Raw genomic sequence first — 72,089 nt, 5'->3', positions numbered from 1 at the left:
ATGAATGATATACAGATGGAGCCCCTCTCAACTATCTTCCTTAGGTCGTAGCTCACCATGGCTATCCTATTGTTCTTAGCTGCAATACAATACATAGAACAATACAGTAGGGGATTAGCAGAGTAATCCTATTACTCACTTTAATGCTATTAAAGGGCTAGATGAGGAGGACTCCATCTGTAGTACATACACACTGAACAATTTAATAAAAATAATTTAAATATAAAAATATATTGGTTGCTTTAGCAGTGACTATCTTATTTTATGAAAAGATTATCATTATCGTTCACTGTTACCATTGGCATACACACTGAATCATATGCACCTAGGCATCAACAACAAAGGCAAAATTTGGCTGCATGTTCAGATGACAGCGGGAATCGTTATCGACATGCTGGAGCACACAACTTTAACGATAGAGTTCGCGAACACTAGACGATATGCAGCATAATTTTATTAACGATATAGTTACTGTGCATATTGTTAAGAAATCTCGCATGGTGTGTACCCAGTTTAAGAGGCCTATTTAATAATGTTTCAGATTAAAGGCCTTTAATAAACAAACCTTCTCGCCGCGATTCAGTCTTTCTCTGAGCGGGTTTATCATTGCTCTCTAACCGGATCAGCTGCTCTGATAATCAGAAGCCCACGAAAAATGTCAACATTAATAAAGTTTTCATTGTTAGGTTCTACCCCAGCAATACTATTATTATCATTATTATTATTCTTTATTTATATGACGCCTTAAGGGATCTGCAGCGCCCAGTTACAGAGTGCATAAATAAATAAGCAAATATGAAAACAGTGCAACAGTTTAAGGGGGGGATGCTCTAACATCCGCGCCTCTTTACCGCCCCCTATCGCCGGCTACCGCATTCATAATTATCGCATATGCACTAACATATGCGATAATAATGGCAAAGGACAGCTCTTGCGTTAAGAGCTGTCCTTTGCGGTGAGAGTTAGCGGGTCCCATGGCACAGGTGAGGGGGGGGTCGGTGCGGGGGGGGGGAGATCAGTGTGGGGCGGCACTGGGTTTGCATTAGAAGCCCATAGGCTTCTATGGGGCATCGCTAGATTTATCTTCGCGATGCCCCCCGCCACGGTAACCCGGCTGGGGATGCTTAGAGCAATGGGGTTTTTACCGCATTTTTAGTTTGGAGAATCTCCCCCTAAGAGAGTATAGTACAAGTACAGGGAATACAAACATATCAGCAAACGACACAGAAATAAGTATTATGGTGGCATAAAACTGAGGGATCGGGTGCCGTTGAAAGGCGTAGGCGATAGTTTAATAGGCATATCATATTAGCAGTGGTAATTTACTGACCCTAATTGGTTTGGCTGGGGCTATCGTATTAGCCCTAATGTCAGCATCCTAACTGCTGTTATCGGGACATGAGCTTTGTGTGACTTAGGCTCGTGTAGCATAATCCGCGATAAGCAGCCGCCCAGTTTATATTGGCTAAAAAGGGACCCGGAATCCGGTGAAAACATATATGGGAGTGGGGATAATTCTTTTTCCAGCTGATAAAATAACACAGCTAATACAGATGGAGCCACTCGCTTCTAGTGGGGGGGTCTGGTGGTCGGATCGCCAACCTCCAGCCGCCGGAAGGGGACACGTGCGCACGTCCTCTTCCAACTGAACTCCCCGCCGCTACATCCGTAGGATACCGCGATAATTACCATCAGTCATTAATCACATTAGCCGGCTGGTTTTATCACAATGCCATTGCTCTGGGCCCTAAACGGTGGCACTGGTTAGACCCCCTTCACCACCACTCTTTTTTTTTTTAACTACCCATAATGCACCAGATACAGGCAAATAAATTAACCATGATGCATTGTTCTAGAAATACAATACAATGAGCAGAAAAGAGAAAAAAACACCTTCTGCGTTTTTAATAAGAGAAATGCGATAATGTATATGGCAAGTTGGTAATCTTCATCCAAAATTCCGGAGCTTGGTAGGCCCCAGCAGTACTTTGCAGAATACTTTCTTCCCTGCAGTCATGAGTGTACCAATACCATGAATGGACATTTTATCAATAGAATTGTTGAAATAGATGCTGCTCAACTGACAGAGTTAACAAAAAGGCAAAATAAAACAAATAATAGGATCCAAAAATACTCTAGATTTCACATGCTGAGTAACAAATGGTAAAAAAAAGTTGAAAGTCAAATTTAAATGTAGACGTACCTGTCCCTTTTCATAACCACAGGTCTACTGTAAACAGATGCACAGGTAACGAAATTCTGATTTTATTTGTTGCTATAGTACTGTTTCTGTCACTAGACATGCGACAAAGTGGCAAGGCGGCGTCAAAACATTACAATTTTTCAACAACTAAATAGCCAAAGAAAACGTTTCATTGAAAAGAAATTTTTTTTTTTTTTTTGTTTAGATGTTAAGTGCACTTCCGAAAACATTGTGAAATCCCAGCCTTTTATTTGGTCTGGGGGACTTGACTAGGTTAATACTATAATGCCTGTCTGTTTTTTTCTTTGTTCTTTGAACCCGAGTAACTTCAGAACGCTGTCTGATACAAATAGCCTAAACTATGCACTTTTCCATCTGACCTTTAAAGGACGCTTAACACGTAAATAGTGTCTTGCAAGATCGGGGTGACTAACCTTTTATTTTGTATGAGGACAATTATAGAGCAATGATCTAAAATTGTTTAATATTATATTCAATTACACATTTTAGACTAATGAGTTACGTTGGCTACAGAGCTTATTTGCAATAGAAACCTTTTTTTTTTTACCAATTCCAAGACCTGGTTTGTGTCTCTGTATAACTAAATTCAACGACCTTTTTAAATGACCAATTCATGATGATATGAAACAATGAGGGAGTTTTATCAAATCTGGGGGAGATTGGTCAAACTTTCGAGAGATAAAATACCAACCAATCAGCTTTTAACTGCCATGTTACAGGCTGTGTTTGAAAAATGACAGTTTGAAGCTGATTAGTTTACCCCTCTCCAAGGCTCTTTATCTATCTCCACTTTATCTCTGTCCAAGATTTGACATATCTCCCTCAATATTCTGTCCCAGAGTTGTCGCTAAAGGTGCCCACACACTAGAACTATTTTTTATACGCGATGCGGCTGCAAATTGGACAATCTCGGATGCTTGCTCCTGCGGATCTTTTGCTAAATCTTCTGATCTTACATGCTGCATGAAAGATCAGAAGATTTATCAAAAGTTCAATAGTAGGACATTGGATCTTAATATAAATCTTTGGTAAAGATGTGCGCTTGCCTGAAATCTTTTGTCCAGGAAGGACAAAAGATTTCAATGCTAATTTATGAGCACATCTTAAGATCGCAGATCTTTCTAGTGTGTGGGCACCCTTAACTTTCACACTAGCGGGACCAGTTCCCATTGCTGTTACTGTGTGTGTGTGGGGGGGGGGGGGGGAGGACAAATATCAAGAATAGAAGACCTTGATCAGCAAAAGCTAGTGTCTGTGTTCTGATTTGTTGGAAATTGAGGGAGGAGATTGTCTCGCTTTTCCTGGTATACACCCATACACTGTGTGCGACTTCTCCCCTCAGAGAAGTCGCACACAGTGCTCTCTTGTTCCGCCAGAGATATATCACATGCTGTCCTTTTGCATGCGATATATATATCGCATGCAGTCCCAGCGAAGCCGGACCCGGCTCAGAAGCAATCCAAGAGATTGCTTCTGCAGCAGAGGTGACTCGGAGGGTCCAGTGCAATGTGCATGTGACCGCACATTGCATCGTACCTGCAGTTTGGCTCCTTTCCTGTGATTGATTGCTGCAATCACAGGAAAAGAACCCAACTTGCAGGTAAATTGCCCAGTATATGGGGCCTTTACACCCCTGCTTGTTACAGGTGATTGATTGCATGATTGCATACATGCAATCGTTGAATCATTTTGCCTTACGCGACATTTGCAGGCACTTTTGTGCTCGTCTAGCATTGCCGTAAAGGGTGGGAGATGGGGTGCCGTTGCCGGCATTTAAATACCCTGGGAAAGAGCAAATCGCACCCTTCGTCAGCAATTGAATTTCCTATCAAGATTGTACTATTACAGTAAAGAATGTTATATTTAACTATCAGTGGCAGAGGAATACAAGGAGGCTAGAAAAAGTAACCGCGAGAAAGCATTATCATGACAGCTTACAGTATTATAGTATACAGTAACTCCTAGTATAATAAGATATTAAACTTCAGCAGGTGTTAGGGAAGCCGCAGACTACTGAAGCACTCAAACTCTGGCAACGGTTTATATGTATAACAGTTATGCATAATAATATTTGAATATATAATCATCATCATTATCATAGTAGGTTGCAGCTGCTGCGCTCAGTGCTGATGGCAATACTGTATATGGTAAGTTTACAGTACTCTATAAAGGGGACCAGATAAGTGAACAGTAGACGTTAGGGGTGCACACATTTAAATTTATTTTCTAGAACTGTTATAGTTGAATCAAATCAAAACTTTAAGCTGGGTAAAGAATAGACATGTACCGGATTGAAGGGACATATCGGGTACATTGTCTAGTGTGTACCCATAATATGCCCGCGCCCGCAGGTCGCTAGCGACAGACGTGGATTAGTTTAGATACAAAGTCTAGGTAGACAGTCTCAATAGGTCAATACATTTTTATTTAATAAACTTTCTATTGGTAGTTGTGTGTTGTGTGACATCATTGCTCGAATAATCTTATCACTAATTAACTATCAACTAGAAATAACCACACGGACAACTGAAGTGCCTTTTAAAATTGGTCAACCAGAATTGATTTCAATCTTTAAACTAAATATGGTGGCAATAAGAAAGAACGGCCAGACCCACAGTGACACTACGACTTAACGCCGACACACATGTCAACTACATGGTATTCTTTAATTTATTGGCAACGCCAACAAATGCCGGGTCTCCAACTCTCTCCCCAATACAACATAATAGAGCCGGCCAGACAGCCAGACAGCCAAACACCAATGACCCCCGGTAGGAAAGCCACTTTATACAATGTATTGAGCAAAGAGCGCACCCTAAAAACAGCAGCGCAATAGCCACTGTTACTGCCGTTCTTTCCTGCCATAAATGTAGGTTGACAAACCCCAGCCGGCAAAGAAAAAGAAAAAAGGGGTGGGGACAAAAAGGTGACTTGGGGAGGGAGGGTGGTAAAAATTCCAGAGAAAGAGATGGAACCTTCTAGGGAATCTCAAAAATGTCCGATTAACCCCTCCCTGACACTCCCTTTATTTAAATTAACTACATGTCTAACCTGTTAACTGTTTCACTACCTAACTGAATTAAACAAAGCTCACACGACCCCTCAACCTAGAAGTTTATAATCACTTGTGCTATTTGCACTCGTTCTTCACAACGTTTACAATCTCTAAATAATTTTGCAACTCACTTATCTATCTATTAGCTATAAATAGACTTACCTGCATTCAGAAGCACTACGAGAGCTCACACAGTATTCACTGCCCTCGTCACATGAGCTACAGAGTCACAAATCCAGGGTTGTAGAAAGATTTCTTATATAAACATAGGTGACTTTACAGACTTTTAACAATGTAGGCCTTGGAGAGCCGTGAAATAGCTAACTAATACAGACAGGATTAAAGGTGCGATACACAGGATTATCTGTAAATTCAGATGGTTTATTAGTGAAAGTGTATGGAGAAAAACAGCATTTTAAAGGACTGGGCGCAGAACAGTGAACCATGGACAAATACTAATCTATTTAATAATCTGGTAATCTGGTCAAATCTGTGCTGTATCCTGCAAGCTTACACAGTGGGAGCCAGGGTGAGGGACTCCCCACCAACGGCTTCTACTGCAGTGTAACGGGACAGACATTAGCCAGAAGAGCACTCTGCACCGGGATAGGAAAGTAAATATAGATTGAGGTGGGCGGGGCAGAGTGGAGGTGGGGATAGGGAGGAGCAGCAGTAGCAGTGTGCAGTAGGGGTCACGTGGGCCTGGAGCTTAAAATGTTAAAGGGCCCTAATGTCAGAAGTGAAAGCCCTATGACCAGTGCTGAGTGGGTGTGACCAGTGCTGATTGTGTGTGGCCAGAGTCATGTGGGCGTGTGCACCCTCTACATTATCAGTTTCACTGTTTCTCTACATTAAAATACAAAAATTGCATCCTTTCTGAGAAAACTGGAAAAACTATTTTAATACTTGTGATCAAAGGCAGACTGTGTGGGCTATATTGTTGGATCTATTTTTATGTGTAGCTGTATCTCCAGGTACCCCATTGTAAATCCGCTGGTTCTTGTGAAACGGCATATGCCGGGTCTCTTTTCTGGTAATTAATAAATAAATAAATATGCCTATTTTATGCATCACCAATACCAACTTTAATTTGATGATTTGGAAAACAAAAGTTGTCAATAAAAAAAGGAAGCAAAAAAAATAAATGTTTGCATTTATGTAGTCAGTTACTCATAGAAGTAGGTTTGACAACCTATTAGTTTGACCAGAGAATCAATTATTTGTGCTGTTGTGCAGACTTGATGTACCCCCATTACAATCTGATATTTTGGATCCCAAAGTATCTCTTGCCCCTCCCATAACATTGCCCTTGTCACATACAAGCCTCTCAGCCCATCTGTTTAATAATCATAGATGCTCACTCCTCAGGCTGACATTTGTATCCAACCCCCCCCCCCCCCCCCTCATTCCCCCACCAAAAGCTCCCAGACTACACGGGACAGGCAGCTGAGATGAGGCGGGAGTATGGATGGCATCAAAGGGTTAACCATAGGTGGTCACAAATCTGTAATTAACTAAAAAAAAGGAACTGATTGCTATTAGGTCATTGCGGTTATTTAAGAACACTGCTGACAACATATTTATACATTGATAGTAGCGGACCATGTTTATTCGGATTATTTTTAATGTAATTTGTCATTTGTGATTTTTGTAATATTTTCCTGTGTTATCGTAATTTACTGTGCTTAATGCAATTTTTACTACAGTATGGTTGATTTAAAAAAAAAAAAAATTTAGTAATTTCAAGGATCAACATCTTTCTTTACTATGTTGTACGTAGAAATATAGATAAATAAAAAACACAAATTTGTCAATGTATCATGCCCTTAAAGAAGACACAGTAGATTTCCAGTTGGGGTGGCTGGGTCCTCTTTCTTTTCTGAAAAGGGGGCAGTAGGCCAAATACGTTTAGGAACCTCTGGTCTAGGTCAACAGTAGTACATCACTATAGGTAACCAAGAAAATATATCTTTTTGTTCATTACACATTTTTAACACTATCCGTCCCCTGCTAACACCCGATAACACAGTTATGTAAGCAAGGTTTGTACACAACTATTAGGCAACAAAAATACCAACCAGAACAACACATATGAAAAATGGCCCCAACTTAATTTTGGGTTCTAAAGGCAATCTAAACAAATCAAATATCTTGGTGTATACATAACTAAAACCTTCAATCAATTATGTGATGTTAACTACCCACATTTGATTAAAATTATGCAAAAGGCTCTGTGGAGATGTATATGTAGCATAAACGTAATTAAAATTAACGTTCTTTAAGGCTCATTTAACTATTCCAGACCTTACAGATCACGGTCAAGGAAAAAAATATGCTGTTTACTGGGCTAAACCAATAATATTGAGGGATTCTCAACAGATTGTTATGGTGCAAAGGTTCGGATTACAGTAGATACTTATATTACACTTATATTGCAATTCAATCTAAAGCCCTGTACACATGCATTGATTTTTCCAGATTTTCGATTCGATTTTGCTTATAGAAGCAAAATCAAATCGAATCCTAAACAAAATCGAATGGTTTTGTGTCATTTTTGATCTGCATTCAAATCGATGTGCGCTCCCATTTTCACAAAATCAAACAGAAAAATCTACTGTGCAGCAAAGGAAATATCGAATTCGATCTAGTAAATTGAATGTGTACAATGTACCATGAATGTATATCGAATTCGATATCGAATTCGATATCTAATGCAAAAGTACAGATCTAATGCCAAATCGAATGGGAACATCTCATGCCAGATCTAATAGAAAATCGAATCTAACATTGAATCAAAAGCAAATCGATGTGTGTGTACGGGCCTTAAGTTTTAAATAAAAAAAAAGCATAAAAAGTTAAATAAAACTATACATTTAGGGTCTGGCAGAATGTTTGCCTCACAAATGAAGCATTTTTGAACAATCGGCTGCAATCCAGGTATAAATAAAACACGACACCAAGTTCAAATATCTTGGTGTATACATACTGTACATAACTAAAACCTAGAATCAATTACGGTATCTGATTCTCCTATTAAGGATTATCGCCATTTATCCCAGTCAGATTGAGCATCTGAGGCCATTTGCACATAGAGTGTACGCTTCAATATTATTAGCAAGTTTGCTACTATTTAAAGATGAACCTTCATATTTAATCTATGACCCCCGAGAGGTACATATTTGTTGTTTATTTATTATTACATATTTTCTATTCTTTTTTTTCATTGCTTTTTAATATCATTTGTATTTTTGTGCAGTCTTGTGTTTCCGATAAATTGATTTTACTCTAATTGTTTCCACCTGTATCACTTAGCGCCCCACGTTCTTCCTACATTCCCTTTTGAGCGTTGGAGATCGGCATTCCTCCATCGTGGTGGCTCCTAGGTTGGACCCCACACACTAGCATTCCCCAGCGCTGTAGACATGTTTCTAATATTCTCTGTATTAGCATACCTCACAACTGTCCTGATTTTCGCGGGACCACCCCTTTTCCCGCACAGGGCCAGCAATGTCCCACGGTGGAGGTGAGGGGGGGGGGGGGCAGTAGGCAGTCCCCCCTGCTACCCGCTGCTCTGTTGAGCAGTGTGGAGGTGAATAGACATCTATTCCCAGAGACAGAGGGGCTGGGGGCATGGTCAGCAGCACACAGAGCCGCTGAACATGCCCTCACAGCGTCAAAAAAATGGGGCGTGTCCTTGCATGAGAACAACGAGCTTAGGCCACACCCCTATCCACTAGACCACACCTACAAAGCCCTGATTTACATATTTTATCAGTTGGGAGGTATAACAATAGAGTCAAAGATCATTTGTGCTATTGGTGAAATGTCCACTAGAGAAAGACTTACTGCATATACTGTATGTGAATCTGTTGTGCTGTAAATGTAGTTACTGCAGAATTCTTATTACAGCAGTCTATGTATTTATAGTACATATGTGTGGTTGTAATATACTGTATTTTTGTAATGTTTTCAACCAAATTACCTGAAAAGTACAGATGTCCTTTCTCACTAATGTTTAAAATTGGTTGCCAATGGATACCGGGATAAACAATGAAACAATAGTGCAATCGATTGACTTGATGTAAACATCCTCCTGGACATCCAGAGTTGATTGTTTAATACTCGTCTGGATAAAATAAAATGAAACACAGACAAATCTTGTTGGGTGTCTGGTCGGCCTCCATATAAAACGAATAACCTTACCCTTGTTTTATATTCCTATTCCTTTGTGATCATGTTAAATTTTCTGGTGATATCTTGCTGTGCTCTCTCACATCATACATACATTGATATGTTTTCTTTCATACGTTCTAAAGGAAACCAGAGCAAAGTGTGTTACAACATCTTGTCCAATACGTGATTTCACAAATAAACAGATTTTGTACGTTTAGGAATCGTTCTTCATTTTCGGCATCTCTCCTGACACTCAGACTGCACGTTATACAAAGCTGCTATATACAGGCGCTGAGGGTGACCCTGAATGTAGCAAATCCCTTACTAAACATGGGCAATCAGATCTCCCGCTTTATATAAATAAGGGAATTTGGAACGTTGGATGGATTTTTAAACAGTGGAAGCTTGTGAAACTATTATATCCACAGTCCACCCAACATGGAGCCTGGCCGAATGTTGCCCCCAGCTCCCAAATCCCCTTAAAAACACACCCCCTCGTATGCGGACAAACATGAAAGAAATCATTAGATGTTCGCTGACCAAAAGTCAAAACTGACTTTTATTCCGGCCACTATCTGCCGAATATGGGGTGGCCCCAAGCTACATTACACAGAACACATAGGGCAGTATTCTATTCTTGACACCCACCCCTGCACCCATGCTTGTCCGCTGGCGGTATTCAATTGTTTCTGCCGATGGGTGATGAGTTGAAATAGGTGAATAGACACCCATTTGGCCTTGGGACTTTTTGCGTTGCGCCCATTGGTTTGGACGGGTTTAGCTGCTATACTTGCCTAAGCCCGACATTAATGGGCACAGTCAATTGAAAAAAATATATAATTTGCTTATCGCCCCAAGATCTTCCGTCACTTGAGTTGAGAGATTGGGTGCAATATGACAATGGAATCTGGTCCGTAGTGTCACTGTTGTCATAATGGTCCACCAGATTGCAGAGGTTCTTGGTGGGCTGAATGATATGGTCACCCAGCAATGTTGGCCTGGGGTCAGGAGGATAAGTGAAGAAAGAGAACAATTGTGCGGATATGTTGGGACTGTATAATGTAGATGTAATTGGATAGAAAGGTTTATGGAGGTTATTTGAGTGGTCCCAGAATATGATAAGCTTCCTAAAGAGGTGAGTTTTCAGGGAACGTTTGAAGGTTTGTAGACTAGAGGTGAGTCTTAGGAGTTTATTTACTAAGATGGGAGTTCTATTGAAGATGGGATGTATCTATAAGCAACCAATCAGATTATATCTATTATCTTCTAGAAGGTGCTAAATAAATTAGAAGTAGATTCTAATTGGTTACTATGGGTGACATCCCATCTTCAATAGAACTCCCATCTAAGTAAATAAAACCTTTAGTTTGGTTGGGAGGGTATTCCACAGAGTGGTGCAGCCGAAGAAAGTCCTGCAATTGTGTATAGCAAATGATGAAATGAGAGAAGTAGATCTTGTGAAGAGCGAAGGAGTTGCATTGGGAGATATTTGAAGATAAGGGAAGATATGTATATTGGTGTCATTTGGTTAATGTCCTTGACTGTGAGTAACAGTTTTTCATATTGAATATGGTAACCAACAGGGAGACTTATAGAGCGGATTCGAAGACGATGAACATCTAGTAAGGCAGATTAGCCTTGCAGTTTCATTCCGAATGGATTGTACTGGTGAGAGTCTCCTTGTGGCAAGACCAATATTGCAATAATCAATGTGGTAGATACTGTAAGTTTGAGGTGGCAAGATGCCATCCAAGATGAAGCCAAAGAAGGGCATTCAGTTACAGATGGTGACCCAGCTAGTGAGGACAGGTAGATTTGAGTATCATGATTCTGAACGTATAGATGATTCCGAAATCCAAAAGAGCGAAACTGTCTTGGCTGACAGTCATGAAGTTGACAGCAAAAGGTAGACAAGTACAAGGTCGGCAATGGCATAAAAGAGACACAAGCCAAATGTCGCAATGGGACAGGTTGACACACGAAAAAGGTTTTCATGTTTTTATATGTCACTGTCAACACTTGAGCACGTAGACCCCCAATTGGTATACCGGATCCCCTCACCCGGCTAACTTCACTCAGAATGCTGTGGGCTGTTCCCAACTGCCGGAACCCTAACAACATCCATGGCAAAATATTAGTATATACCAATGAAACATATCAAAGTCTTAAGTACAGTACCTCTATGAATATAGTACCAGCAGATTTCCAGTAACAGGTCAGACACCGGTGCCTGCATAATCCAATCATACAGCTCATTGGCGATTAAATGATTCAGTCTTTTTTAAATGTTTAATATATAATTGGCAAACACTTTTTTGTTTCCGAAAGCTACAGGTAATTACTCTTCCCTACTAATGATAAATGACAATTCAACAAGGATTCAATTGAATAACAGAAGGTGGATAAGAATGAAATAGTGTCGTGGATTGATATATGTGTTTGGATCTTATGTTATCATATTTGATTTAGAAATATTAATGACAATTTGAATGTTCAATTTGCAAGATGACTTCATCTGTACAATCCCTGTTATATATAAGTGTTTACAATGGATTCCTCATTTTTAATCATGCAATCTCTGAAAAAATAAATGAATGGGGTAATTCACTTTGGCTCGCAAAGAGCCGAATTTGGTCCGGGGACCGTTGTTGGGGGTATGTGCATACGCAATCGTTCCCTGGGCGTTCCAACAAACATGGTGGGTGCGCCCAGAAAAACACCTCCCTATGTGAAAGCAGGTGTGCTGAACCCTCCTCGTGGCGGGTGGCTGATGTCACAGGAAGTGACTCATGGTGTATTTACGCCAGTGTATAACATATGTAACTGTGGTGGCCCCTCTCAGCTCTGGGCCCGATAGCAGCTGCCCTCCCCGCACCTTTGGTAGCTACACCCAGGGCCGGCGCCACCACTAGGCAGGACTAGGCATTTGCCTAGGGCGGTACTGAACCGTCGAGGTACCATAGAGAGGTACCAGAAAGCAGGGAGTGGGGAGCAGGTGAGTATGTAATCCTCCTCCCTCTCCCTTCCCCGACCCCCATCCCACTGGTTAATTAATGCTGCCCCCCCCGCTCGCCGCCCGCCGCCTGCTTCCTGCACCACGCTGGGGGGATTTCAGAGCAGCAGTATCGCCCGCACACCCCCCGTGCCGTATAGCACCCGCCGAACCCCCCGTGCCGCAGTATCGTCCGCACCATCCCCCCGGCGGGGCGGCGGGCGGCACGGGGGTTTTTCATGGGGCAGGCGGGGGGCTTGCACCGGCCATGGCTACACCCCTGTACATAACACATGTAACTGTGACAGGGAAGGTGGCCCCTTTCAGCTCTGGGCCCCATAGCAGCTGCACCCCCTGCACCTATGGTAGCTACACCCTGTATATAACACATGTAACTGTGACAGGGAAGGTGGCCCCTCTCAGCTCTGGGCCCCATAGCAGCTGCACCCCCTGCACCTATGGTAGCTACACCCCTGTATATAACACATGTAACTGTGACAGGGAAGGTGGCCCCTCTCAGCTCTGGGCCCCATAGCAGCTGCACCCCCTGCACCTATGGTAGCTACACTCTTGGACCCATATGTGCTTTATGTTTCAGAACACATCTGCAACATATGAAAACATTTCTGAAGCTTTCAAAGTATACTTTAAACTTATAAAATCATTGCATTTGCAGCGGGAAACAAATTTCGGTTTTGTTAAATTTTACCCATGCAGATTAATTAAACTTTATACCCATCTATATATATAATCAATGTAATATCAACATCATCATCATGTACAAGACCTGTTTTCATATCATTTAACCCCAAGAACTCGGTTCCAGCACACAGACATGAAAAGAGTCCCGGCACTAGTATGACATTGTGCTCAGGGGCGAATACTCAGACATGCTTAGAAGGACTGTTCCCGCTCATTCCGTTACATGTTTTTCTAGAGATACAAATAGGAAAAAAAAAAAGATTAAAAATAATTGCAAAATAATTGAAATATTAACAGCAGCTGATTTCTGTTTGATATTACTGCCCATAAGACAACTCGCATCATTCTCCTCATGAGCAAGCCCTTAACATAAATCAAGTCCAGAACCATCGTTATTCATATCATCTTTTTTTGGTGTGCGCGTATTAAGGCCCTAAATCAGGTTCGCTTGGTAAGCTGAGAACATCGCAGCTGACCGAGTGCCTGAGACGCAGCCCGCCACCTGGCCATATACCCACCACCCCCCCCCCCCCCAACAGCGAATCCCCTCCGTAATAACACCTCACATGGCACCAGCGTAACCGAGGGAACGGCCATATCCAAGCGCCGGGACCGCTGATTACCCCGCCGGGACTGCCGATCATCGCACCGGGGGCAAGCCCAGCACCAAGGTATGCTGCTGGGCTGCCCCCAGCCCCCGTGCAACCCCCAGTCCCCATCCATGAGGTGAATGGATGCTGCACATAGGCATCCATTCACCTCCTCCCTGCCTCCGCTGCTGTCTGCAGAGTACAGCAGACAGCAGCTGAGGCTGTGTGCGCCCCCCCCCCAGCCCAACCTCCATGTTGACCGCAGGACCCTGCGGTCCAGAGGTCGGGCTTCCCCTATTGCTGTAAACGGGAGCCGGGTTGGAGGACCCGGCGTAACCATTTACACTGCCCTCTTCCCAGGTCCTGCCCGTGCTCTACCCTGGTCTGGACCTAGATAGAAGTCCAATATAAAGGGACACGGATCAACCCCTTTTACACCGCCGCTGTCCCAGGTCCACAAGGCAAAAACCCGGGTTTTTGCGTCGGTTTTAAAGGGGTATAACTCTCGGAAGCCATCCATTGCTGAGATCTGCACATGGCCAGACCCCCAAACATCGGAACAGGGCCGAATTCCCCCTGTTCTGAGTGAATTTGAATCAGGTCCTAAATTGCCTCGCTGGCTGTTTGATGGGTTCAGCAGAGTCCAGACTCTAGAACGTCCTCGTTAAGCAATGCATTCATTACTACTGGAGTGTCACAACAAACTTAGCTTGTTGATTACTTTTCACATCAGTTCTAAATAAAAAGGCAGATAAATAGCTAACGCACTCAGCTAGCGATCCGTCAGAGCCGTATTAACAAAGTAAAATATTTGTACATAAATTTGTAATATTAGCACAAGATATTTACGCACTGGATTAAGGATGCTTTCACTGCTCTTCTCCCTTCGCATAGAATTGTTAAACAACAAAGCTCCCCCCCCCCCCCAACCAACCCCACCCCAACATAAAAAAAACCTCTGCTCCTGGGGCAGATGTCTACATGTGTTTGCTATTACTTTCATCCAGATTCCATATCACAATAGTCATTATTACAGTTAATTAAGCAACTTTGGCCAGAATTGTATCCATTTCTGAAATATGTAATTAGGCTTTTGGGGGATTCGTATTGAAAGGTGGATTATGATTCATTTATTTTTGAAGTTGTAATTCAAAGCACATTGCCGGGCTGTTCAATGAACTGAGCAGGGAAACATGATAAAGTTTGGATTTATGGAGTATTACTGAGCGTATAGGTGTAAGTTACCAGCTCATGTAAAGGCCAAACAGTCCCGCTCGTTTGACCTACAATTGAAAAGACCTTCCGATGCTACAAGCAGATACTCATCCAACTCTACTGGCTTCGGGATACATGACACTTGTCAAAAGGTGGCACCATACGTGCTGGGCAGTAGAGAGCTTGGCCGGGCCCAGGTACTTTTTAGGGCTATGGCCATAATTGTAGGAGGCGTGGCCATGCACCCTTGCCTAATATTCAGAAATAAATATTACTTTAAGCACCTCCCTGACCCCACTGCAGCATGTGTTCTGTTAAGAAGAGCTGCTGCAGCCAGGTAAAAGGGGCCCCCTAGAACAGACCTGGGCCCAGGTAATTAGTACCTGTACCCCCTATTTCTCTCAGTGCCACTGCATATGTACCCCAATTACCACTTTCAGTACATTACTGGAATATTCCAGTTAAGTCCGCAGAATATTACTGCACATCCTGAACCTATTAAATAATCTACCTGGATAACACTTCATTAACAAAAGAGCGGTACAGAGTTCTAAACCCATCAACTGAGTATTACTTAATGTTTGATAAATATTTACCTGAAATAATTTTATTTTATTATTTTCGAGATTATTTTCCAGGAATAGCACAGTACTAGTCCATGCTGTGAATGCACAGCCTTGTGAGTCCACCAAACCCCGCCTTGCGAATGGTGGCCTGGACGCCACCCATTTGCAAGGGTGATTCCCTCACAGGGCCTGTGAATGGATGTTACGCAGTAACATCAGGGGCGTAACTAACTATTCAGCGCCCCCGCCGCACGTTTATTCGGCGCCCCCCACCTAACCTGCCCCCCCTTCTTACCCGCGGTCTGCGTCGTCTCGCCCGGCTCTCTGTCGGGAATTTCCTGAAGTCACGGTCCCGGCCGGCTCCTGCTGCTACAATGAAAACGGACTCTTAGAAAATGGCTGCCCCCATACTGCAGACAGAAAACTGTCTGCAGTATGGGGGAAGCCATTTTCTAATTGTCAGTTTTCATTGCAGCAGGAGCCGGCCAGGACCGTGACGTCAGGAAGGTCCCGACAGAGAGCCAGGCGAGACGCAGACCGCGGGTAACTATAGCCCCGCAGCCCCCCCGGCGGCGCCCCCAATTTCTCTGCGCCCCCCCCGCCACCGCGGGGGCTGCGGAGCTATAGTTACGCCACTGAGTAACATCAGATCACAGCCTAGAGGGATACACCCACATCATTCAATGATCGTGACCATCAAATGATGGGGAAGTTACACGCATACAAAAGTGACTCTGAAGTAGAGATGTGCAGGTTCTGATTTACTCTGATTTACTCTGATTTCAAAGCAGGATCTTATTGGCTATCCCAAATCACATGATAGTTGTTGACAGTTGATAGCCAATAAGATCCTGCTTTGAAATCAGAGTAAATCAGAGCCTGCACATCTCTACTCTGAAGTAATTTCATTATGAGCAGATGCTTGGGAGGAAGTGGGCAGGCAGCTGATATCCAGTGATGTCAGCTGGCCGCCCCCACACCCGCGTCATTGAGGCATTTGCATGAGAACGTCCAGCATTCTAATGGGAACGCCCATGAAATGCTGGGCATTCCCATATGCAAATGGCCCAATGCCCCTCGACCACCCACTTGGGTGCATGTGCCCAGCGAACACACTGTTCGCCATGGCCACGCGCATCCAGCATATCCACTTGCGCAGAAATGACCCTGCACATGCGCATACACCCACCATCGGACCCCTTGCGAACAAAGGGGTCCAAAGGAACAGACCTGAATAAGCCCAAAATCCCCTGTGTAGTGGTGTCAGAATGCGAGATACACTCTACCGGAGTGCATGTGCTGGCTATATGGGGGTAATTCAGACCTGATTGTTGGCTTCTACTTTTTCAGAGCCCAGCGCGATCAGTTAACCACCGCCCCACCAGAGTGAAAAACCTGCCCCTGTGCGCGGCTACGAATGGCATCGCAGCAGTGCGAAAACTGGCAAATTCATTCGCATCTAGCCACCATTGAGTGACTCCCCTCCACCCCCTGTGTGTGGTCACAGACAATAAAGAGGTTATGTTTCCCCTAGCAACCAATATGGTTCTGTCTATCACTTCTCTATTGCGTTCTAAAAAAATCAGAGACAGGATCTGATTGGTTGGTACGGAAAACATCCCTTCTTTTCATTTTTAGAAGCTTTAGTAAATATACCCCTCGGTGTGTCTTGAGGACTGTGGTTGGGAAACACTGGTGTAAGGATTGAGTCACACATCTGTGCCAGTATGGGCTCATTGTGATGATGATTTGTGGATATGACCTTTATATTAAGGAAAACCCCCAAAGTAGTATAACTTATGCAGGTAAATGAACTGTATTACAACTATCACATCATGATGTGAATCAGCCCCTGAAAGGGATGTTGTCTCACTATTAGTAATTACCTTAGCCTCCAGCATCTGTAACATACTAACAAACCTGTAACCTATATCTTAGTCAGTGCCATTTGTTGTAGCTTAAGTTGACGAGTCCAATTATAACTGACTGCAAGAGACAGAAAAGTGTCCAGTTGCTATAAGTGACCACGTTTTCCTGTGGCTCTCATTTCGATCGCTGTATTTATTTACATCTACCAAATCCTTAGTAATCTGTATGATTTCAGGCTGGCCGGGAGCTGAAGCACAAGATCTTATTTATCATTCATCCTGTGCACTGAGTGTCATGAATTGCATCCACGGCCATTGTGTTATCCTGCAAAGTATTGGAATGAGACATGTTGGCAGAACTGGGCAGGGAGGGGTGGAGAGAGAGAGACAGGAAGGAAGAGAGAGAGACAGGGTGGGAGACGGAGTGGTGGAGAGAGAGAGGGAGAGAGTGAGAGGGTGAGAGAAAGAGAGGGAGTGAGAGAGGGAGGGAGGGAGAGAGACAGAGAGAGGGAGGGAGAGAGACTGTGGGCCAAATGTACTAAGCCTTGACAAGTGAAAAAATTGAGAGTGATAAACCACCAACCAGTCAGCTTCTAACTGTAATTTTTCAAGAACAGCCTATAGCATGACAGTTAGGAGATGATTGGCTGGTTATGTATCACTCTCCACTTTAAACGCTTAGTACATCAGGCCCAGGGAAAGGTAGAGAGAGAGGGGACAAGAGACAGGGGGCGGGATGTACTAAGCCTTGAAAAGTGATAACCATGGAGAGTGATAAACAACCAACCAATCAGCTCCTACCTGTCATTTTTCAAACACAGTCTGTGACATGGCAGGTAGGAGCTGATTGGCTGGCGGTTTATCACTCTCTATTTTATCACTTTTCAAGCTTAATACATTTGGCCCAGGGAGAGAAAGAGAGAGAGAGAGAGATAGAGAGAAAGAGGTGGAGGGAGACAGGAAGAGAGAGAGAGAGTGAGACATAGAGAGAGCCAGGGGGGAGAGAGAGGGAGAGAGAGAGAGAAAGAGGGGGAGGGAGACAGGGAGGGAGAGAGTGAGCGAGACATGGAGAAAGAGGGGAGAGAGAGGGGGGAGGGAGACATAAGGAGAGACAGGGAGAGAGGGAGAGAAAGGAAATAGAGAGGGAGACAAACAGGGAGCAGGAGAAAGAGAGGGAGAGAGAGAGAAAGGAAGAGAGAGGGAGAGAGATGGAGAGAAAGAGAGGGAGGGAGACAGGGAAAGAAAGATAGGGGGTAGAAGGAGAGAGACAGGGAGAGCGGGAGACAGAGAGGAAAAGAGAGAGTCATGTAAAGAGAAAGAGGGAGAGAAAAGAGGTGCAGAGACAGGGAGAGAGATAGAGATAGGGAGAGAGACAGGAAGAGAGAAAGAGGGAGAGAGACTGCAACACAGAGAGAGACAGGAAGTGAGGAAGAGACAGAGATGGAGAGAGAGAGACAGAGAGGGAGAGAGAGACAGAGAGGGAGAGAGACAGAGCGGGAGAGAGAGAGTGAACAATACATCAGCTGCTAAACGGAGACCTCCCAATATGAACTGGGTAATCTGTATGAAATGTTGGCTGTTGCCAAAGGCTTTGGCTTGTAGGGGAGGGGGGGAGGGACGGGACTAGTGTCTACATTTAAAAACTGCCAAGCAAAATATTTTCATTCATGAGTTCCCCCAGCCTAAACATGTACCTAATCCTCCCTGATACTGACAGTTCAGAGAAGGATAACACCGTACGGCAGACAGTGATCAGTTCAAAGGCAATATGGGCTTGCGGATTACCAGCATTAACACTTATCATTGAGTGACCATCGGGTTTGATATAAAATAGCATTAGCAGCTCCTTCAGCAGTTCAAAAGGAGTTCTCTGAATTCGGATTTAGGAGATAAAAACAGACTTTGTAGTTTGCCCCCATTATGCGGAAAGTTCTGCTTTTTCCTATAGGACAGGTATGAGCGCATAATCTTGGAAAAACACAGCAAATTAGATTACGATGAAATCCAGGTTTGACCCTCTGTCTAGATTCTTTTCATTTTCTTTTTAATGTGTTTCACATTATTCCGAATGTGCTCGAGTGTGTTATGAGTTTATAGTCAAACGTGTCTTACGATAAGAGCGAAAATAAGTGTAAATATACCGCAGAACAATATTAAATTAAAAGTTCGCCCACGAAGATAGGGTAGCGTGAGTACACCGCGCCATCTTCAGATGGTGTTGTGACTTTTGCAGCCCGGAATACAGTATGATACATTCAATCTAAATGCATTTCCAGATAAAAACGGTCACTTGTATGTGCGCCATGGAGGACCGTTGTTTTGTCCAGTATGGTGGCACAGTGGTTAGTATTGCAGCTTCATCGCACTGCGGTTATGAGTTGGATTCACAGGCATGGCAGTATGTGTGTGGAGTTTGCATAGTCTCCCCACATTTGCTACATGTTCTGACTAAAATGTACACTGGTGTATCCATTAGGGTGCAGGTTCTCAAATCCGGTCCTCAGGACCCCACGCAGTGCATGTTTTGTTGGTCTCCTCACAGAATAGCAAGTGAAGGAATTAGCTTCACTTGTGGATCTTTTAAAATGTGTCAATGAGTAATGAGTGCACCTGTGCACCTGCTTTTTTTGTTTCCTCTGCTGCAGAAGTCCTGAGAGGAAGCACCGCAAGACACTTCGTGACGGGGGAGGTGGGGGACTGTCATGTCATTCGGCCCCATGTGGTGGGTAGGAATCATGGCTAAATTAGTTATCTTGCATCTTTGCCCAGCCCCTTATAACCATTGGCACGATTTCAATGAAACTAATCCCATCCTACCCTCCTTCACTAGGTAGCAGGTAGGATATGGGAAAGCAACCTACCATTCCAGGGCTGAGGGAGGCTACACAATTTATTGAGAGTCCCCTGCAGCCTCTGGGAGGGTAGAAAAATGTGTGTCAAATGTGATTTACAACAAAATGATTGTTTTAGAGACATATAACTTCCAACATTTAGTATAAGTAATGCAGAACTCTTGGCTGCACGCTTCCAGAAAAGGGTGTGTAATCTCAGTGGAAGAAGGCGTGGCTTTGCAGGAATCCTGCAATCGTGAGGCCCCGCCCTTGTTTTCCATCACTGTGGGGGCATGCCCAGTGCTCTTTGAGCTGCGGCCTGCCCCCAGTCCACCTGTCTGGAGTAAAGAGACTTTGTGTGTATGTGCACAGCATCTATTCACCGCTGCTCTGTGAGGGACAGGGAGAGACGCAACTGTGCACCAACCATGGGACACTGTTGCCCGCAGATGGGACAGCAGTACAGTCCCCCCAAAAAAGACTGTCCTGTGAAAATCAGGACAGTTGGGAGGTACGAAGACATGTAGCCCAAATCAAAGATATATGTTAAAGCATTTGCATTTGTACGCAACGGCTGTGCGAGTATATGCAACAGGTCCGACCCCACAATGTGAGTTGGGACACCCCTGATGCCATTGTAAATCCAAGCATTAACGTACAAAGAAGCAGCAATGGTCATAGATCCTTGGTTAATGGCCGCCTTCAGTCGTCCTAAGGTTGTGCAGCAGGGTCGTCTGTACTGCAATGGCAGATGTAAGGCGTGTATTAGTCTGCAGATGCAGGCTACAACCCACCCAAGAAACCTCCATGTTTTCTGCCACTCACCAATAACCTCTCATCCTGTCAATTACACTGCGAATAAATCCTATTGTGTCCTCCTTCACAAGACCATTACGGCACATGTGCAGTCAGGCTCAGATGCATGTGTGGATTGCCGGTAATGACTCAGCTGCGTATATTAGGTGTAACCTACAGTACATCTCTGTACCAGGCCCACTGCTCGGTGAATTTGGCCATTTGAGCAAATTGCCCAACTGAAATTGTACTGTGAGTGGCCAGCGACAATGCAGCAGGGATAAGGAAGAATCCAGGGGTGCCAGACGGGGTCCCGACAGCAATTTACCCGACGTCGGGATCCTGACTGTCAAAACACCGACAGTCGGCCACCTGCTATTTTCCCTCGTGGGGGTCCACGGCCCCCAAAGAGGGAGAATAGAATAGGTGGCGAGCGCAGTGAGCCACCGTGCCCGCAGAGTGGCGAGCGCAGCGAGCCCACAAGGGGCTTAGTTGTACTTACCATGGTGTCTGAGTCCGGCCAGTCGGGATCCCGATGTCGGGCTAATGACTGTTGGGATCCCGACTGTCGGACCCCTGTACCACACCCGAATCCAGGAGCCCAAGTCGCAAGAATGAGAATAAGGTAACACAGGGTCTGATTAAAAAAAAGAAATGTAACTTCCAAAACACATCATTGAGTGACCCCGAGATTTTGCAGAAAATAGTGTAAGGAACTGCTTCAGCCAATCACTTTGAGTTATCTAAAAATATTTGGATTTAAAAGATGCGAACAGACTTTTCCCCATAGAGCATCATGAACGGTGTAATGGTTAACATTACTGTCTCACAACACTGAGGTCATGGGTTCAATCCCTCCCACAATCCAAAAATATTCTGGTACAGTAGGTTAATTGGTTCCAAATATAAAATTAACCCTAGTGTGAATGTACGTGCGCGTGTACATATGGGATCGAATATTGGGCTTGATTCAGCTTCAGTCATGGCTTTTGCAGGTAATTGCAAAACTAAAACTGCTGTCAGTAGCAGGACCACTCACATGCCAGGTCCCTCCATGTGATGCAATTGTTACATTTTGCAATCACATTGCTATCATGAGAGCGCTTTGCTACATAGCAAAACGCTCACATCTTTGGGATAGCCCACTGCAAAGGCCGTCTGGCTGCCATTCTCATTGCTGTGCCTGTGTGTGACCGCATGCACTGCAAACCTCAGAGTCGCTCTGTTGCTGCACCCTACAAGCCCCAGTGGTGCAAGTAGAATTTTTTTCTTGATGGTACTGATAGCATCCACCAAAAATGGTTGTGGCCATGTGTCATGAGGGGGCGTGGTCACATAAAGCTAGAGGAGTGACTAAATGACAATAGTGGCATGGCATCAGGAGACAGGGAATGATAAACAGGGAATGACTGGGGGTGGGTTGGCTCTTGCTTGTGCTTACAATTGTGGAGCCTGCTCTTCATGCTGTCAGCACCACTGATGCCTGTTAGTGTGACAGGCTAAATCAGCAGTAGCCTGTAGCTGAATACAGCACTAATCGTAACGCTGGGTGGGCGGGTTGCAGATGCATTTTATTTAGACTTAAAATAAAAATAGAATTGACAGTGGGTCAGGGGTAAGTGGTACTGCGTACCTACAACATATTTCTTACAGGTACTCCGTACCACGCCGTACCCCCTTACTTGCAACACTGACAAGCCCACACTATTAGAGACTATTCTGTGCCTGCGGGCGAAGCTGATCAGGCCCCTAGATTGTAGGCTACACTGGGGCAGGGACTGAATGATCAAATATTCTCTATATCATAATGATTTTTACGTAATGCTTTTCACATTTGCAGACATAGATGAGAATACATCATTATGGAGAAGAATCTAAAGGGTTTCGTCATGGAGGACTTCATCAGGGGTCATTCAAAAAATGGGCACATAATAGGTGATGCAAAAAGGGGCTGCTTCATAAAAGGGCAATTTTGACGTCTCTGCACTTGCTTTAACAATTCGGTAAAGTGTGGCGAGCGCAGCGAGCCCCGCGAGGGGACGCGGATACCTTCACAGGTATCCGTGTCCCCTCGCGGCCTTCACAGGTATCCGTGTCCCCTCGCGGCCTTCACAGGTATCCGCGTCCCCTCGCGGCCTTCACAGGTATCCGCGTCCCCTCGCGGCCTTCACAGGTATCCGCATGTGCTCGCCACGCTTCGGGCTCGGTGGCTCGCTGCGCTCGCCACACAATGGAGGTTATTCTGATCGTAGCAGCCAAACGTGCGTACGTTCGCTATTAACGTACGCTATCCGCACGCGGCCGTTGGGGTTAAGTCCACCCACATCTCAGCCGCATACTTACGGCCAGAAACAACGTCAAAGGGGAGTGGCGTACAATTGAGCGTACGCCAACGTACACGGACGGGCCAGCCCTTACACTCCGACAACTGGCGTACAATTGCGCGTACGCCACCGTTTACGGACGTCTCTCGTCCGTCTTCCCACCGACTTCTTGCGGCTATCTGAGCGTACGCCAGCTTGCACGGACGAGTCCCTATTGTTTTCAATAGAAAACTCAGCTTATGTCACCGCTCGTGAGAGTGAGCGTACGTCCGTGTACGCTGGCATACCCTTCACATATATGGACCTGCAAATCTTGCCTTTGAACTATAATTATGAAAATTAATTAATTGATTGAATTAATTAATGTGCAAAATAGTGGCCATGGGCTTAAAACATTGCTGAAACATCCTTTGTAGGTGTTAGATGTGGTTTATGTTATTGTATCATAAATACAAAACCTATGTTTGTATTAGAGTGAACACGTTGACACATGTCGACTTGTGTAGATTGAGTGTGCTACTGTGTAAAGTCTATGAAAGCACGTAGTGAATGTGTCTAACTGTTTAACAAATACCTACCTTAGCATATATAAGCAGGTCTTAAAAAGATTCTTACCTTAAATTAAACAAACCTTTAAATGTAGAGAAGTATAGAAAGATAAGCATCCAATGTGTTTGAGTGCTGTGTGTGGCTTGCAGGTAGTGAAATCATGGTTTGGACTTAATAGACTGCAGCATTGGTTATTACATTCAGGTGTATGTGTTTGGTAGTAATCAGCGTAAATTAGCAAACCCAGGCGCACGCTGGCATGCGGTATCTGTAGGGGTGGTTTGAGATGGCGGTTGGCGGCCGCCTGTTTTGTGTCCGAAATGAACGGTGCTTTAGTCGATCGTGCGGTAGTAGCACCGTTCATTTTTGGTGCACACCCCCGTGTACGCCCATGTTTACGCCCATTTTCCCTCATTATTTCAGCCGCTCCCCTCAACACGCCCCTATGCCGCCCCCAATGCCCATACACTCGCGTACAGGTTTTTTCGCACGTAGAGACCTGTCCGTAAGCGTTGTGGAGTGTTCGCGCCTGCGCATTAGCGAATGTACGCATGCGCAGATCATAAAAAACCCCGGGACGTACGCGTACGGCCCGGCCGCACCAACCAGAATAAGGCCCTCTATAACATCAACTCCACGCCGACGTGGATAGTGGGGGTATGAAAAGGTCGGAGGATGCGTACAACCGCCCCTCGCACGCTCGCTGCGCTCGCCAAACTTCGGGTTCACTTTTATAGTGGGGGGTGGCAGGGGGTGCATTTAACATTGTAGGCACCCGTTAGGGTGCTTATACAATGTTTAATCGCATCGCATTGTATGGCATTGTATGCCATATACAATGTCATACAATTTTAAAATTGTATGACATTGTACAACATTGCGCAATATCGCATCGCATCGGATACAATCGCATGCCTTTTGGTATGCAATGCGATGGGAGCCGCTATAATACACAAGTACCAACAATTCTTCTAGATATGGTCACAAATCTCACAGAAAGTGACTCTGGAAGTGTAAAAAATCCATGTATGTTCTCATAGAAGGTCCCAAGAAAGTATATAAGGCCATATGCTAAGATGGAAAACTCTGGACCATCTTCGTAATATTACCAGGAGCAGTATGTATAGAAGAAAACTTCATTAAATATAAGTGGTAGATACTGTAGATAGACATATAGATAGATAGATAGATAGATAGATAGATAGATAGATAGATAGATAGATAGATAGATAAAACTGGTAATAAATTATGCCAATTTTTTCCCCCTGAATATCAGGTACATATGGAAAAAATACAGTAAATTAGTTTACAATGAGATCTACCTTTGCAATTGTGTTTTTTGTATTCCTAATTTATTATAATACAATTGTGATAGTAAATTACTATTACAGTAGGTATCTGTAACTGCTACAGTTGCCATTGTTGTTGTTATTATTATTACAGGTTGAGTAAAGGGGCATACACACGTACAGATCTGTGCTAAGCAATTTTGCTAAGCAATTTTGCTAAGCAATTTTTCTGGTGTCAAGATCTCCCATGGAGAGCACATACACACGCAGAAATTTGTGCTTAAGCAAAAAAAAAGGCAGGGTACTGGTTCAGAATGAGAGATTGCGATCAGTATCTCTCATTCTGTACACACAGACAGATTTGCAGTCATTTGCTAAGCAATTTGACTAGATTGTGACTGCACGCACTGACTTAGTTAGCAAGAGATATTTAATCTCTCGGAGCATATACACAGAGAGATCTGTGCTTACTTTCTAAGCAATCTAGTCAGATTGCTTAGAAAATAGCACAAATTTGCTCTGTGTGTCCCTTATCTACAATACTCAGAACCAGAAGCATTTTGGATAACGGATTATTCCGCATTTCAGAATATTTTTATATTTCAGTGAGGTATCTTGTGGTAACTTGCATTTATGTTGTACAAACACATCAGACACATGAAATACACACAAATATATTTCTATCTCAGGTACTGAATCTGAATGCCAAGCAATCATTTCTTGCATATATTTAGTGCCGTTACATATCATGTCCTCAGTAGTGCCGGTTACATATCATGTCCCCAGTAGTGCCGGTTACATACTATATCATGTCCCCAGTAGTGCTGGTTACATATCATGTCCTCAGTAGTGCCGGTTACATACTGTATCATGTCCCCAGTAGTGCCAGTTTCAGATGTCCCCAGTAGTGCCAGTTACATATCATGTCCTCAGTAGTGCTAGTTACAGATCATGTCCTCAGTAGTGCCAGTTACATATCATGTCCTCAGTAAGGCTGTTACAGATCATGTCCTCAGTAGTGCCAGTTACATATCATGTCCCCAGTAGTGCCGGTTACATATCATGTCCCCAGTAGTGCCGGTTACATATTGTGTCCCCAGAAGTGCCAGTTACAGATGTCCCTGACTAGTGCCAGTTACATATCATGTCCCCGGTAGTGCCGGTTACATATCATGTCCCCAGTAGTCTAAAGAGGAGGGTTGGAGTAGATTGCGCTGCTGTTTAAATGGTCTTAGTAACTGTAACACATTGGCTGTCTAAAAAGGAATGAATCATGGACACACTGTTACTTTGGAAAATGTTTATCAAAAATCAATAAAAATATATTACATACAAATACACAAAATATAAAACAAGGCAATTTTGACTCGTCTTGATAAAGTTCCCAGCCTAACCACGGAACGAAACGCGTTGACGCAATCCACACACCTGAGACGGTGATCCCATCAGCAAACATCCCACTCGCCTCCCTGCCTCTTCGTGCAAGCGTGAGCCTCCTCCTACCACCGGCAACCAGTCCACGCTCCACGCTGTAATGGGTATTACAATGTGTGGTATAATTTGTAACAAGCATTATGGTGTGTGCTATAATGTGTAATGGGCATCATGCATTGTATGGCTTAATGTGTAAGGGGCATTACTATTAAATTAGTTACCCAAAGCATAACGACAGCCCTCTATTCATATTTCCTTTGAGAGGTACCCAATCATATTCTTCCCCGCACCCCCACAGCTTGTGCATCATACAACTCATACGCAGACAGATTGCCGGGTTGTAAACCCAAAAGTCCCAGCACCTCTCATCGGGAGAGCTGCCCTTTGCGAAAACCTCCATGCATAGGGCGTATGTTGATATGCATGCGATGAGTGGCGGGCTGCTTGATGCATCCTAAACCCTACTGACAGAATGAAAAACAAGTGGACCAACAGTGGCAGCACTGCAACAATAGATAGAGCTGGGGAAGTCTTTAATAACCATATACAGGGGCACTGCATCTGAACAAAAAAACATATAAATAGACTTAAGCAAAACAAAAAAGACAATTGCAGAAACTGACAAAGAGCTGAAAAGGTGAACTGGTTCCATGTGAACGAGGGGCTGCTTGTGTGTTGTGTTTTCGCAGTATGTACTAATCCCTATATCCTCTCTTCCTATTATACTCCTTCCCCGGCGTGCAATTTGGGGTAATGCTACTGGGTGGTAGAACATAAGCTCCGACAGTCACACTCAGAAAGATAAACTGTGCAATTACAGTCCCTGCTCCCAGGCTGACATTCATAATGCTGTCAAGTATGAAATGAAACATATAATGAAAGCAGCTATTTTAACCTTAATCACAGGAGTTTTGAATAGAAACTTCACTTGTGAACACGATAATGATAGTTTACAGCTAGTATCACTGTAAAAGAGTTGTTTCATCTGCTCCAAGTCCCAGCCAGGATCTGTATAGCCTATAAGTAAAGTAAGCCAGTATATAGGGTGAAATATCAAATATTTTGTGATTATTCTCAATCGTGATTTTCTCATTGGCCATGTGGATGACTATTTGGATATTTTTTTCTTGCTCTTCGAAAACCATATTTGCCTACCCTCCCCCTAAAATTGAGTCCTCCTGCTGGCCCCCCGGGAAGGTGGGCACGTCTCCCGCATCATCCTTACACCCCCCTTCCCCACTCAAACAAATACCGGATTTTGCAGGTCCGCGACGGGTCTAAATAGACAGGAATAGCGTAATTTTGCATCATTTAAGCCCCTCCCCCAATCCGCAGACCCACAAATTGCAGTGCTTGACTGGCATAGCGAAAGGACTTGATGATGTCAGCCTTGACCCCACCCCCCTGACATGTAGTATCAAGTCTACTCTCCAGGCTACTCCCGGAGAGGAAAAAACAAAAGTATTCCAGAAACCGTGGTTTTTCAGAGTATTTCGGATTTCCCTGACTCTTTTTTTATACTTACCAAGTCCCTCAATGTCCACTGCGGCCTTCAGGATCTTCTTCAGCGTCTCAGAAATCCCAGGAGTGCATTTCGCGGGTGCGCAGGCATGCCGGTGATGTCACCGGCGCACCTGCAAACTCGTGCAATGCACCCCTGGGACTGCTGAAGAAGGAATCCCCCGTTGACGCCGGGGGATGCCGAGAATGCGGGGGGATGCTTTGGGGCCATTGGGGGTCCAGGTAAGTATGTTAAAAAAAATCCTAAAAAAGTAAAAATCCCTTATCCAAAATTCTTGTGGTCCCAAGCATTTCGGATGAGGGATACTGAACCTGTATATTGAAAACATCCTGCAGATGAGCCTACCCTAAGCTTTCTAAGGTGAATGATGGATCACATAGTAGAGAAACTGGCTACTCCTTCCTTGATTTAGAACCGTCAGTAAAGGCCTTACTTTAAAGATCGACTATTGATGAGCCTGCATTTTAAATGTATCTGTCATTACTGCATAGTGGTCTATGTTTGAAAACTAGAACCAGGGAGATTACAGTACGATACGCCGCACGCTGCCGAGGGGGTGTGTCACACTCTGCCCAAAGGGCGTGTCTAGCTCCAAATATGGGTGTGGTTTTTGCTTAAATGCTTGTTGTTGAATGATATTTCTATATAACCTTAGTAACAAATTAACAATTATATTTTGGAAAGTTTTGCAATATGTGTTTTCTTGATTGCAACTATATATTCGCTGTGATATTTATTTCCTTCTCACTCAGCACAATAAATTAATGTGATGCAATAAATTCCAATGGCAATTTGACCTTGTGTCAATTCATCCCGAAGCATATAAGTATATTTTTAGTGAATTCAATGTTGTTTTGTTGTGAACACTGGACTATGTGCAACTTGTAGGCAAAATCTATATTGATTGGATGTGCTGTTTTCCCATATTCTTATAATATTAGCCAATTCATTATGAAATGTAATTATATAAATGTGCTTAACTAAAGAAAGATTACAAACAACAATTCTTTCCCAAAGACACAGCTTCCTAACAGCAGCAGCACACTGTGGATGAGTGTACACCGGCACAGATAAGAAGACCCAGTGTGAGATCATGTTCTGCTGTTACTCTCTCTTGTCAGGTGTTTCCACAAAGGGGGATAATGAGTGTCATCAGCAGGAATGCTACACCTCTTGGAGTATCTAAATCATGATGGGCATCTTGTGCTGTATCATACTTGCTTACCCTCCTGGAAGCTGCAGGGGACTCCCAGTTTTCCCGAGTAGTCACCCACACCCCTGCATCTCATCCATATTACACGCCAAATCAAGTCACTTTAGCTTATGGACACAAGCACTAGGCCCCGCCTCCAAAACAGACAATCTGCATCTCATCTCTGGACTTCTCCTGGGGAAGATGACTGAAAAGGTGTCAAGTCTGTGCTGTATGTCATGTAGATGCTAGTTGTATCTACATCTGTATACATTCTATTTAAATGTCTGACAATGTTTATTCAAGTGCTTATTATTTTACTATTATTATTTATGTATTCATCAGTACTGTTATTTTTAGACTACTTTCAGTGTCTGTGGCAAGCCATTCTTGCCCACTCACCTGGAAAGGCCTTGAGGCTCCAGAAAATCGCATTAAACCCCCAACCGCGCAACCCCCAGGGGTCTGATGACACAATTTGTGTAGAATAGCAGCATTGTAACCCCATCTTCTGTCCTACAATGCAAGCATTGCATGGAGGGGTGGACTGTGATGATGTCACTACATGGTGACATCATCAGCCCCTAAATGGTGTAATTTACATATGACCCTGCTCATGCAGCGCCATGCCCTCTGCTGTTCTGAATTAGCTGCACCTTCCCTGAAGGGGCAGCTGCAGTGTAGGGTCAAGCCTTTACCCGCCCCCCAATTTCTTCGATACCGCTACTGATCCTCATTTTCTGCAGCTGACCTAACAATAAAGCTTTAACATAATACAGTTATGCATACCTCTCAACAGTCCCGAAATCCGCAGGAATGTCCCGGTTTTCGGGAACATTCCCACGTCCCTCCCGCGGCTGGCAGTGTCCCGTGGCGAGGGGGGGGGGGCTGTTGGGAGTCCCCCCTGTCAGCTGTTGAGCAGCGGTGAATAAATGCTGTGCGCATGCGCACAGCGTCTATCCCCGCAGCCAGGGGGCTGGGGGCATGGCTAGAGGCTCACAGAGCCTCTGGGTTATGCCCCCATAGCGTCAAAACGGGGGCGTGGCCTTGCAGGTGAACCGTGAGTATAGGCCACGCCCTGAAATTAGGCCACACCATCAACATTTTTCAACACACCTGCGGCACGCAGTCCCATGTCCCTCCTCCAGCTCACAAGAAGTTGGGAGGTATGGTTATGTATAGTTTACTCAACATGTTGATAACAGTTATTACAACTCAAAAGTAGGCTTTACATTACTTAAAATACTGTTTATTATAATGTATTATTCAAATTGATGTATGCTTTATTATAAATCACTTTTACATATCTCTCGCTAAAAATATGGACATAGGAAATGAGTGTCCTCTTTGGGGTTGGGTACGTCAGTAAATAGTTTGTAGCAGAACCATAAATGCGGAAAGACAAACATTTCTGCTTATCGTAGTATGAAATGTCACTAAAGTGGATGGGTTTTGTTCAGTAAGACATAAGTGACAGCTCGTGGAATGTGATGGGCAGACGGCGTGTCTGACTGTGGTGAATAATTGACAAAACATCCGGGCAGATGCATACTGTAGCATTCATTTTCTGCACACCCAGTGACTTCACAACTCGCTCTTCTGCGGAACAGACAAATGCCAAAAAAAAAATGACTAGACCAGATAATTGCAGACATTCGATTGTTGTGAGCCCAAGTTTCCACCTTTTGTACACAACTCTCTTCAGAATAAAGGTATTGTAATTATGTGGGGCAGACAAAACATGTATTTATTGTTAATGAAAATGTTATTTTATATTAAAAGGAAATTGAGGCTCTCTCTCTGTGAGAGATGCACAAAAAATCCGCCAAAAATTCCAGCGTCGCTCACATTTGTTATATAAATTCAAATAAAAAAATGTTTTGTCAAAAAAGATGATATTTCCTATATAAGGTAAACAATACTAGCTATTATGAGAAATACAAATATTTGCTTGGCAATTTTCACACCTATTTCAGCAAATTCCCTTGGCACTTAAAGGGTTAAATGTAGTACCAAATTTTTTGCAGATCTTTACTTTTCCTAGGAACACTGCCTGCCGCCCACCACCTTTGACCTCAGTAACTTCCACTTTGCTTATCACTGGGCTGACCCAGAGGTGGGAGAGACTTTCCTAGCAAAATTTTGGAAACCTAATAATTCTCGCAGGTAATTTGCCAAGTCCACCGCTCCTCTCTCTAAGCTGCGTAACCTGAAAAGTTATTTCTCTTTAGTAATCCCTTAGAAATCCTAATTAAGTGAAGCTTCGAACCAGGACTGTAACAAGGATGGTGCTGATTGTGTATTGCCCTCAGGGAGGGATGCATTAAAATACATCGCCGCCCGCCGCAATGCGAGCGCATATGTACCAACATATGCGGCTGGCATCGCGGTGCAGTAACGGAGGCCCCCCACGATACCTGTGCTGTGGTGTGCGGGGGGTCTCCGTCTCCTCCCTGCCGCCTCCTGCTGCCTTCACGCCGGTAACAGCTAAGCAGGCTGTCCCCGGTGCCTCCTCCTCCCCCCTGCAGCCGGAAGGACGTCCGGCTGCATTGCTAGGGGGAGGAAGGGCTTGCCTTCTGGGTCCAGGAGGACCTGTAAGAAGGTAAGCCCAAGGGAGGGAGAGCGGGGGGGTCGGCGAAGTGGCGGGGTTGCGGCGGGCGGTGAAAGAAGCCTATAGGCTTCTATAGGGTATTGCCACCCACAGGGTGGCGATACCCTTGCCGGCAAAATCGGTGCAGCGGGGTAATAGTAAATAGGAAAATGCGGTAAAACGGTACATCCCACCCCTAATGCCCTCAGTGCTGCATGGTAGGGGGCGCTGTTGGCACTTCTTAAATATATGTTTTAATTACTTTCAGGTGTAGCTTTCCTCACCCTTGAACCACAACATCTCCTGACACTAGTAACGCAGGCGGACTGTGTTTGTGTATATCCCCTTACATGTTAGGGGCGGGGGGGCTAAGCAGCAAATGACCGCTGCTTAGTGAGCAGTACTGAATTAGGCCCTTCGTATCACTGTTTCCTGTGGGGGGTAACATGCTTTTAAACTGTGAACACTTTGACCAGAATTCTGGAAATCACCTGTGTCAACAATCCTGACATTATCCCCCAATGAGAAGTCAGGTTAGTACATCTTTATTAATGTATGAAATAGAGATGTGCAGGCTCTGTGTGTGGATCTTATTGGCTATCAACTGTCAAGCAGGATCTTATTGGCTATCAACTGTCAACAACTGTCATGTGATTTGGGATAGCCAATAAGATCCTGCTTTGAAATCAGAGTAAATCAGAACCTGCACATCTCTAGTATGAAATTGCCCAGTGCTGTTTCTCCCGGGTGCCGGATGACTGCCCGACGGGGGATCCCGACGGTCAGTATCCCGACATCGCAATCCTGACTGCCTGTGCTCCGACAGGGGGGATGCCGACTGAGAGGGGCTATTCTCCCTTGTGGGGGTCCACAACCCCCATAGTGGGAGAATAGAACCTGTGGCGAGCACAGCGAGCCCGCAAGGGGCTTCTTTGCGCTGGTCCCCCTATCAAAACCCAGCAGTCGGAATTCTGATGTCGGGATACTCTCCGTTGGGATCCCCCTTGTCGGGCCACTATACCACACCCATTTCTCCCAATCCTGTATCCCTCTCTTCTTTCTCTCTCTCTGACATTATAATGTACTGTACAGTAAATAGGGTATATTTAATACATATTGCATTGTTTGTTTAGTAATAGTTTTGTATTTTTATTTAATTGGCTTTAGGATGTATATGTTAAATTTTAAAACCTTTTTGTTTCCACCAAGTCAAAATGCATGTCGTTATTTTTGACTCCAATATTGTTAGGTGTCAAAGTAAGGTGGTATCTAGAGCACTAATTGTTTGTTTATTTAATTAGGTGTAACGACCAGCAGAACAGCTGCCCAACGCAAACACAATAACTCATGTAACATAATGGTTCTGGGTAAACATAGCTGGATAGGAAATCGCTTGGAGAACACTTCAGTGTATCTAACTGAGTAAAAAACGATATGTTAAAGTAACAGACAATTACATTTGCCATGATGAGTAATAGATTCTGGCCTTATTTACACTGTGGCTTTTTTTAAACACAATAAATAATAAATTACAGCGGCAGCCGAATAACCCGGTAATTAGTGGCAATTACCCCGCTTATGAAACCCCGGGTTATTCGGCCACCACTGTCAGAAAGGAGAGCAAATCTCTGGGTCTTAAATTTAGACCTGGAGATTTGCTCTATTGCACGGTTTTATCTGTGTGAAAGGGTCGATCAGGATCTTAAACTCTGGATCTCCGACCCTGGTCATTTGCAGGGTCGGAGACCCGGGATTTAAGATCCGGATCGACCCTTTCACACAGCAAACAGACCTGTGTATTTAATGAATTTCCCGGGTGGAACTGCTTCACCCGAGAATTTCATTTTCTGTGTGGAAGGGGTATAACACAAAAAAAGTAGAATCTGTATAAAGGCAAATCATGGTAAATCCATGGATTTGTTGGTCACAATGGTAGCTCTCAGGGAAGCTTCAAGCTGGCTTATGGGGAAACGCTCCAGTAAGTTGTATGAACAACCCTCCAAAAGAATCATAAAGTTCTATTAGATGTTGTGAGTGTAGTAAATCTTAATTTGTAGGGGACAGGTAACTCATGTATATGCGAGGAGGAGACTTGGCTTAAGGGGTCTACACACGGGGGTGATTTCAGGGCATTGTCTAAGCCATCCAATTAGATCTCTTAGAAAATGACCCTACATTGTGTAGGGGCCATTACGATAGCGATGTGCAGCCCCGCGTGTCCCTATCGCCCACATCGCTGTTTGCTGAGTGATCTGGGCAACCTACATTGCTCAGATTGTTCAGCAGTGTGCCCCGTGTGTACGCCCCTTTACATTTTGTTGTTTCAGGTTTTTTTTTTTCAGATCATTGGAGAAAAGATAAACTGGAGATAAATTGAAATGCTTGAGTAAATAGGTAGGTCTTTAGTCTATTTTTAAAGGATTCTACGGTGGGGGCTTCTCGCACTGTGCGAGGAAGAGAGTTCCATTGAGTTGGAGCAACAAAGTTGAAAGCTTGAAGTTGAAAGCTCGACCCCAAATGAATTCAGGGAGATTCTAGGTACTGTTAGAAGCCCTTCTTCAATGGATCATAGAAATCGAGTAGGTCAGTAAGGAATCAGAAGCTGCTGCAGGTACCTTGGACCCTGGTCATGCAGGCCCTTGAAAGTGAGTAAGCCAATCTTGAAAACGATTCACCATTTAACAGGTATCCAAAATTAAGGATGACTCTGAAAGAGGCAGCCTTGCTGAACTGAATGCAAGAGTTAGGTGTTGAATTCTGAGACACCACCTCTGCACTTTCTCCTGAGGTTCTGAAGAGTCAATATTTGTGTGGTGGTGGGAGCAGTAAGACTAGGGTGCGGGAAAACCTTGTACCGGCCATGATTACCATACATCAGTCTTGGGAGTTTTTATTTCATTATGTCTATGATCAATTTTGGCTCTAATATAAATTTTCATAACAATTGATGAGGACATGGTGACAAAAAAATGAATCTGCTCCGTAAGTTTGGGCAGCACAGATGGTGTAATGCAGGGGTGGGGAACCTCAGGCCCGGGGGGCCCACCCACCCGCCCCGCGGCTTTGCCGGGAGTCAAGAACTGAGGAATTCTAGTGAGACGTCGGTAGTTCTTGCGCAATTCCTCTTAATCTGCAGCAGCCGGAAACTGTCAGTCTTATTCAGCGGCAGCCGCCGGAGCATGTGACGGCTGCAGCACAACAATTTGTAAGATAAATTTTTACATATGGCCCCCGAAGGATTTTTTTCCCCATACAAAAGGCCCTTGGCACAAAAAAAGGTTCCCCACCCCTGGTGTAATGGTTAGCATTCCTGCCTCACAGCACTAAAGTCATGGGTTAAATTCCCACCATGGCCCTAATTGTGTGGAATTTGTAAATTCTGCCTGAACTTGCGCGGGTTTCCTCCGGGTACTCCGGTTTCCTCCCACATTGCAAAAATATACTGGTAGGTGAATTGGTTCCCAACAATATAGGTAGGGAATATAGATTGTAAGTTCCACTGGGGCAGGGACTGATGTGACTGTTCAAATATTCTCTGAATATGTGTGTACTATTTAAATAACTGTTAATAATAATAATAATAATAATAATACGTGTACATATTGCTTTTGAATACTTTTCCAACGTGTATGTGTGTTTGTGTCCTCGCTTGCACACTTAATTACAGGAAAAAAATTTGTCCCCGTAACAGAGTTCTTTGACTGGTCTTGCTCAGACGTGTTGTCGCTTTTGTGTTATGAAAGCATGGTGTTATTTCACAGCTTTTGTAGAAGGTACCATTCTGATTGCTACAGCCTGTTGCACTTTATAGTTGTGATCATTGTTCACACAAAATTGCCTTTAATGATGTTGAAACAAAAGATGTGACAGTTCATTGAAGAACAAAAAGTTTATGAGGAAGCAATTTCCAGTTATACAAAGTTAAGGCATACAGTATGTGCGAAATGCGAGGAAGTCTTGGGCCAGGTGGGACTTTAACACTTCTGTCTACAATACCATACAACATCAAAGAAATACATTTTATATATTTATATAGTAAATGCTAAAACATTTCTTTATTTTCTTAATGATAATTACTTTATTATACTGTGATAATAGCAGAAGTGAATCTTATTCTGTAAAGGGACATTAATGATTTGTACATTATAGCTGGATTTTCATATCTTTAAAGTGTCCACTCCAGTGGAGAAAGTGCACTATATAAATAAAACATACTTACTTAATCCTCAATTGTTTTATGGAGAGTTGAACACCAACTAATATATTTAATCATAAATAAAAAAAAATGAACCAATTTCAATTTGATTGACAAAATAATTTTGACCCTAAATTTAAATACCAACTGTTGTAGTCCATGCCTTTATTTATTAGATACATTTTGGTTATAAGTAGAGATGTGCGTTTCATTTCAACAAATCTGAAACCATGCCTGAATACATCTGAAGTAAACCAAAACATGATCTTCTGAGGAGATCCAGTCCGAACTGTGTCTCGGATCATCCCGTGGTTCGGAATTTAAATTGTTCATCTGGATTTTTGTTTTTTAAAAAAAATACATGATTTTAGTTGTTTTTATCAATTTTTTTAACGAATATCGATTTTTATAAAACCAAAAAGACAAAAACCAATCCAACACAAAACACACGAGGGTGGGTTTTTCAAAACACAATAATGATTTAGAACCAAAACACATTTCTAGTTATAAGTATTTTAGAGGGTCTATGTAGGAGTCTAATAGTTTAACGCAATCTATACAACAAATACAAGAGATTGGTCTAAGTTATTCTTTGTAAAAAAAATAAAAAAGACAACAAGACAAAAACACGTGTTAACGGGACTTTCCCATTATCTTGATGATTGGGTTGGGGATCAGAAAAATCCAAAAAGATGCAAATTCTAATTCTGACCATAAATGATCAGGTCCAGCACAGTCAGGAATTTTTACATGCAGGAATTTTCCTTTTCTGCGATGAGTTGCTGATCAGCAGGTCCAGAACAGAGAATTGGAACTATAAACATTTGATCCACATTAGTTTTTGTTTTTAAGGTTATTATTTTTTATTATCTTATTTTCTTTTAAAAAATTAAATTCAAACACAAAATATTTGGGCACATTTGGTTACTTAATGACTGATATTACATTTCTGCTTTTTTTACACAGTACAATGGCTTTTCCTAGTCATATAATATATAACATTTTCTGAAAGGTGAATTCAAAATGCTTTAAAAGCCATGCAGGAAAATCAAAAATATTTATTATAGATTTATTTCTCTTTAGGCGTTCCTTAATTATATTTTTTAAACTTTGAAGAATCATTACAATTAGTTTATATTGTGGTCTATATTAGCATAATATTAGGTTGTAAAGCACTTGTGACATATACCACATTGCAGTATATTGATTAAGAACATATTTTAATGGGATTACGTGAATCATATAGTTTGTTCAGAATGTGAAATCGAAATTAAAGTATAATTTACCAAGGTCAAAGGTTAACCAGCTAATGAATACACAAATTGAATAAATAACTTAATTTGCTCATGTATGTCAGATTGTTGAGGAATTAATCTTTTAAAAGTCTTTCAACATGAATGTCTTCATTTTAAAATTGATAAAAAAAAATTAGATTGACATACTTATAATCCTACACTCAGTTTAAGAAAGGTCTGAGGAATTTGGATTAATTTGAGTAACATTTGTAAAAAAAAAAAAAAAATCTTTGAAAATGTAAAAAAAATGTATTAGTTTGAACTGCTCCTTCTGTTATTTACCTGTGTCATCATTATCCTATATTTCCACATGTGTGGAAGACAGGAGTATATTGTATACTATATAGCTTTTGTCAGTGACTACGTGATTTAAGGTTTGTGGTAAGATTTATCAAAGCTTGTAGAGAGTTAAACTGGAGAGAGAGATAAAGTACTAACCGATTAGAGTCTTCATGTGACAGAGTGTGTTTGTAAAATGTCAGGATTTGATTGGGTGGTGCTTTACCTCTCTCCACTTTATCTTGCTGATACTAGGGGATCCTGAGATTTGGCCTCAACATTACCAGGATTTCATTCCAGGGACTGGAGTTTCCCGGATTCTCCCACCCCCGGAAGTGCGGCTCTGCACAGGCCACACAACAGCAACATCCGCCCCCAGATGCACTGCCCACCCAGCTCTCTTCTGCACTGCCTCCCTTCTGGCAGCACCACTTGCCCACCCGACTCCCGGACGCAACACCCATCTCGCTCTCTTCCACACTGCCCCGCTCCCGCCCGCAATGCCCTACGGGGCATTTTGTCAATCCCGTTTTATCAATCCCATGATTTAAAAAAAAGGCCATAGGATTGGCATCCCTGTTTGGTACATCCAACTGTTACAGTAAATATTTTTATTTTATTTTATTTATGTAAACTGTAGATAATGTGCAAGATAATACACATTTAAAAAAAAGTTGAACGATGGTACAAGGAAGGAAAAAAGGAGAGTAGCTGTCTGCTAAGTAGTATAATGCTGGGTACACACTTGTTCGATCCCCAGCTGATCAAGAAAATGTTTCCAATCGTCTGCTGTGTGTGTGTGTGTGTCTATATACAGCCGTGAACCCCTTTGACCACTATAAGACGGGGACATCAAAATTGGGTAGTGGCTCCTCTTTGGGGATCAGAAGGTGGAATGAGCAGCACATGGAATGTGACCTCCTTGTCCCAACCATTGCAGGTAACCAGCCAGGAGGTAATATTTTGGCCAGGGAGCTTATATCAAAAGTCTTCTCTGGCTGTGGCATCACCCTGCTGGCTGTCAGTGCCTGGTGCTGGTTCCAAAATACCGGAGGACCCCTACTATTCTTGTTCCCCATATTTTTGGAACCAGGACTGGTCCAAGTGCCTGGTGCTGGATTCCTAAACATGGGGGGACCCGAACACTTTGTTCCCCCAAATCTGTGAAACCAGGACCAGCCCAAAGAGTCCGGGGGGGGGGGGTTATTTTTACTTTTAGACACTTTTTTTGGACAGAACCATGCACATATCTCACTGTCTATTTACCTATATATACAGTATGTATCTATGTGTCATGCACCACTGTTGTGATTTGGAAGACCAGCTGAAGTGAACAGTGTATCATAAACAGGGTAAGTACTTTGTAAATGGGGTGAGTAATACAGTGAGGAGAGATAGGGCAGGGAATGGGGAGTCCAAGCAGAATTCTCTATGAAATATAGTACTTTGAGAAATGGAACAACCTTTCTCCATAGCAGGGATTGGACTGGGAACCTTACAAACCAGCGCTAGTCGGGGGTTGTTCCCGAGCCCAACCCGGGAATTTAAGCTGGTGTGAAAGGGGTATTATATAGCATTTTAACCTATTGTTTTTAATAAATGTAATTCTTGTATTTCATCCTCTTTAGTAATTGATTAATATTCATAGGTCTAGAGGCCACTGGTGCACTGATAATCTTGTTTTTATTACTGTCAGGGCCAGATTGAGACTGGTGGGGGCCCAGAAGCAGTGACTTGGTGCGGGACCCCACAAGTGAAATTGCTGGCAAAGCCCCCAGCCAGTGACTGAGCGGCAGACTGCTGCTTTACATAATATTGCACAGCTGAGCCTCTCAGGTACCCAGCTATAGTCAGTCAGTGGAGAGGGGAGCTGGGAGCTGGTGAGAGATGCCTGCACTCCTGGTTCCCTTCTCCACTGACTGACACTTGAGCCTCCATATAGCAGAAATAGTATGTAAAGTGCCGCTCAGTCACTGGCTGGGCGAGCAGGCTGCCGGGAAACTCAAGCGGCATGGCATCTGAGCCTCTCAAAAGGTGGGGGCCCTTAATTTGACAGCCGCCCCTATCGTCCCTCCCTTAATCCGGTCCTTATTACCGTATGGGGAATGTTCAATTGTCGCAACATTTGTTACCCCTTTATGACCCCATGGCCATTTAAGTGGACATTATTACAAAATATATTTCTTAAACTGTATTGTGATGATGGTTGCCATTCATATCCCAATGTCCATTTAAATTGATGATAATATCATAATTGGAGTTGCAAGATTATCTAAATACGGAATTATAAGAATCGCAATGTTTTGGTGAACGAGCTACAATGCTAGCAAATCATCCAGTAGGATAGACATTGAATCTAAATGACAAAACCATATTTTTGGGGGTTACTTAGGTACACATTTGTCTACTTTTCCAGTCTCATCATTGGGATGCACCGCAAACATGCAATGGATTATAAAGTGTTGAGTGGACTAACTCTGACAAAGTCTTCCCCGTCTGATCAGTCCTACTCCGTCACTCATCACAAGCTAGTCAACACAGAAATGGTCAGCACATGAAAATGTCAACATGAGTATTCATATTTTTGGTGCCAATTTGTAGATTTGCGCACATGGACCCCCAATTAGTGTATATCTTACCCTCGCACAACTTACTACGTTTTCCATGCCTCAAGCCATGTGCCATGACCATTACTGGGTTAACCTTTTGCCTGTGTCGGCCTATTGTCAACATTGACCTAATTCGTGTTGACCAATAGTGGTTGACATATTGACTGTCGATCTATTGCAGGTTGACCCAAAGTCCGTGTCATGCTAAAAGGTTTGAAGCTAAACGGAACATTGATTTTTAAAGGTAAGACCTCCACCAATCATAGCATCTTTAAAACACAACACAAGTTTTGTTAATTGCGTTAAAACCGGGGAGCATGTGATTACAAAAAGATTAATTAACTAATAAATCAAATAAACAATCATTACTGGCACTATGTCCACAATTGGTGCCCGCCAAAAAAAGGCGGAGGCACTAACATCCTGTGACATCAGCAGCCCGCCCCCACCAGACATTGGCCCACATGCATTCCAATGGTCCGGCCCTATGATGTCCCAGCCAGACCCCTCTGGAGCAAACAGCTCGGTGAGTGTGAAACGCGCATGGATGCGCAGTCCCCCTACCATCAGAACAGGGCTGAATTCACCCTGTTCCGAATGGTATTGAATCAGGCCATATACGTATATTTTCTGTACTTCATATGTTGTACACGTGGTAGTTGCAAATTATTACACTGGTTTGTTTTCAGCCTTCTTCTATGTAGCAGAACCAGCAGAGCATTCGACGATGAATTTAACGGTTGACATGTATGTTAGTCTTCGGTTAATCCTGTTGCACTTGCCAATGAGTGGGTGTGTGACAGTCTCACTGTCTCCACGCATACTGACTATGGTACATCCATGACACTTTACACAACCTGACTTGAGTGGATAGGGGAAAGGTGGGGTTTGTGGTGGCATTTATCTCAGATCAAATTTCACTAGTACGTAGCTCATACCGCAGTCTTTATTGTATGCAAACATGGGTTTGTATTGGAATATGTCTACGAAAGATTAATCTGTTGAAAGAATATTCCAATGTTTACTGAAGACTTTGCTAATCCAGCCTGAGAGGCTACAGCGCTGCTACACCACAATGCACATCATGAGAACATGTCCTGTACACATTGCTGGCAAAGGGGAAACGGATGATAACAACCATATATTTTCCTGTATTTAATATGAGAAAATGGATGATTTTTTTCAGGTGAGAAATTCCATTATTTGTAGAAATTACAGATCACATTGACAAGTAGTTCATTAAACTGTGATTTTCTGATCTGCCATTAGACAAGATAGGTATTGAGAGTGTTAGTATGGCAGCCAATTGGAATAGTCATATCTGGGTGCAGCTCTGTAAAGCTGACCATACATCAGGACAACCTACATCAGGACAACCATACATAAGGACAACGAGGTCGTATGCAGGTTGTGGAGCGGTCAAATTAGTGATCGTATGTGCTTAACAGCACACTCACTCGCTCGCTTCACTGCAATGAGAGCCAACGGATGAGACGTGCAGCACGTCTCATCTGAGGAAGGACCTCACTGCCCACAGGAGTGTGCATCATGGGATCGTGTGCACACAATCCGTCGCATGACCAGTCGAGATTGGACAGTTGGGTCCAATCTTGTTCTGGTGTATGGGGGCCTTAACACTTCTTCCAATCTAAATTGATCTATTTCCCCATATTAAAGCACCAATTATTGCATCATTGATCACATACAACTCCTGAGACCAATCTCAGTGCATAATTGGGATGAATATCATTAGTTATCTAGCAACTACAGTGACACCTTAGTTCTTGTCTTCAGACCATAAGCTCTGCCTGTTGAGTGCACTTTTGATATAACAGAAACGTCTTTCATGCCAGAGAAGCCATGCTCCCACCAGACAAATCCAGGTGGTTAAAGCCTTACTCACCTGCCATCCATCAGTGGAGATCAGCCACTGGGACTAATCCCAAACCGCCGATGGAAACTTTGAGTAGCATATCTGATTATAAGCGATTCCATGGAGGATGACAGCAGAACCATGGAGGGAATCCACTTTCTGCCGCAGACATAAGGTGAGTCATCCACTCACCTGAACAATCTAAATGATGTAAGAGGCCTCCAGAAACCTGAATCTTCCTTCCTGCCATCTCCTGCTGTCATGGTGGCCTGGGCTAATCAGAGACTCGTTGGACACAAATGATCAGAGTACATACTTATGTTTAATCCCTAAGCATCTTTATATTGTGAGATACTGTACTCTAGTCCCTAAATTGGGAACCTCGCTCACATGAGTGGGACAGATTTCTTGGTCATGATTGTGGTGACTTGAGCCGGCCAAACACTGCATGATAATTTTACAATTCAGCCAACTAAATAACTGGTTTGAGCGATTTTGCTTCAGTTTATGTCGCTGAACAATGATCGTTTACAGCGGAAAGATGGGAGTTCAATCAGATCCTGTCTATCATCTTCTAGAAGAAATAAATAAGAAGTAGATTCTGATTGGTTGCCCATAGCAACATTCCATGTGAAGTAGAACTCTCATCTTAGTAAATGTGCCCCATAGTCTCAAAAAAGGTTGATAAAGAGTTTGGATCATTTGTTTTGACCATTATTCAGCCAACTTTAGGCTGTCAATGTTGATATGGCAGGTGTCATGGTTGTGTAGTCTTTTTATTACTAAGATGGAGCGTAAGACAAGTATCTATGACAACTTTTCGGCTGTGCTTTGGGAAACCTGGCGCCCATGGTTGCTGTGAAATGATGCCCTGAATTCCCTTTAATACAACCTGCTAATGTGGCCTGAAATAGGCCCGTACTAATACAGCCTTCATTTGTTTCCAGTTCTTGTTTGACCTTTTTCAATATTTTTGCGGTACTCTTTACTTAGAAGGGCGCCCACGATTTTGATCGTGGGCATCGTTAGTAAAAAATCTCGGGCATCTCGGGCATTGAATGCACTAAAAAATCGGGTGCGATCAACCGACGAGATGCCCGAGATTTCCCATAGGGAACAATGTTAAATGTCTCAATTGACCCAATTTTCCTGTTCAATGCCTCAATTGACCCGATTTTTCTATAGGAAACAATGTTAAATGGGCCACAGAGGCCAAATAGGCACCCTGAAGTGTATAATGGCCACCCGAATTGTTAACGCCACCCCACGATCAACGTCAACCCGATGCGTGGCGAGCGTAGCGAGCCCGCGAGGGGCGGCGGTACGCGTCCTACGACCTTTTCATACCCCCACTATCCACGTCAGCGTGGAGTTGAGAATAGAAAGTGTGGCGAGCGCAGCGAGCCACCGAGCCCCGCGAGGGTACGCGGACAGCTGTGAAGCCCGCGAGGGGACGCGGATACCTGTGAAGGTATCCGCGTCCCCTCGCGGGGCTCGCTGCGCTCGCCACGCTTCGGGCTCGGTGGCTCGCTGCGCTCGCCACACTTTCTATTCTCAACTCCACGCCGACGTGGATAGTGGGGGTATGAAAAGGTCGTAGGACGCGTACCGCCGCCCCTCGCGGGCTCGCTGCGCTCACCACGCTTCGGGTTGACGTTGATCGTGGGGTGGCGTTAACAATTCGGGTGGCCATTATTCACTTCAGGGTGCCTATTTGGCCTCTGTGGCCCATTTAACATTGTTTCCTATGGAAAAATTGGGTCAATTGAGGCATTGAACAGGAAAATCGGGTCAATTGAGACATTTAACATTGTTCCCTATGGGAAATCTCGGGCATCTCGTCTGTCACATCACACCTGATTTTTTAGTGCATTCAATGCCCGAGATGGCCGAGATGGGCGCCCTTCTAAGTAAAGAGTACCATTTTTGCTTGTGTAACTCTTGGCCAGATGGAACCATTTTGAAAAATATTGAAGAATTCTGTGCTATTACAATCAAAGCAGGATCACTATGGATGTATTCACAATATATATGTCTATAGTGATCCTGCTTCGATTGTAATAGCGCAGAATTCTTCAAAAATTTTCAGTTTTGTGTGGCTACCTTAACAACTTTCCTGAAAAGGAAAACCAGGGCCGTCAATAGGGGGGTGCTGTAGGTACAGCTGTCCTAGGCCTCCGCCTCTGGTAGAGACCGGGTAGCTAATTTTGCCCACCGCAACCCCACCGACTGCCTCCCCTGCACTGTGCTCAGTGCGCTGAACAAAGCAGGTCCTAGAGCGCAGGCTTATTGAACCTTGGACGACGGCAGCCAATAAAAATGCTGCACCGGCTTTTGAGTCAAGCAAAGCTGGCGTACTGCCAGCCAATCAGAGCGGCTGCCGGTGCACAAGCTCTGATTGGCTCACCAGCAGGTGCGCCATTTGAATTGCCCACAGGCATTCTGAGTTGAAGAAGCCTGCTCTCCGGGACCTCTGGGCTGCAGCTCAGCGGAAGAGGAGGTGGGGGAGCAGGAGGTGGATTCCGGTAAGTCAAGTGAGGAGGAGGGGGGGCCTGGACTGGAAATGAGTCCCGGCCCCAAAATTCCTGATGGCAGCCCTGAGGAAAACAATCTAATGGTAAACAGACGGCTGCAGCTATCCTGGATTACCTGGATGAAAATATCTTTCCAAAGCATTGACTTGATGTGTCTTGCCCCAGTGGGGGCTACAGATTGTACATTGTACATACTGTAGCTCAAAAGGACAAAACTACATTTCTTCATGACCAAGTATGACTAACTTCTATACACGTATCGGTATTGTGTACATTGGTTATTACAAAGGTCATTTGATATAATATCACCTTTACATTAGCCGTCATTTTCCTTTGAACCTTTAGCACCAGAAGTTCTTATATCAGGCAGGTATATATATCATCTCTCCAAGCAGCCATTAACGGCATGGAAAGAAAGTTTAACTTGAGTTCATCTACCCCCGAAAAACCTTGCCTTTGGTCATTGCATTTTTTCCCCCCGTAGAAGATAACAACGTTCTCCTTCTGGGAAACCTGTCAGTCTTTTTCTCTCACCATAAATCCCATTAACCACATGCCATCTTTATTATAAACGTGATGTGTGCAGGGTCACAGCCCAAGTAAAGCTCTCTCAGTAACATATCGAGTCATCCTTTGCACGCAAGAAGTTGTTAGAAGATCAAACCATTCAAGCAGGTGGCATGAGTTTCGCTAGACAAAATAAGGTCTATAGGAAGTTCATGTGAGAAGTAGAACATGCTAAATTTAAACCAGAGGCTTCACCTGACTGCGAATGAAGCAAGAGTTTACAGTGCCTCAAGGTCATCCGACCTGTCCTTAAGATAACAGCCTTCTAAGCAAAGGCTCCCTCTGACTCGTCTTATGGTAGTAGGGAACAGAAAATTGTTTGGGATTATCAAGGATTTTTAATTCACTAATATGGATACATTTTATGTGCAGAATCACCATGTGGTCAGGTCGAAGCTGAACCTGAACCACACAAATATTACAAAGTTGCCTTGTTAACGCCAGCAAAGCCCTTTTTATTGCATAATACTGCAGTCTGTCTGTCGTTTTTATTTCATTAATTTTCATCCCGGTAATTGGAAGCAGCTTCTCCCATTGCTTTCTTAAGGTTTAATGAGCAAAATAACTCCTTGCCTCCCACAGAGGGGGGCTTAAGGCTGCTTTGCACCGCACAAAGCAGTAACACCTTTCCGAAGCCCCTATAACAAGAGAATCAGTCACTTTCAATAGGATTCCAATACAAATAAATGTAACTTTATTGATACAGTTAGGATACATGTACTGTCAACATCCGGTTTACACCAAAAACACAAGGAGTGCCGGTACATTACCGATGCAGTCTCTTTATGGAGTCATTTTGAAGTAATTATTTTACAGAGTTTGTGGTATTGGCGTCAGGCTGATATAAGTTACTAAAAGTATTTTCTTTCCTACTTTTAAGAGCACAGTTTCTGTTCTCAGTGGCGGACGTTGAACTGAAAGATTAATTTCCTATTTCCAATAACGCGATTTTTATGGACTTAAGAAACAGAAAAAAGGTGGTTTGAGAATTCTATATAATCACACGGCTTTAAAAAGTTGTTTGATCCTTGTCCCAGAATAGACAGCTTAAAAATATTATCTTGCAGCTTAGATGCCATTATATAAAATGAAGTAGAGATCAGATGCACTAAGCTTGAAATGTGATCAAATGGAGAGAGATAAACTACCAGCCAACCAGCTCATAACTGCCATTTTTCAAACACAGCCTGTAACATGGCAGTAAGAGCTAATATTTTACCACTCTCCACTTTATCACTTTCCAAGGCTTAGTACATCTGGCTCCTTGTGAGCGTAGACACACAAACTCAACGGCCAAGCCTTGGGCTACGCCTTCGGTGGATGAGCACAGTCACTGAACAATGTTGACAAAAAAGATTTTGTAATCCTTTTCTCCAAAATAAGCAAAGCTTTAAAAAGATATTATTTAACATAGGCGCTTCCACTTTGGCGCACTTTGGTGTACTGTTTACCTCCGTGAATGTCTGCTATATTCCACTATATGAGTATTTTGGCATGAGCCCTCATCAACTTTACATATAAACATTATTGTCTAAAAGGCCCTCTTAATTAATGGTCCACTAAGCCTAAAACACAATTTAGCTTATAATAAAGAGAAGCTAATAAAAATCGCAAGTCAGAGATGAATATATTTTTTATACAGTTGGGCATGGGCGGACATGTTTATCCCAAACTATACAAAGCAGATCTCCTGACAGTAATCCCTTTGGAAGGCACTGATGTGTCTTTCTGTCTGAAATGGTTCCTAGCAAAGGGATATAGCGTTATATATTGTAGCTGCATAGAAAATATAGATCATGTTTTGTAAATTTATACACATCAGTAATGTATGTGGTAATTTGTAGTGGTTTTCTTTTTAGAAAATGACCTGTCCAGTTTTGATGAGCAAACCAAAATTTGAGTTCCATCTCTGATCATTGTAAGGATCAGTTTGGGCTTGATGGAGGACTTTTATATCACACAGATTGGGCTGTCATATTACAAACGGGGGATATGCGGTTTGTTTCTCTAGAAATCTGAATCCACCAGATGTTTGTGTATCTTCTGAACTGAATCAAACTCTGTCCAGATCACCCAAGGATATCCAATCTAAACCAAGTCCCAGATAGGATCTTCCCACGGTTTAGAATTTGGATTTTTAATGCAAATATTGGATTTTGAATTACAATTTACACGATTTTAGCTGTTATTATTGATTTTAATAGATTGTTTTCAATTATTTATTTTTTTGTGTTTTTTTAAACAACCAAAACCCGAAACTGAACCAAAAGACTTGAGGTTGTTTTTTTCAAAACTAAAACAAGATAAGGAATTAGAAAAAAAAAATAACGGCCTTCAAAATCCAGAATACACCAATCTTTTCCTGCATTCAATGGCTTTCAGACTGTCGACATAGTCAATGGTTTAAATAGACCCATTTTAAAAGAGATAGAATAATGTTCTGGACAACTCATCCATTGTATTTCAAAATTAAATTATTTTGTTTCTGTGAAATTCTGTGTATCCAAATGGGGAGATACATTTTCTGTTGGGTGTGGATCATAGTGTCCACAGTTATTAAATCGACAATGTCTAGGTGGACCCCAAAAGGCCGACATGTACAAGGTCAACAAGTGAAATGTTCAACACAAGGAAAATGTTGACACAGAAATGATAAAAACATGAAAAGGTCAACAAGAGTCTTTATCGTTATTTGTGTGTCATTCTGTAGATTTCAGCACATACACACAAACAATTAGTGTATCAAATATCTTTGTCATGCTTCAGGCCACTTTACCATTACCAACTGGAGACCACATGAAATGTATGAAAAAGTTCAAAGAATAAAAAAGATAGTGAAATACTCATTTGCCATTTAGACATTTTGTCTAAGTTGACCATATGATGTTGGCCTATCAAACTATCATCCAGATCGCTTTCTGTTCCCTATTGTATTTTTTGCCTGTGTCTTTTAGCAATGGTGCATACACACTGTACAATTTTTTTTACCAATTTCATTGAAGGACATTTCCCTTGAACCCAGTATCCTGGACGAAAGATGTTGATGAAAGATATTGACGACAGACGAAAGACGAAAGATCTAGCTAGAGTTTATAGGCTCTTTTTGAAAGATATCCAAATTGAGCTGCATGCACTTGACGAACAACCTTGATGAACAACTGGCGGGTATGATCATCATCATTCGTCTTTTGTTGCAAATGTACTGAAAGCTATTTTGACCAATTTCATTCAGAATGGTTAACAAAATTGGTTGGTCAAAAAAATTGTACGGTGTGTATGCACCTTAACCCTACTTTAGAACTTCTTATCTGCAATAAAGGGGTTAAGTTTATTTTGTTTGTAAAATGTACAACACAAGAAATTTTATAAAGGTGACAGAGTTCTCCTCGTCCAGTTCAGTTGTTTGTTCTCCACCAATCACCTGTAGGTAAATGAAAAAATAGACTTCAATGGAGTCATGATTGAGGTTTCATAGCCTCTAAAACCCATTGCTAAATGGGCCCCTGTGTCCCTAACCTTCAACAACTATAGTAATATGATACAAAAAAGCATATTTATTGGAGTTATGTAAAAATACTGGCACTGACAATGGGAATCTTAGCATTGGCACATTTAGACACAAGGGGGGAAATTTACTAAAGAAAATGTGTAAAAAAATAGGTGTATTTGTATCCAGAAATACACTTATTTTTGACATTTACTATCCCGAAAATACGGCAATTCGTAGTCGTATTGGACATACACCTGGGAAGGGCTTTGTAACTGCATTTGTATAAAATCACAGATTTGCAACTGATAAAAGATGCGAATACGGGCACAGCTGAATGCAGCCTTCTTTTTTGGTACGATCATAGGTGTGCGCAGCACATTTTATTAGGGTGTGCACCGTTAAAGGCGTGGGTCTAGCACCGCCAATCAGGCGTGTCTACCGTCATCTTTTGGCACTCGCTACAATATAAAATGTCTCCCAGACACACCATAGTCTCCTGCCTATTTCAATTTTAATCTTCCAATTACTCTGTGTAACAGTCCATGCAAATAAAGTCAAAAATATATATGGATGACACAGATATGTAGTGATATGACAATGGTCTAGTACAATTCCCAAAGCAAAACACTCATAATTGATTGATGGGCGCTTCTTTTAATGGAATACAGTTGTAAAAAGCAATTCTTTGGTAAAAGGTATTACTGGTATTGCTAGCGGCAGGAGGGGTTCATGAGGGTGGGCACAGCATTAGGGGGTGCCTGTGCACCCCTAACACTCAATGTGCACACACCTATAGGTACGATACACTAGATAATAAAATGATGCATAATACTGGCAGGTCCACAATGGTCATTGTCATTTGCCCCCATCCTGCATGACTAAGCATTAATGTTTGGGATATAGAAGTGGCCACGCACACAACAGGTGTTTTTATAAAAAACTTTCTTACCTACTGTTTTTTTCTACTTTCCGGCAGAAGCCTGCAGAGGAGATTCTCGGCTGCACTTCAGGGGCATGACCTCATCAAGCCCGCCCCAATTACAGCACATGCCGTGGTCATAGGTTTTAAAATGAGGGGGCGGGGGTTAAAACAATGCAATATTACATGATTTGTGTCATTTCAGCCCTGCCAGCTCCTTAAAGAGCCATGATTGCATTTTTTTTGACTGGCTCAGGTATAGCTGTATCTATAATGGGTGCAATGAGCCCAGGGAGGCCCACTCTGCACCCATGTTTTAATACTCATGTCTCTGGAGTCCAACGATCAGAGCTGCATTCATGGCAAAAATTGCAGCCAATATGGCCAAAGCGCATGTGCATTACTGAACTTATTCTTCAGAACATGGTGGAGCACCTTGTTTCTGGAGGCCATGTTTCTGGAGACTCACGCATGCACAGTAGACTCAGGCACAATGATCACTCAGAAGTGCTGAGTAGAGAATATCTATTTGATACTCAGCATTCTTCTAGAGGTGGCATGCTTTGTGAATAAATACCACATCAACCAATCCCCACATGTTGGCTTATGCCCCTACTCCAGATCTTCATTGATACTGGAATGGGAGAAGCGGCTCTGTAACACCATCTTTCTAGTAATACTCAACACTCTTTACCACTGCCAATCGAAGTCCACATGGATGGTATGAAAAAGTCCCAAAATAATTGAAAAAAACTCATGTAGACTTGTTGCTGTGTTGACCTTTTGCTTGTTTCAACCTTTGTTTAAGTCGACCTAGACACCATTGACCTATTGACTGGATACCCCATAATAGTAGGGTATCCTATCATGCAATAGAAAGAGAATGACATCACTGAGACAAATCGCCTGTAACTGAATGACCCCCTTCATGACTTTTCAAAGTTGGCAAACAAATTGCACATTATTTGCTCATTATGGGCCTGATTCTGCCGTAACTATGGCATAGGGCAGCCAGACACTAATGATGGCGGTAGCTGCTGCGGATGGAAAATAACAGAAACACCCATTAGCCTAAAGCGGTAAATCACCTTGTTAAAGTTGCTATTGCAACAAATCGTGTCGGTGCTTTCTGCAAGTGACTTACCCAGCTCAGCTACCAACAAGCCACCACAGTGTCCAGACCAGCCTCAGCATTCAAAACAACTTGGGCTCTCCCGGGTGATGACCCGGTCGAGACCCCCAACCACTCCCAAGTGAGCCAGTACAGCAACATCTTAGGCTACCACAAGCACAGGAGGCTGCATCCTCCATAAAGCCGCAAAATAAACATTTCCATTGGCTCCCAGGATCAATCCACATCAAAGAGGCACCACTAGGAACGGACACACAGCCACAACAGGTCACATGACCTATCGGTGACTATACCCATACATTCCATTTTCCTGAGCTATAAGTCACTCATCTATTATTGTTCTTATCCATGTATATATTGTATGTCAATTTTATCTTGTCAATGTATTTTTAATTAAAATTGGGATATATATAATTTTTGGTTCCCACAAATTCGTTGGTACCTACCCGCACAGCGCAGTTTGCTCCTTTCATTTAATTTTTTAAAGCGGTAAATCAGTCTACCGCAGCTTCCCGCAAATACAACCATGTGCGTCCGACACACACAGTTAGATATAGGATTTTTCTAAGCAATACAATAATTGAGTTCATTTTATTCAGTTAATAAGCACATTTGTATAGTAATCCGCATGCATGCAAATATTATGCTTGATCCATTTGTAGAAGCCAACTCTGTATGCACTAGGTGACGATTGACTTTGAATAAATATTTCTTGGAGACAAAGGTATTAGTACGCATACAGTTTGACATATTGATGTTATGAAAAAACTTATTTCACAAACTGTGCAATAGGTCTCAGCCTTTGGCACAACATAGCAAGAGATCGGATGACCACACATTGACCTCTCATCAAATGAGCTGTGAAGACTTTATACAAGCCAATTGTCTTTGTTGTGAAAAACAGCACGGCGGTCACAGGATCCCAAGTCGTCATATACAGAGGTTTTGTGCTCTATATTTACTAATACATCAAACCAAGTCTTTTTATTGCCAATTGTCAAACACTAAAAGCCTTTGGCAAAATATCACCGCTCGGGTTACTGTTGAGCATTTTACATTTTAGCAATTGTTTTGCTTGGGGAGAATTTTAACAAAAAAATAATAAGAAATAAATTGATGTCATGTTAAGGTCATGGCTAAAAGAGCAATTCTAAGAAAAATAATACAAAATAAAGACTTTTTTGCCCTTAAATTCAGTATTGTCTTATACTTTTGACATTATAACATACCTGCTCCATTTAATCACTCATTTATGCTTCACGACATGCAACATCTAAAAAGGAAAGAAATGCTACACCTACAAGAATAAAAAGAAAACAAACTTATCTCCAAATCTGCTGTTAAAATAACAAAAAATCCCAAAAATATTAAATCTGGAAAAAAAAAAAAAAAGTTATCTTCCAAAACTTCTATATGGCGTTAAGATAAAGTTTTGATATAGTGCTATTGTCTTTAACATCCAATGTGTCATGTAATTGCCGTCATTTTTTGTTTTTCTAAATTGGATAGGTGGGTATCATATATTAATGACACACTACCCATAATTTAAATTAAGTTTTTCAATCTAAAACAAAATTCAGATAAAATGTACACATGAAAAAAAGAGAAAAATAACAGCTGCTGGATACAAATATATATAAAATACAAGTGCAAAAAAAAAAATACTTAAATCACACAACAACAAAAAAAATCTTCAATTATAAACATTAAAATAAGGGGCACATAATGGGGCAGATGTATTAAGCTTTAACAAGAGATAAAAGCAAGGTTGATAAGGAGAGATAAACGTCCAGCCAATCACCTGCTAACTGCCATGTTACAGCCTGTGTTTGAAAAAAGTCAGTAAGTAGCTGATTGGCTGGGCATTTATCTCTACTTATCACACTTGCATTTATCTCTTGTTAAAGCTTAATACATCTGCCCCTTAATTACCAATAGTGTTAACCATGAGGGTAAAGCTGGGTATACATTAGACGATATCGTCCATGAACAATATAGTTAACGATTTCCCTTGAACTGTTTGGAACTCACTGAGCAAACAATATAATGCATACACATTAAACAAAATCGTCAACGATATTATTATCGTGCAAATCAATTGTAAAAATCGACTAATGTGCTCCCGGCTTAAAGCTCTGGGTTTGACTCCAGGAGCTATTTAATATTTCCACATTTTGCCTGCACGCGAAGCCTGCAAGCAATTTAACTATTTATTATTTGTTAACAGTTTCTTATACAGCGCAGCAGGTTCCATTGCACTTTACAATTAGAATTGAAATAGGGAAAAAAACAAACTGGGTATTTACAGAAATGCAAGTGGTAGTAGGTCCCCCTGACTGCCTCAGCTGTCAGTGCGCTGGACGAAGCAGGTCCCAGAGGGCAGGATGCCGGCAGCCAATTAAAATGCTGCACCAGCTTTTGAGCAAATCACAGCTCATGTACAGTTAGCCAATCAGGGGGGCTGCCGGTACACGAGCTCTGATTGGATCACCAGCCGCTGTGGCATTTTAATTGTCCGCCGGCATCCTGAATTGATGAAGCCTGCACTCCGGGACCTGCTATGTTCAGCACACTAAGCGCACATAGCACAGAGGTAGAGGGGATGGGGGAGCAGGAACTGGGTGGTAAGTGAAGTGAGGGGGGGGATGGGGCACAGACTGGAAATCAGTCCTGTGCCCCAAACTTCCTAGTGGCATCCCTGGCTGCGCTTATAAAAAAAAGTGACTTTCGGAAAATGCCTGCCCCATAGGAAAACCTGTTTAAAAAAACTGTCTTTCGTATGGGGGCAGCCATTTTCCGAAAGTCACTTTTCTTATAAGCAGCCATTTTGAAAGTGGTTCTGCACCTTTCAGACCGCACAGATTACCGTTTTAAAACGGTTAAAAATCGTCAAAATATCGGTTTTTAAGTACAGTCTGAAAGGGGCATAATTCTACTTGTATTGCTCAGAGCAGAGCAATTGGCTCTGGGTAAACCTTGTGGCTACTTGAATCTGCCCCTAGGTTTCGTAAATAATTGTCAGAATTTAATTACAAAGGAATTGGCTTTAATATAAAAAGTAAAGGTTTGATTAAACCTTATAAGGAACCATAGGAGGCAACATTTTGTTTTTCTTTTTTTACCTAAAAATCAATAACCATAAATATTTTTTTCTGTAGTAAATCCTGAAAAAGGAAATCGCATGAACTAAATATTACATTGGGGCATCATATTATTGGATTCCAGTGTATAGATAGACGGTGTCTAGATGAGGCCTGGCCAACCTATGGCTTTCTAGAAGTTGGGAATCTACACATCCCAGCATGCTTTGCCACAGTCCTAGCATTCCATAATAGCAAGACACATGTATGGTCAACAGAAGTTTTTTGGGGGAAATTTCCTTTTGCTTGAATTACTATACACAACCACATGGTTTATGATTGGAAAAAGCAACGGTAACTGAGTGTGGCACTGTGAATGAAGGGTGGCGAGTGAAGCGAGACTACAGGTTGGTAGACGATTGCCCTAATTAGGTCACATTTTTAGGACCCTTTTTTCTAGAACAGCAACAAATACCAATAGTTCCCATGATTCATAGGACAATGCAGGGTCTATTGCAGATGCAGTGGAGAAAAGTTTTGCTACTGTGAATGAGCAAAACCTGTAAAGCACAGTAGGAGCCACCGCTGGATGTGTCCAATGTATGCCTGATGTTCCCGATGTTTCTGTTTTTATATGCAAGTGGTGAATGTGAGATCCATACAGTGGGCGTCTCCAGTGGCGTAGCTATGAACTTGGCGCCCCCCCGCCGTTAATGGGGGGGGCGCCCCCTCCCCCGCCCGCACCCCCTCCCCTGTCCGCAGCCTTACCTATCTTGCTGGTCCCGGCTCCCTTGCTGGCTTCATTCTTCTGCTATGGAGACGGACCAACACAAAATGTCCTCCCCCATACAGCAGACAGTTTCAGAGAACTGTTTGCTATATGGGGCGGACATTTTATTGTGGTCCGTCTCACTAGCAGAAGAATGACCACCACTGAAGACAGGTAAGGCTGCGGGCGGCGGATGGCCGGGCGGCGGATGGGTGGGTGGGCGGGCAGGAGGGGGCTAACTATCGCACCACAGCCCCCCAGCGCCCCCACATGCACAGCGCCCCCCCCGCGACCACGGGGGCTGAGGTGCTATAGTTATGCCCCTGGGCGTCTCTGTGCACAAGAGTTCCGAGGCATCCGAAATCGCTGTTGTGCACACAACCACATACACCTCTGAATCAGGCCCTTTGTATCCAGAGGAGTAAATATAAATATATTTTATGAATGTAGAGTAAATACTGACTGCTTTTGCATGTAGAGCACAAATATTGCTGATTCTTCCACTGCTATTTAGATTTAAGTTTGGACATGCCCCTCGCACCTATAAGTCTCTCTGCACATGTGATATCTACCCCCTTCTGTAGATGCACACTCTCTTGCTATGTTCTGCTCTGTTCCCAATAATTCTGTATTTCCTACACACAAACTTCAAATTGAAATAAAGATAAAATAAAATAATGTTAATTTGTTTTACCCCTTTTCTACTAGCAACTTGGGTTAGACCCTGAAACTTGTCCCCGGGTCAATGCCGAGTTGGACCTGGGTCTTAGACAAATTTCCTCTGCAGTGCTACCCGGTAAATTGCCGGATTAGCCCCGTATACACTAAACCCGGGTAAGGCCTGTTTTTTCCTATAGACGACATAAGAAAAGGCCTTTTTAAAGGGCTTTACCAAGGGGGAGGTCACAAAACAGGGCCACCATTACCCAAAGGGGTAACCATGAAAGAAACCATTTCCTGATTAAAGAAGAGACCACAAATCTTAATTTGAAAAAGTGTGTGCTTTTATTTTAGTCCCAAATATTCAATATGAAACCATGAAAGACATGTAAAACTTTTGTTTAAACTGTTTGAAGTATACCTGAGCCATTGGTGTACCTAGACAATGTAAAAAAAGCACATGGACATGCACAAAATGCACATGAAAATACCCCAGAAGCTCCAATCAGCTCTGTTTTAAAAAAAATATACTGGTAGCATCCTGGCTTTAACACTGGTCACCACCTCCTCTAGCATCCTCAAAAAGTGTCTGCTGTAATGGGGCGGCCATTTTGTGAGGGTCCGCAGACAAGAGACAAGTAGATCTGCAGGTCCCGGCGGCAGCGGCGGATAGCAGAGGGGCAAGGTTGGTCACGGGCCCCAGCAGCAGTGCAGCGCATGATATCCCCGCAGCCCCCCAGTGCCCACATTTACTAAGTCCCCCCCCTCCCCGCAACTGCAGGGTCCGCGGGGCTATTGTTACGCCACTGATTGTAGCATCCTATTTCCTTTCTTGTGCCGTTATCCAGGACAAATACAAACCAGTACGCTAGAGAGAAAAAACTTTGAAATCACAGATGATTTGTAGCAGTACCTAATAAATTATTCTATAACAACTTTCATTCTGCGAGAGATTATATGAAAATGACAGTGTACATAAGGGGATTAGAGGTTACTGTGAATCGCTTGATAATTAAGGGTTAGCTGTGAGATAAGACTGAGAACACATACAGATCTGGATAAAGTACTCCGATAGGAATAACTGAATATTGATAAAATCTTAACATAGCATGCAGTTTAAGTACTTAGAGATTATACCCATTTCATTACAAGTAAACCACATGAACCAGCCAAGTAAACAAGAGTACAGTATATGGGTGTGAACCTTTCCATTAGTGTCAGTGTGTTATTGTCAGGATAAACTTTTCTAGATATTCTTCAAACTGAGTTTTTCAAAACACGACAAATAGCTACCTAGTAAATCGTCCATTTAATAAAACCCACGTCCAACTATAGTTATCCCAGTGGCGTAACTATGAATTGGGCGCTCCCCCAGCCGTTAATGGGGGGCGCCCCACGCCGCACCCCCCACCCGCAGCCTTACCTGTCTTGCTGGTTCCGTCCCGGCTCCCTTGCCGGCTTCATTCTTCTGCTAGTGAGACGGACCAACACAAAATGTCCGCCCCCATACAGCAGACAGTTTCAGAGAACTGTCTGCTATATGGGGCGGACATTTTATTGTGGTCCGTCTCACTTGCAGAAGAATGAAGCCAGCAAGGGAGCCGGGACGGGACCAGCAAGACAGGTAAGGCTGCGGGCGGCAGATTGGCGGGCGGCAGATGGGCGGACGGGAGGGGGCTAACTATAGTACCACAGCCCCCCGGCGCCCACACATGCACAGCACCCCCCCCCCCCCCCCCGTGGCCGCGGGGGCTGCAGTGCTATAGTTACGCCTCTGAGTAATCCCCTACAATAAAATACAATAAAAGAATACATTTTGCTTTTCATTTATATTTTTTATTTTCTATTTATTTTTTGTTTATTTTTCAATCTGGACATAGTTTATTTTTATAGTGCCGTATACCATCAAGCAGTAAACATCGGTGGTGGCTTTCTCAGATTGTCCAATCGGATCTGTTTTGCTGACCCGCCAATTGGAAATGGCAATCGCTGGTCATAGAGATTGGGGAAACTCTGTATTATAAAATTCTCCTATTTGTATATCCCAATAATTTTTGGGTTGAGATTGGCAAATCGGGGGAAATGCAACCTGTTAAATTTCCCCCAAATTCATAATGTCCATTTAAATGGACAAGGGGTCATAGGGGTTAAACAGACACAAATTATCCCCCCCTTGCAAACCTACAGCATGAAACTCCTTATTGCGGCCAGTACATCCTGCCGTGAACAATAAATTGTCGGGATTAGGGATATCTTCTTGTCGGGCAAAAAATCATTCAATGGTCGCTGAGATTTTTTTCCCGTTCGCAGATAAAAGTCGGTCTATACTGACTTTTAACTTAGTCTGGGACGGCGGAATTGGCACCAAAGGTGTTTGCACAGAGGGTCTTCACATGCGTATATTCGCACGTGCGCAGATCCCCACCATCGGAAACGGGGCTGAATTCTGCCCTGATTGAGTCAACCTGAATCAGGACCTTTATTTGTTTTTGGCGAGGAGGTAAGTAATTAATTTTTAGCCAGATTAAACCCCCAGGTTGTAGGAGCAGTGGCCCTATTAGTGTTACGTTGACTCAAACATTTTCCTTTAGAATGTTTTGTATTTCATTGTTCAACCTATAGGGTTTAATAGGTGTGTTTAAGTTCTACTGTACTGTATATCTATTTATTCTGGAAATCCCTCCTACTGTACCCGTTTTTTTTTGTGTTGTATATAATGAAGGAGGGATGGAAACTCGCCAATGGGGTAGATGTATCAAGCAGTGAAAAGCGTGAAGTGGAGCAGTGTAGAAATTGCCCTTGGCAAACAATCATCACCAATCACTCACTGCTTGATACAGTAACCCTGATCCCTGCTTGAAAACTCATTTAACTTGGCTCCTTTTCTAGCTCTGTCCAAGGTCTTTATTATAGTTTTAATGGAAAAAGCTGCAATTTTGTCATCCACAGGCATTTGGGATGGTGTTTTAAAATGCTTGGTTGCATAGGGAGAGGTATCAGCAGTAGAAAGAAAGAAATAATAATGCCACTTTATAGGTCATTGGTACGACCTCATCTAGAGTATTGTGTTTAGTTCTGGAGGCCATATCTCCAGAAGGATATCAATACATTCGAGACTGTACAAAGAAGGGCAAATAAAATGGTGCATGGCCTACATCACAGAACGTGCCAGGAAAGACTAAAAGATCTTAATATGTATACTTTAGAGCAGAGAAGGGAAAGGGGGGACATGATAGAAACTTTCAAATATATCAAGGGTTTTAACAAGGTACAGGTGGGAGACATTCTTCACAGGAAGAGGAGCAGCAGAACAAGAGGACATGCACTGACACTAGAGGTAGGAAGATTCAGGGGAAATCTGAGGAAGAATTACTTTCCAGAAAGAGTAGTAGATAAGTGGAATAGCCTACCATCAGAGGTGGTAGATGCAAATACAGTAGTACAATGTAAACTTGCTTGGGATAGGCATATTGATATCCTTACAAAAAAATAAGGATCAAATATGGTTTGAGGTAACATGTTTAAAAAAGGGACAGACTAGATGGGCCAAGTGGTTCTTATCTGCCGTCACATTCTATGTTTCTATGTTTACTTTCTATAAAATGCATTATGTTCTCTGAAAGAAATCTGGAAGGACCATTAAAAATATCGGGGCCTATTCTCAGGTTAACCAATGGGATCCAAAATCAGGAGCATTGCTCTTCACTGTCTGAGTTTACTTCAGGGATTGTTTGGCATGCGCATTTCTTTTTGCCTGGTCTGCCAGCTGTATTTCCACAGGTCTGTCACATAATACTATTTAGATCAGAGGTTCTCAAACTCGGTCCTCAGGACCTGGCACAGTTCAATTTTCCAGGTCACCCAGCGGGTCCACTGTGTATTACCAACTTTCACATTTCAAAAAATCCACAGTTGACCTGGAAAACATCAACTATGTAGAGTCACGAGGAATGAGTTTGAGAACCTGTGATCTAGATAATAGAATTTCTCTGAGGAAGGCATTTTTTTATGTGAAAATTTAATCAACAGTAAATGTAGACAATACTAAATTGTTTTCATTAAACCCCCCTTTCTGATTTCACAAGGTCACGGAGAAGGAATAATTAGGGTTCCTGTGATTTATAACACCAAATAGTTTAGCACAGTTTACTAACTCTACAGTAAGTGGAAGTTCAGATTTCACCGTAACAAAACCAAAAACTTGTATAATAGTAACATGCAATTCCAAAACAACTACCAAAATCCTAAGCACATGGGAAGTTGACTTTATCCTCATACCTTGAAGGAAACGTAACACCTTGTATTACATCTGATAACCCAATGTTTTAAAGTAATAGTGGCAATATCCTACATATTTCCATATTAAATGCATGGTTTGGTTATACAATTATGGGAGATGTGTCAAGGCGGAGAAGTGGACAAAGAGAGGGCATTTTCTACCTATTATTTTATAGGATTAACTTGATAAATGCTAGCTGGAAACTCACTGGTTGCAGCTTCTCCACTTGACCACTTTTCCATTATTTAGGAGCCTTTATCTATCTCCCCCTATGACACACAATTACCACACTGTCCAGAGTGTGCATTGGGGTTGATATTACAGTAGTCTAACTCAAGATTTACCACCAGAAAACAGGTTACAAACCCCTGTCAATGAGATATACCAGCTAATATTTAATGAAGAGATCCTGTTGCATTTACAATGTTAAACCTCGTGTGAGGTCTATACAGGAATCACTGTGGCACTGAGAACCACTCCCGCAGCCTAACCACATTAACGTGTGTAGTCTTGCTATTCAACAGTTGTGCCAAACTATCGGATGGCAAACTCCTCAGTCACCAACATAAGTCGAACCTCCATTCATTCCAGTAAAATACTTTCTCATTTACAAGTACAGAGTAAAAAAATAAATAATAAAAAATAATAATAATAACAACAAAAAACTGTAGCATCTGCAATGATCTAAATGCGATTTACTATCACATTAGTACAAAAAAAACACTAAAAGTAGAATTATAGTACAGCATTTAAACTAAATAACAGCATCTGTTGTTTTAAATGACTAATCCTCATTATTTTACTTTTTCTTTGCATTCATTTTTAGGTTGATGCGATCATAGCTAGCTATTGAGACTTAGGGGGGTATTCAATCGCCGGCGACCCCTATTCAATGCTGCCTCCGTTTCTCGGCAGAACTTCACAAGCTGTCGGGCTCGTTCTGCCGAGAATGGCCGGGAAGTGACGAGCTGCTGGCTGCAGCTCGCCTCTTCCAGGCCGCAACTCACGGCCACGCCCCCTTCTCGTCCCACTGCAGACGGGACATTGAATTCAGTCGAGCTGACCAAGAACGGGACAGGGTCATGGTGGTTGAGCAAGCTCGACCTCCATGACCTACACATTGAATACTCCCGTTAACATTTAGATTTAATATTAGTTGGGTTAAAAATAGTTCTACCATCTTTGTCAAATGGTACGGTTTACCATCAATTTTAGTAATATCAATGGTGATATCAAAAATGTAAGAGAGCAAGAATTGTGTTGCTACCTGGCAAAAACACTAGTATTTGCTTCTGGGACACTTCCCTCTATTATTCCTCCAGTCTCCTTGTCCCCGATCTGGCCACCATTGATCTTGCCCGACAAGACCATGTAATACCAACAAGTAAATAGAATTTATTTCTTGTTGCAAATGATCTTAGTGATGTTGGCATCATCAATTATGAATTATAAAGGCTTCTTTATAAGGTCCCGAGCTAGGGCACATGTTGAGAAATACCAAAATGTTGCCAAGAGTTTCGGTGACTCATAGTGGGGAAACCTTTATCCTCCGCTAACCTTTTTCACTTCATGCTCTGATTGAAGCAGATATTCTTCTGAGGCTAAATCTGTTTGCCCATTTATTTAATAAAAAAAAGTTATATAAAAGTATACATCACAGTGAAAGTACAAATGAAATAACAAATTAACTCACACCTTGAGCAAACAAAATCTTTTTTTCCCACGAAAAAAAAGAGTAACAGCACTTGAAGAAATGAAAACGGCGCCTGGAAAACAGCTGACTTTCCCAATGTTAGTGCAACCGGCACACTGCAAATTCTTAAATTTAATATATTTTACAAAATCGGAATTTGTGTCAACATTCCCGACTTCATCTAGTAGTACAAGGTATTGAAAAAAAAGAAAGTATTGGGTCTTTTTTTTGCATTATAGGTTAGTCTGTGCAAACCAAAATACTAGTCACACTGGATTTACAATCCACCAAGAGCACGTTCATAATAAAGCACAGAGTGCTAAGTGACCTGAAAAAACACACAGTAAACAAGAATGTTGTCTACACAGGAGCCTTAATTGTTCATCGGCCGTAGCTGTATATATAGTCTGCATTGAATAGAGCACTGTTTGCTTATTTCTGTACATAATTCCACCTAAGATAAGTCAACATTCTATTTAAATAAAAGTTCTAAAGCAAAAGGCTTTCTTGTCACCAGAAAAGACAGCCTCAAAAACCGTCACTTGAAGTTTGAAGGTAAACTATTCATACAGTCCTCACAAGTACGGGCGCTTACGGTTTTAATAATGATCAGAGGTCAGGAACTTTTTTGTTACAACATAAGAAAAGATTAGCAATGAAAAGAATTTGTTTTTCCTTTTAATTACTATAATTCTAAAATAGTGTGCTTCAAGTACTTTGGCCATGGGTATACTACAGCGCCCATGATATACTTTGTATGTTCAGTAACGATATATATAATATAGCACATGTTTTTTGTTTGAGAGACAAGGTGGTGCAGATGTAGGCTTGCCAGCCCCCCCAAATATTGCCTTAACACATAGGGGGGTATTCAATCTCCTGCCGCTATTACCGACGGGTGAAATAGCATCTCGGCAGAACGGACCCGACTTCAGAAGCAGTTGGGCCCGTTCTGCCGAGAACGGCCATATATTGTCGAGTTCCTTGCTGCATCTCAAATATCTATGGCCATATCTCGCGTCCTTGCCCCCTTTTCGGCATTCGGGACATTGAATCCCGCCTGCCGATTTCTCGGGACAGTCATGACCCAGGATTGAATATCCCCCATAAGGATTTATTTACCAAGATGGGAGTTCTATTGAAGATGGACTGTTGCCCATAGTAACCAATCAGAATCTACTTCTTATTTATTTGGCAATTTCTAGAAGGTAATAGCTAGAATCTGATTGGTTGCCCACAGAAACATCCCATCTTCAGTAGAACTCCCGGTCGATCCATTAATTCAAAACCGGGTTTTGAGGGTTTGAAGATATGCTAGGACAGCAGCCAGTAATAATAAATTACTTAGAAATGTTTCTTTCATTGTGATACAGAAAAGAAAAACGATCGTATTATGAAAATATTGATAAATAGGCCCCATAGCGATTAGTAGGTACATTTGTGAATTTTCTAATTGGATAAGCTCATACTGTACGTAGTGCTAGTCCTGTAGAACTTTGGGAGAGACTCATAAATGCCCCCTCCATCCATTTCTACTGCTATTCTCACTTGGTTCATTACCGTATCTAATCAGGCACAGCAGAAATGGCCTCAGGTGTCAAGTCCAGAGCTGATGTCAGATTTCCTAGACTTTAGTCTAGCACTCGGTGTCCCAGACAAAACTTTCCAACTGTATAATCTGCATATATTTTGTTCAGGTTCAAAGCCCAGCTGAACAGGAAAGTGAGGATAATAAGGCTTTCAACTTGCCTGTCGGTTACGTAGTGAAACTGTCACCAGACAGATTTTATTGGACCACCTTCATCACATACGTTTATATGGTGAATATATACAGTACTGTACAGCAATTGCTTTGCTAGTTCAATACTGTAAAACATTTCTTTTATTCGTATACCATGTTTTTGGCAAAGATGTAAAAATGTAAAACTATTCATATTGTATTTCTTGCTTTCAGCTAGCAAATAGTCATACATATCCCTATAGATTGTAAGCTTGCGAGCAGGGCCCTCCTACCTCTATCTCGGTCTGTTACTACCCAGTTGGTGTTATCACTGTTGTTTCTAAATGAAAAAGTGCAACAGAATATGCTACGCTATAGACAAAGTAAATAAATAAATAAATGGCAAAAATGACGTAAGTCTGTGTATAACCATCAATTAGACAGCGGTGGTGTGTCAACATGTTACAATGTTGACATTTCATCCTGGTGGCCCAGTAGTGACTTGCTTTCTCCTGGAGGCTGCAGTGGCATCTTCTAGGACACAACAGTCCTGTGGCCATCACTTCCGGGAGACATGAGTAGTCTGCCATTAATCCAATAAATATATTTCCCCTATCCTGAATCCCAAACCTTAACCGTCCTCTTTGTGTCTACATCAGTAATCTCAATTTTCTGATGTGGTGGTAGACACATTCTGGGGTACCTTTAAATATGTGTAAATCTTGTGGAAACAGGTTCATTAGAAAGTAAACCAAAAGCAATGAACCAAAAGAAAAAAATACATCATCATCATCAATTCAAAATAATTTTTCTTTATTAATTCATTATTTAAGAGGACCTATTTATCCATAATACTTGCATGAGATCCCCTGAAGAAGAAAAAAAAACAGTTTTCAGGGTACTGTTTTATTGTACAAGAACACAAAGTATTCTGCAATGAGGTCATGTACACAATTTCATATTTTAAAGACATTAGATATTGTTGCCTGTAGTCTACATAGTGTAGAAATTACAGAGAGAGGGAACAATATACTAATGTGGATCCATTTACTTACAGATGTAGAATCATCTATATAATTGTTTAGTGTCCATGAGTCTCCGAAACACTACCATCTGCAGGCAGAGAGTGAAACTACATGTCTTTCTCACAAATGCACAAACACAGAAGGTAGCAGACTAGCTTTCGAAGCTTTTGCTTTAAGTGGACTTACTGACCAGATTTAATTACAGTATATGCAGTAACACTTGAGCAGATCCATATAACTTATGTTTACACATAGTACTAAGACGGTCCAGTATGTACAGTAGGGGCAACTTCAAATTGTTTGCAAATTTGATCCTAAAGGGGAAATTAGACACAATAATGTCAGGCAGGGCCACCGAGAGGAATGCCGGGACCCAGTAAAATCGAGGGTGTGGCCTAATCGTGAGAGTCGTGGCCACCTCCCACAATTAGGCCACACCCCCAAAATTATTAAGGGGACAGTGAAAAAACCCTCTAAAGTTGAGGGAGGAGTGTTATTAACCCCCCACCTCTTCAGCAGCAGCACATACCTACAGCATGTGCTGTGCTGACAGCAGGCTCAGCATGAGCTCTCACGCTGTTAGTGAGACGCAGGTCAGCACAGCACATGCTGTTGGTGTGTGCTGCTGCTGCCTGGGAGGGACGGACGGGGAGGGGGTTGGCCCTGGCCCTGGTAATTAGTACCTGCCCCCCCCCCCCCCTCTCTCGGCAGCCCTGATGTCAGGTGGTGTTCCTCCCAGCATATAGGGAATTATATATTTGCCACCAGGTATAGGGTACATTTAGGTGCTCCGGGATTATGATGACTTGTAGTGAACCAGGGACCTACCATTTTAGAAATGGCCATATCTGGAGATGTGTAAAAGCTCTGCAAATGGGCAAAAAAAAAGAATCTATTAGTTCTATGTACTAAACTGTAGAGAGATATAAAGTGGCTGCAGATTAAAGGGGTTACTCAGGCTTGATCCCACGGCTGCTCATAGTATGCATGCAAAAGGTAAAAAATCCAGCAACTGCTACTATGCTCACCGTAAGGAGAGCCCGGAACTTGGAGATTAACCGAAGGAGAAGTGGAAGACTCAGGGCCGGCGCCACCACTAGGCAAATCTAGGCATTTGCCTAGGGCGCCGGCCACTGGAGGGCGGCATTTTGCCCCCCCCCCCTGCCGCCCGGGTAGCTGTCCTGCGGCGCTGTGTATTTAAAGCTGGCGGCGGAGGCAGCGGGGGTCCCTGCAGTCCATTAGAAATAACGAGCGCTATCCGCCGGGCTATGCGGAAGCGCTTCTGTTGTGAAAACACTGGCAGCACAGCGCACGCTGATCTCAGCCAATCAGCGTTCTGCCAGTGTTTTCACAACAGAAGCGCTTCCGCATAGCCCGGCGGATAGCGCTCGTTATTTCTAATGGACTGCAGGGACCCCCGCTGCCTCTGCCGCCAGCTTTAAATACACAGCGCCGCAGGACAGGTAACCCCCTCCCCCGGCACCGGACAGCACCGCAGGACAGGTACCCCCCCCTCCCCCGGCACCGGGGCGCCCCCACCCCGACTCGCCTGGGGCGCTCCGGTGCCTTGCACCGGCCCTGGGAAGACTTGGAACAGCAGCACAATACCACGGATGGACCAGGTGATGACAGTGCCAGCAGAATCCCCAGCATCTTCTGGGTAGGCACCCAGGTACCCCTGAGCTAAGCCCACAGAGCACACCAGCGAGCCTTCTTGCCTATAATAGTCCTGTTCCCTTAAGACTGGACATGTCTACCGGTACTAGTCTGCCGCCAGGACTTACTGACGACACTGCAGGCTTAACCCCAGAATACCTGAGCAACCTACCGGCGAGGGATAGAGCCTAGTCCTATACTACAACTACAGTATAAGGGGAGGATCTGAGAACAGGGTGGAAGGAAGTGAGGATAACAAGAGGGGAGATACAGAGGGCCAGATCTGTCAAGCTTCAAAAAGTGATAAAGTGGAGATTGATAAACAACCAGCCAATCAGCTGCTGCCTGTCATTTTTCAAACCCAGTCTGTAACATGACATGTAGGAGCTGATTGGCTGGTTGTTTATCACTCTCCATTTTATCACTTTTTGAAGCTTGATATATCTTTGCCCAGACTGTGACAATCCTACTTACATGGACACTAAAAGACCGAAACGGACAAGTGCTGGATATGTGGACACAGAAAGCCATACAAACTGTGAATAACCAATAACACAAACATGCAGGAAAATACCCGCTGCGGGTAACTAGGCCTTTAGCTTAGGCCTATGAAAACACTATCTTCCCCAGGCGGGGAGGGTGTCTCTAGCATAAGGCTCTGGCAAAGGAACACACTGAATACTATTAATCAGGATGTTACAGATGGAAATAATAGAAGTAGTACTTGCACTATACTGTTATACCCCTTTCACACCAGAAATGCAGGGACAAACCCAGGAATTACATTCCCGGGACAAGCAGGGACATTCCCGGGTTGGGACCCATTCACACATGCTATTGAAGCAGGGACAACCCTGGTCGGTACCTTTCATACCAAACCTGGGTTGACCCTGCATTTATCATTGAAAATTGCCTTTTTTAGGCCCACATTACATTATTGATTATTAAAAATTAGACACAAAACATTTGTAGTTTTTTAACCTTTTGTTTACTTCAAGAAAACAAATGAAAAGGCATATACTGTAAAAGTAAATTTTTTTTGCCTATTTCTAGGCACAAAAGTACAAGATAAATACAACCTTAAATATAAAGGCACATTATTACACAAATCAAACAACCCCCACCATCACAAGCATCAAACATCCCACCCCCACCCCCGCTCCCCACAAGCATCAAACATCCCCCCACTCCCGCCCCCCACAAGCATCAAACATCACACCCCCACCCGCCCCTCCACAAGCATCAAACATCCCCCCGCCCCCCACAAGCATCAAACATCCCCCCCACCCCCTCTTACACACATCGAACATCCCCCCCACCTCGCCCCCTAAACACGAACATATTGACCTTATGAAACAGGCCAAAATTTTTGTAAACTTGAAAAGTGCTCGCCAAACATCGGTCGGCCATTGTAAACATCAAACCTGTTAAGTGAACAGGCATATAAAGTGTCCAACTATCAGCTTATAAATAAAATAACACCCTAAAAATCCAACCTCCCCCCGCCCCCCTACCTAAATGAAAAATGTGCCCTTAAAACAGCAAGAAAATGTTAAACTGCCTATTGCAATTGCCTGTATACAGGGTATTCAGGCGAGGGTGGTGGCGGGTTAGGAGGATCATAGTATGGACCTCTGGAATACGGCTGGTAGTTATGCTCAGGGGCAGTAGGGCCTTGGTTAGCTGGGTGCATGTTGTTACCCACAAAGCGAGGCAGGATGTGTTCCAGGAACTGGAATTGGCGGTCTTGGTAGCTGTGCAAGATGCACTCTTGGTTTCCCATTATCTGCGTAATGAAGGTCTGCTGCAGCTCTCTTTCCGCCTCTGGAGTTGCCAGGCATCCTTCTATCGCTGCATGTTGTTGTCCATATGGCACAGTTCTTCACAGAGCACCCTGGTCATTTCCTGTGCTGCGAGCTCTACTTTGGTGACTTTGCGTTTCCGCGGTGGAACTGTATATACTGCAATGAGTAAAAGAAGGAGAAAAAAGGCATAAGAAAAAGCAGTGGTGTGATCGTATGTGTTTGTGGCCTACTCCCACCTACACTTGATACACTCTGCGACACCAAACTTTGCAGTGGACGGTTATGGTGGTGTATAGTGCAGCATTACTGTGTATTGGAATGCAAGTGCTTATACAGGGGTGTCAAACTCAAATTCATCGGGGGCCGCATCAGCAGTTTGGTCACCCTCAAAGGGCCGGTTGTATCTGTAGGTCCCCCTGTATAATTATAATGCCATGACACCACAGGCTGCTCCCCCTGTATAATATAAAATGAATGCCATGACACCACAGGCTGCTCCCCCTGTATAATAATAATGCCATGACACCACAGACTGATTCCCCTGTATAATATAATAAAAGTAATGCCATGACACATAAATGATTATACAGGAGGAGCAGCCTGTGGTGTCATGGCATTATTATTATTATACACGGGGACACCTCAGGAAACAGCAGATATATATATATTTTTTTATTGTGAGTGTGATCCTCATCCTCACTTACTGTTTCTCCATCTGTCCTGCAGCTGCTGCGGCTTCCAGCTTTTCTTCACTGCTTGCTGCGGCCACACTGTCCCCGACTCCCGGTCCAGCTTCCGTGCCTGCTCCTACTTCTCTACAGACGCATGGGCGGGCGGCGTCATCGCCATGACGTCCCCACCCAGTGTCTGTCACTGCCGGGCATCAGAGGGAACAGGCGGCCGGGCCCTCCTCCACGTAGCCGTGGAGGCCGGCGGCCATGTTTCTGTAGCCACATACAGGAACATGGCCGCCGACAGTGGAGGAATGGGTAAGGCGGCAGCGGCCCGCAGCACTCCTGTTTTAGACACACTTCCCCTGCGTGCTATCTCCTTGTGCGGGCCACATGATGAGGTCTGGCGGGCCGGATTTGGCCCGCGGGCCTTGTGTTTGACACCCGTGGCTTAGGACATTAAAGCAAGGATAAATACTTACTATTGGTGTGCATCACATGGAAATCTTAAATCGGTGTCATCTGTGACTAGTATCGGTGATGTTGGCCCAGGTGATATTGGCCCAGATTGGGTACTGTCCATCAACTGATTGTCTTCATCAACCACTGATGAGAGAGTGACCGAGCTGGAGGATGGCAGGCTGATGGGGTCACTCAGCGCAGTGTGGCCAAAACATGCTGTGCACAGCTCGTAAAAGATCCAATCTTGCCTTGCAGCCCCGCTCTTATTCCGATTACGGTCATGTATGCGGTAGAATTGTTTCTTCAGCCCCTTCAGCTTGTTCACCACTTGCTGCTGGCTGCGGACGAAGCCCCGCGATGCCAGGACCTTGGCAATGTTGTGGTATATCTGGGCATCCTTCACAGTGCCTGTAATCTGGTGCCGGATCTCCTCTATCCCCTCTGATGCTTAATAGCTCCCTCACCTCTTCATTTGTCCAAGCTATGGCAGCTACACTTGCAGGGGTTAAAACCCACTTTTGCCCACCTTGCAGGGGTTAAAACGCACTTTGCGCAACAGCACATGCACTCACAGTCTGCCCTGCTAGCAAATCAGCGTTAGCTGACATCAGCAGAGGCAACACGGTAAGAAGGGACATGTCCCCGCACCTTTCACACCAGCCAGTAGTCCAGGAAGGACCCGGGACTAACCCTGCTTCCTAGCAGGGTTGGATTGCCGGCAAATTAGTCCTGGGAGTTTGTCCTGGGAACCTTTCACACCAGCGCTAGTACCGGGTTGTTCCTGGACTCAATCCGGGAATTTAGGCTGGTGTGAATGGGGTATGAGTGTACCAGGCAGGAGAAGGTACTGGAGCGAGCCGACCAGGGATAACCTTTAGCAGGACCGGATACAAACACAGAGTAGCAAGGGAGAACTCCAAACTAAACTCTGTAACCGGCATCGGACAGCTCCAGAGACTGATTTAAAAAGATAGCTGTGGCCAATCACCAGCCAGACCCCTCCCACAATGAATCATGGGGCAGCTATGTGTAATTGTCTCCCCTCCCAGCAGCTGCCTGGCTTCCTGTGTTGGCTAGGCAATCGCTGCGGCAGGGGAGGAGGCAGAGCCTGGAGAGCGTCGTCCCTGTTGCCTAGCAATGGCAACCGGAAGTTCGTTACCGGAAGTGGCGCAACGTCATGGCTGCTGAGCAATTGCGGGGATGCACGCACCGGAAGCCGCTGCTGGAGCGCGGCTCTTGACAGCAACTTTCTTTATCACTAGCAAGTTAATTGACATAAACCGACGTTTGTGGGGGGTATCCGACGTTTAAGGGTAATGTCAGGGAAAATGCAGGTGTGCCCAGGTGTTTGGAGGGATGTCACTCTGGCCCCGCACAGCCTATTTCTATCACAGGCGCTGAGTAAGTCCTGGGCGACACACATATTACACATACAGAAATATAAATAAGATGGGGAGCAGTTTGCATATGAATTTGCAGCTAATCGCAGAATGGTGTCATTTAGCTATTCATAGCCTTACACAGGGTGGGATTTCACTCTGGCAAATTAGCAGCAAAGCAATCAGGTCTGAATAAACCTCAAAGTACCAACTAACCAGCTCCTAACTGTCATGTTTCAAACACAGCCTGTAACATGGAAGTTAGGAGCTGATTGGCTGATACTTTAGTTACATCCACTTTATCTCTCACTAAGGCTTAGGGGCAGTGGCGTAGCTACGTTTTGGGCGCCCCCCCTGCCGTTAGGGGGGTGGGCGCCCCCCCCCCCCGTCGCCACCCCACCGAGCACCCCTACTCCGCCGCCCTGCCGAGCACCCCTACCCCGCTGCTCCGCCGCCCATGCAAACCCCCCCTCAATCCCCCGCAGACTTACCTATCGCGCTGGTCCTGGCGGCTCCGTTCTTCTGCTGAGGACCACCAGGAAATGGCCTCCCCCATACAGCAGACAGTTTCAGAGAACTGTGTGCTATATGGGGGCGGCCATTTTGTGGTGGTCCTCAGCAGAAGAACGGAGCCGCCGGGACCAGCGCGATAGGTAAGTCTGCGTGGGATTGAGGGGGGGGGTTAACTATAGCACCGCAGCCTCTGGCGCCCCCACATGCACAGCGCCCCCCCCCTCGGTGGCGGGGGCTGCGGTGCTATAGTTACGCCCCTGCTTAGGGGTTATTTAGACCTGATCGTATGGCTGCAAATTCGAAGTTCGTTCAATTATCGATAGTCTGCGCAGGCATATGGATCATAGTGCGCATGCGTAAAGGCTGTCCCGCAATAAAATCCTGCTAATTTTTTTTATCGCTGGCCGTACGGAAGTTGATTGACAGGAAGCCAGTGTTTAGGGGTGGTAACTGCCCGTTTTCTGGGAAGTGAAAATGCAGGCATGCCCAAACGTTTGAGGGGAAGCCGTGTGACGTTAGCTCCGGCCTTGATTCGAATGTTTTTATAGCAGCCGCCAAGTAAGTCCTGGGCTACGCACACACTGGAAAAATCATTTGATGGTTAGCGGCGTGCGAATGGATTTGAAGCTAATCGCCGATCCTGCAAATTTTCGCAACCGTGCTATGCCAATTTGCAGGCTTGCACGGGACAGGATTTTACTCTGGCAGTGCCGTGTCTATCTAATCGTTGGGCTCTGCAATTCAGCAAAGCAGTGATGAAATCTAAATAACCCCCTTAGTACATCGCCCCTTGATTACCGTGTAAAATTCCGTACAGAACACCTCATTTACCCCGCATCACCCTTCTATATATAAAAGACACAAAAAAGAAACCCAAACAACAACACTAAATAATAATAGCTAAATTCCTGCTTAAAACTGCGCATTTTTAGGTAAAAAAAAAAGTAGGCTACCTCAGGGAAATTTAGCTATGGTAATGATACCTGGAATGTTAATGGGCTTCTTTTTTTGGGGGGGGGGGGGGGGGGCTGTGCTATTGTGTCTTAGCCTTTTTTTTTTTTTTAACAGCGCATTAAACACAATGAACCTGTCTCTAATAAACTTGTTCTGCAAGTCGTTTAATAAAGTTTCCTTTCCACGATTTTCAATCTCACAGATCTATTTTCATTATATTCTAATAAAGAAACCCGAACACACCAAAAAAAAAAAAAAGATTTCTTTTGCAAACGTGGTTTTAGGATGCTAACGTGCACATTTCCCCTCAGCAACGTGATTTATAGCGCTGAACGCCAGCCTTGCGTAGACAAAGACATTTAATGGTATATTTGCTTTAACAAAGGAGTCAATAATGCTTAATTTGAAGGTTGGTTTCACTAGTATTAAATTACAGTGTGTAAAGTTCAATCCTTTACAAATTGAAAAACTGAGATTGAAACTCGAGCAGAAGCCCACCGCCTCTCTCATTCATCGGGGCACGATGCGTCACTGTAGACCCTCATTTCTTTCCTTTTCTCGTAGTTTGGGGACTGCAGGTTTAGTACATGTCGATTATTTTCTATGAGCAGATTTCTGC

This window comes from Crinia signifera, chromosome 4, assembly GCF_055691185.1.
Source record: "Crinia signifera chromosome 4, ASM5569118v1, whole genome shotgun sequence".
Classification (NCBI taxonomy): Eukaryota; Metazoa; Chordata; class Amphibia; order Anura; family Myobatrachidae; genus Crinia; species Crinia signifera.
This window is presented reverse-complemented; position numbering follows the sequence as displayed.